Source organism: Hemicordylus capensis, chromosome 3 (genome assembly GCF_027244095.1).
Source record: "Hemicordylus capensis ecotype Gifberg chromosome 3, rHemCap1.1.pri, whole genome shotgun sequence".
Taxonomy (NCBI): domain Eukaryota; kingdom Metazoa; phylum Chordata; class Lepidosauria; order Squamata; family Cordylidae; genus Hemicordylus; species Hemicordylus capensis.
In genome coordinates, this window is record NC_069659.1 from 336457590 (window position 1) to 336527347 (window position 69758).

The window sequence follows — 69758 nt, forward strand, 5'->3', positions numbered from 1 at the left end:
GTGGGGGAGGCCTGCTCGGCTTACCCCACACACCTCCTACCCCCCCCCGGGTGCACACATGGCGGCTTGAATTCTTGAAGTGTTTGGCGCTGTGGGGCAGCAGCAGGGTGGGGTGGAGGCAGAGGCCCCCTGGACCTTTTGACACCGCAGTTAAAAAAATGCAGGTTTAACTTTTTAAAAAAGCTTTAACCTTTTAATTTGAACCCACCGAGGGGGTGGGGGGCTCTGAAGCCCTTCAGGTCCGGGCACCAAAATTACCTAGGTGCGCCCCTGAAGGTGAGGGGCATTTTACCTCCCTAACGCCCTGTCTGCTTCTCAGACCAGAAGTAGCACATGTGCATTTCGGGCACGTGTGCAATGCACACACACACACACACACACACACACACACACAGGGGCTATTTCTAGTCACTTCCAGTTCAAGGAGCAGATGGGGCGGCAGCGGGGTACGCTGCTGTCCCACTGGACCGGTTTTTAAGCGAACACCGATGGGAGAAATGCAGTGGCAGGGTGTGTGTGTGTCAGTGTACCCTCCCCTGCCCTTAAATTTATCCCCCCCGCCTTCGAAACTTTCGAACCGCCCAGTGTTCGAACCTGTTCAGAGGCCCGTAAAAGGGCCTTCAAAAATGTCCGTGCACATCCCTAAAACACATCTGGTATTTAAATTTATCTCTGGTGAATCAATTCTAAATAACCTTTAGAGCAGAGGTTCACAAACTTGGATCTCCAGATGTTGCTGAACTACAACTCCCATAATCTTCAGACACAATGGATTATGGGCATTGTAGTCCAGCAACATAGACTGGGGACCCAAGTTAGAGAACCCCTGAAACTGGATTGGTTTCCATATGAATGGGTGTGGAAGGAGGGTGGCTTGCCAAACGGAGGAGTAGAAGGTGATAAACCATGCAAGCCTATAAAAAAGGGCCAGGTCTACATTTTAAGCAACAAAAAGAAGTTCCACGACTGAATCACTTGGGGGGTTGCAATTTAAGTATAAACGAGAGTCTGAATCCCATCACGTCCAAGACCTAAGACGGATAGATGCTCATTAAAGCAAACCTGGTTTAATGAGCAGCAATGGACGGCAGCAATGGACCATTTGAAGTGCTAAAGCAAAATTGATTTCTTTATCAGGCTCAATAGAGAAATAGCAGGAAGTGAACAAAAGGCCTCCTAACTCACAATAGGGAATTTAGGCTAGCAAAACAAACCATCCACAACTGTGAAGGCCTGTGAATAGGTTTGCCCACAGACGCTATTTAGATGGATTTCCCCCCACAACAATACTCACCATTACCCTATTGTTTAGAACCCTTTCTGTACACTGCTCTTGATTCCTGTTGTCCAGCAGTGATTAAGCTGGTGGGGTCTTTATCACAGGATATATTAAATGCACTGTTGTACTACTGCAAGTGCTACAGCAGCTGGTAGGAGAATTTTAATAATGAGCAGATCCAAGGTCCCCGCCCCCAGAGGCGTAACTATAGGGGGGGCAGGGGGGCACGTGCCCCGGGCGCCATCTTTTCTGGTCACGTGGGGGGCGCCGCCATGACCAATTTTTAATTTTTTTTTAAAAAAAATTGTTAATACAAATGTTTCCTGCTCAGTGCAGCAGCGCTGCAGCAGTCAAGGGAGCATGTCGGTGCCCCCTTCCCCACGAGCGGTCCCTTCCGCGCTGCCTGCGCCCCCCCCATTGCTTTGCTGGCGCCTGGCGGCCAGTCAGTGGCCTGGCTTGGCGGCGGCGGGCGCTTGTGATGAAAAACCTAAGTATAATGTAGTATGTTAGGGGGGCGGCGGGGGGCGCCATTTCAGTGCTTGCCCTGGGCACTGTTTTCCTTAGTTACGCCTCTGCCCGCCCCAGTACATTGTTGGGGTCCATTTGGCTACTGTGTGTGACCATCAATGGCACTGATTTCTGTAGAATGGGTTACAGTCACCCATGCCAGCTATTATTGCAGATTGTTATGCTGGTCCATTAGAACAAATCCAAAACGCCCAGAGACGCACGTTTTGGGTGGTATAAAAATATGTTAATAAAAAATAAAAGCAGCAGTACTGTAATACTTTCTCTTCTGACTAATTAACACATCACAAAGGAGTGAGCAAGCTTTCAAGTTCCCTAGAATTCTTAATCAGGCTAGTTGTGTTGGAGTTTGTAATTATTTTTCAAAGTGCCAACAAAGGAAGCTACCCACTCCAGTTACAGAGTAGACTGCAGAGATCTGTTGCTGCAGTCATCTAAAGAACACACATGGAGATTGTAGTACAATCTAAATTAAATAGGTTTATTGGTGAAGTACATTCTGGATAGCAAAGGCCTAGCCCTGTCTAAGAGCTACATAATGGATAGATGGTGAGAGAGAGAGAGAGAGAGAAGTTTCCATCTACTCTCCAAGAGGAAAGGAAGCAGACTGACTCCCCACAGGAAATACCCAAGGAGTCAAGGCAGGAATCATAGAGTAGAGGCAAAACAGAGACAGGTAAGGAGACCCTCACTAACTACTTCTGCTCCCGGTGCCCCTAGTGGTCATTAGTATAGTTGGTACAAAAGGTTGTTACACTGGAACTCCATCTCCAACAAATTGTTCAGGAAAGAAGAGAAGAGAAGAGATTTCAGGACAAGGTATATTAAAAAAACAACACACCAAACCTGGTCTGCAGTTTGTAACGGTATGGAAAAGCTTTAGCTTTCCAGACTAACATTGCAAGCCTTAAACATACTTACCAGGTTGGTCTCTGGGTAATGTGTGTATGTATGTATTTTTACATTTATATCCTGTTCTTCCTCCGAGGAGCTCAGAGTGGTGTACATGGTTATTTTTAACCTCACAACAACCCTGTGAGGTAGGTTAGGTTGAGAGATACATGACTGGCCCGGAGTCACCCAGTGAGTTTCATGAATGAATGGGGATTCAAACTTGGTACTTGGGTCTTCCTGGTCCTAGTCCAACACTCTAACTACTACGCTATGCTGGCTCTTAGGAGTAATATGGTCGAAGAAACCATATTACTCCTTTTTTTTTTAAAGCTACACTGGCTACCAATAAGTTTCTGGGCAAAATACAAAGTGCTGGTTATAACCTATAAAGCCCTAAGCAGCTTAGGCCCTGGGTATTGAAGAGAACGCCTTCTTTGCCACGAGCCCCATCACCCATTGAGATAATCCAGAGGGGTTCATCTGCAATTGCCACCAGCTCGTCTGATGGCTACATAGGGACGGACCGTCTCTGTTGCTTCCTTGAGACTCTGGAATGCACTCCTGCTGAAATAAGAGCCTCCCCAACTCTGACAACTTTTAAAAAGTCTCTGAATACACATGTATTCACCCAAGCTTTTTCACCAGATTTGTGGTTTTATATTGTTTTAAGGTTTTCATTTCTGTTGTAAATTTCTGTGTTATGGCGCTGTAAACTGCCCAGAGATGGAAGTTTTGGGTGGTATACAAATATAATAAACAAACAAACAATCCATTCCTTCCTGAACACAGTAGAACTTACTTCTGAGTAAACATGCATAGGATTAGCACGGTTAAGTACAAGCCTATGGTTGGTCACTAATTTCACGAGACAACATGTTGAGCAGTTTACCGCAGCCATGAGGAGAAGAGTTGCACTAGCACTAAGCGGTTGTATTAGCTAGCTGTTCAGTGTCTGGAGAATGTGGTCCAGGCTAGAGTTGTACAACTGTATATGCCTCGTCCGAATTATTAGGGACATTTGCACAAGAGTGCAATAGTCCTTTTGTGCAAATGCAAATTTTAGCGCAACTATGATTTGCAGTAGCTCAACAGTGCTTGTTCCACCTGTGGTACACTGTGCAACATGTGAGTCACTGTATACAGTGGGGCTTAGACCCAGGTACCTGTCCACAAGATTGTAGCCTTATTTAGATTCAGTGGTGCTCTTTGGACTGGACTTCCGGGCAGAGGTCCAGTCCCGTGCAAGCTTGGGGGGCCTCCAAATGCTGAGCGGCCAGCTAATTTAAGTAGAAGGATTGCCCATGCAAAATGTGGTATCTCTCTGCAAGTCAGTGGGAAGTATCTTCAGAATCTCTTCTAAAACATCTAAAATAAAAATAAAAAGTTTCCAGCTTTCCCTGAACATGTTCTGGTGTAAAATGTTCTGAACATGTTCTGGTGCTTTGCAGACTATCTGGCGGTGGCAGGGGTGGGGGAGGAGGCCTTTAGGTCCAGGCTTCAAAATGTCCAAGGTGCACCTCTGATTAGATGAGGCAGTGCTGGGTGCAAAACAGATTTCAGGTTGCAAGAAGAGCTACTTGGACAGAGAAGCAAAAGCTTTCCCCCCTTTAAAAACAAAAGCAAACAGTAATTCAGATCAGTTTCTCCCACTAATCAGAATGCATGGGTCCCTTGAAAGCCAGAGATAGTCTTAGAAGCATGGGCCTCAGAACATTTTCCAAAGGGTGGACAAAAGCTGCACTCCTACACCCACTTACCTGGGAATAAGCACCACTGAATTAAATGGGAATTTCTCAATCTGTTCCAGGCGCCCATATGTGTAGTAGAACAAACATGATTGTCCTTGTGTGTAATGATTCATTTAAAAATTAGGATTTTTCTAAAGCAGGAGTTCCCAACCTTTGGTACAGATGTTGCTCAGCTACAACTCCCATCACCCCTAGCTACAATTTATTGAGGCTAGGGATGAGTGGGAGTTGTAGTTCAGCAACATATGAAATACCACAGGTTAGAAACCCCTGTTCTAAAGAATCAGTGGCCAACATCCTAGAACTAGGGATGTGCACAGAACCGGTTCAAAAAACTGGTGGTTCTGTTGGTTCAAAGGTGGTGGTGGTCTTTCTTTTAGAGTGGGGGAGGGTGCACTTACCCCTCCCGCCGCTTTCCCCCTGCTGGCATCCATGTTTCTCAATGCCCATCGGGGGGGGGGGAGCGTACCGGACAGGAAAACCATGATAGCAAGGGAGAAATAAGACTGCACCGGCTATCATTATAAAAAGGACAAAACACAGTACGTGGACAGATTTAACCTCTGCAAACCCGGTTTAAGGGAAGGGGTACTTAGGCGGGTTAACCACCGGGAGCCGGGTGGCTCCCATGATCAACCAAAATTTCGGCTGATCGTGGGTATAGCCTCACTCTCTAACACAGAGAGAGGGAGAACCTCTCAGTTTGAATTCAAGGCAACAAGGAGCAGACAAACAAACTGTGACTCCAACCACAAGCCAGGACATAGAGATATTCACATAGAGAAGCATGCCCCATAGGAAGAACTGAGACAATGTATATGGCAAAATCAAAAAGTCCCATCCAGACTGTTCTTCTGAACTGTCCATGTCATTTGCTATTTGGGGGGGGGGGGTTAGGACTCAGGTTCATGGCAGTGGCAAGGAAAAGTTGGACAACCAAGCAGTGGTCTTGTTTTATGTTTGGAATCACAGTCATTCTGTTTTAGAGAGAATTGTCTGTTTTATGGCAGTATCATTCTTGAAAATGAAAAACAAGTAAAATCTCCAGTAGCTTATGTTTGAACCCTGCAGTTTCAGGACATGATACTGAAGGTTTGTGGGAGAGAAGAAACTATTTATGGTCAGCAAATGTGCAAACATGGTTACTCTGTTTGATTGATTTATCAGCTACAGATGCTCAATATCATCAGGCATGCAGCATTAATTTTAGGAAAGGAGATCCTGTTCCATTAAAGTACAGTGTTTAGGAGATGCCCACCACTGCTAGATCTTCTGGAAATCCTCTAGACAGTGGAATTTGAAGCATTTTTGAAAATCTGTGCATGGCTAATGTTCAGTTTCTGTCAAGGAAGACACTAGATTTTTTTTTTACCTGGAGGCTTTGACCCTATAATGTTCGTCATTCGCAGCAGAAACTGCGTGGACATTTTGGATATAACATAATCATTTCCTCTTTGGAGAGAGAGCCAAATATGGTAACTCTTGGGAGTACAGTTGCAAACATAATTTGGGACTGCCACAAGCAACAGAGATTTGAAGATTCTGAAGCAGAAAAATTCCATCCGATTGAAGCAGCTGTAAAAGTAATCAAAACCAAAATCCAGTTGTTGCTGAAATATATAGATGTGTATCTTCCTGCAACAGATATTTCATCCTTGGAGGAAAACCAGGAATATCTTCCACTAGTTTTGCAAAAGTTCTTGGATATTGTCATTTTGAGGGAAAGTATCGAGGCTGACCTTGATAAAGTTGCCATAGAACAAATTATGTTGCAAGCATCAAGATCCAGGTCTTTCATATGCCATATGCCAGTTCCATCTACTCTTGGAATTGGTGTGCAAGCTCACCGAAATGTTGGCTCCAGACCAGTGTTCCCTCTAACAGGGATTCCCAGATGTTGTTGACTACAACTCCCATAATCCCCAAGCAAAAGCCATTGCAGCTGGGGATTCTAGGAGTTGTAGTCAACAACATCTGGGAATCCCTGTTAGAGGGAATATTGCTCCAGACTACTAGTGGAGGAACTGCACAGACTAGGATTCAGTGTTGATGAGTATGGCAAGGCTCAGTGTTATGTACAGTAATGGATCAGAATGTGGACTTGATTATTCCACCTGGACTGTTTCCTCAGTAGGTAGTGGACAATGTGGACCATAACACTGTCACCATAGATGGCTACAACACTTTCACTCCTTTCTTATCATCAGCCTGATAATACTGATAAGGCTGCATTTATTATTTATATATTATTGTTGTTTTTTATACCGCCTTTCATTAAAATAATCTCAAGGTGCTTTCCAAGACATTTGAAACAATATAAAACAATTTTTAAAAAACCCTCAGAGCAGTAGTGGCCGGTGAGAGTGGTGCTGGGGGGTGGCGGCGAGAGGCACCTTTAAAAATAAATTAGCAGGTGCTTACCAGCATTACTGCAGCACCTGCGAACTGCCTCAAGCAGCAGTGCTCTGCCCAGCATCCCACGTGGGATGGTGTCACGGCCTTGGCCTGTGCGCGTGCGTGGAGGCCATTTGTGCAATCAGCAGCAACATGCAAATGACCATGTAAATGACCTTTGTGTACGCGCACAGCACAGGTCAGGGCCACCTCGCTGCCCCATGCGAGATGCCAGGCAGAGTGCTGCTGCTTAAAGCAGTTTGCAGGAACGCTGGTAAGCACTTGCAAAATTTATTTTTAAAGGTCCCTCTTGCCATGCCCTCCTCGGCGTTGCCCTCACCGGCTGCTGCTGCCTCAGAGATATATTTTTGGATGTCATAGTCAGCTACAGAGAAAAAGGGAGATCATTTAAAACTGCCCCTAAATGTGCTTAGTCGGGATGTCAGCCAATGAATATTATAGGTTTTTTAGTCTGTGAGTTATATATGCACATATTTGGAAATAGGTTGCTCACTCAGTACTCAGAATATTTTGATATACATGTCCATCTTCTGTCTGAGTTCCCACCTGGCCTTGGAAGCCTTGCCTGAGGTTGAGCCCCTGGCTGCCAGAGATGCACTGCTGAGGGGAAGTGATGTGACAGAATCTCCAGGGAGTTATTCACACATGGCTTCATGCTGCGGGGTAAATGTTGAACGAAGCCACTTCGAATTACACTCACAACATCTGAGGGAAGCAGCCCGTCCCTTCTGCTCTCGGGTTTTCTTTTGGTGCAAGTTCTCATTGCATGCCTCTGTGTGCCAATGGGGAGAGCGAGAGCAAGAGAGAGAGAGCACTCCTTGGACAGGAACATAAGGTTGTCTTTCTCTTATCATGTTAATGATTCTACGTCAGTGCCTCTCCCTATTTGCTCCACTGTTTTCAGAAAACTCCCTTAAAACCAGCATTTTAAAAACCCAGAAATGCATCGAGATAAGCTAGAACAAGCTAGCTAGAATCCAGATAAGACTAAGGTACTTATTGTGCGGGGTCGGAACTAGGGAGACGATTTTGATCTGCTGGTTCTGGATGGGGTCACACTCCCTCAGAAGCAACAGGTACTCAGTCTGGGGGTGCTTCTGGATCCGAACCTCTCCTTGGTGTCCCAGGTTGAGGTGGTGGCCAGAAGTGCTTTCTAGCTGCGTCGACTGATACGCCAGCTGCGTCCATTTCTTGAGATCAATGACCTCAGAACGGCGGTACATATGCTGGTAACTTCCAGGCAGGACTACTGCAATGCACTCTATGTGGGGCTGTCTTTGTACCTAGTCCAGAAACTGAAGTTGGTATAAAATGTGGTGGCCAAGTTGGTCTTTGGGTCATCTAGGAGAGACCATATTACTCCTGTGTTGAAAGAGCTGCCGATGGGTTTCTGAGCAAAATACAAGGTGCTGGTTTATCACCAAAACAGCTTAGGGCCTGGGTATTTAAGAGAAAGTCTTCTTCACCATGAGCCCCATCACCTGTTAAGATTGTCTGGAAAGGTTCATCTGCAGTTGCCACCAGCTTGTCTAGTGGCTGTTCAGAGACGGGCCTTCTCCGTTGCTGCCCCTGGATTTTGAAATGCGCTCCCTGTTGAAATAAGAGCCTCCCCATCTCTGGCAACTTTTTAAAAGGCACTGAAAACATATTTATTCACCCAGGCTTTTAATTATATTTATAGTTTTAATACTTTTAATAATGTTGGGTTTTAAATGATTTTAATGCTAATGATTTTAATGTTTAAATGGTTTTAATTGTTTAATTGATTTAACGCCCAGAGACACAAGTTTCGGGCAGTATAGAAATATGATAGATAGATAGATAGATAGATAGATAGATAGATAGATAGATAGATAGATAGATCAACTGCCTGGTTTGCTCCCTATGTGAGTGGATCAATCCTCCTTTAGGAAGTAGAAACTACCATTGTGCAATCTGCTACTTTTTAAAGTGAGAAAGACTGGGTTTTTTTTTGTTTTTTGCACAGGTTCAGTGGTCTATTCTTTATACACATTGCAAAATCCGTTGAGCTGATCATTACTTATGTAGATAATTCCTTTGCCAAAAATAAATAAATAAAATCAACATGTTTTCCAAAAATTCAGTTTGTGTTACTACAGAAATAAATTGTCCTTACTCTGAGCAGGAGTAATTGAACTCTTCAAACAGAACTGCAAATTCAGTAACGGATCTCATCCTAATTCAATTTGGTGTCTATTGTGTTTGTGAAAGAATTACATCTTTTCTATAATTTGTTGCTCAATCACAACATTCACTAATATTGAAGTGTCATATATAGAGATTTGGTTTGATATGAACTGTGCAGAACTGGGGCAGATCTGATCTGATTCACAAATAAATGTATATAATAGGGCTTATTTTTGTGGCTATCCTGCATTTAAAATCCAGTGGCCTGCAAACTGAAAAATGCGTTTTTATAATGACCTATCGGTCCCTCTTACTATTAAATGTAGCCAATTGCATGGTCATGCAAATGGCCTCTACACATGTGCAAAAGTCACTAAAATGGCCTCCACACTTGCGCGGAGAACCAAACCGGGCAGTCACCAGCCCTGCCTACTCTGGGGGAGGCCAGCAGAACTGTGTGGGGGGGGAGCTGTTGCCCCCCCCCCCACCGTGGCCACTGCCCAGTGGCACTTTTAAGTTACTTTCCCCCCCCCCCCCGCCCGCTCTACCCTTACACAAGTCCCCCTGCCCCTTTACTGGTAAAGGGGGATCCTCACTGGATTCTCTTTTACCAGTAGCGCTCTGAGCCGGTCAAACCAGCTCGGTTCAAACTCCAGCCAGGTCCAGTTCGACCGTGCACATAACCAAACTGGCAAAACTGGGTTTGTGCAGATGCCTAATCTAGGTGCCCACATTTTATTTATTATTATTATTATTATTATTTCGATTTCTATACCGCCCTTCCAAAAATAGCTCAGGGCGGTTTACAAAGAGAAACAACAAATAAATAAGATGGCTCCCTGTCCCCAAAGGGCTCACATTCTAAAACGAAACATAAGATAGACACCAGCAACAGTCACTGGAAGTACTGTGCTGGGGGTAGATAGGGCCAGTTACTCTCCCCAGTTACTCTTTGTTGTGGGTTTATACTTGTAGTATCTTATAAGGGAAACGAGGGTGCTCAAAAAGCAGGCTCCCTTTCAAAGAATGAGGCCCCAAATAATCACTGTAGTATTTGGCTCATTTGTTTCTCTCTCTCCCAGCTCTGTCACAAGAGAGTGTTCAGTTTGAAGGAGATAATGAAAAACAGCATGAAGTGGGGCAGAAAAACCCATAATAGATGAGCACAGAAAATGGTAATGGGGCCACATGTCCCAAATTTGTTGCATTAGGAAGCTGAGCTCATTTTCAAGAGTAGGAAGCACACTTTGTCAACCATTTGTCAGATGCGAGACAAAACTCCTAAAAGCCCCAATCTCGGCACCTCAGGAAAACACTATCAGAGCCATGCTGACAAGAGGCTTTTAAAAAAGTTTATTAATTATAATGCATTACTAGCTAACCACGATCCAGGAACACTGAATATTAGACTAATGTGTTGCAACCATTTAGCTAATACATATGGCGTGATCTTTGGAATTATCTTAATGATTAGCAAGCTAGTCAAGCTCGAACAGTGAGGCAAAACACACAAGCCAAAAACTGACAGTTGGTTCATCTATATCCCCGTTTCAGCTGGAACTCCACTGAGTGTGGATGGCGATAAAGTGCAGATGTTTTAATTGCCGCATTGCTGAGAGCTGTAACTCACAGCGGCTTGTCCTAAGGAGCTGAGGGGCACTGAAAGAGGCTCAGCTGCCGGTAAGCAGAGGCAACTGCACCTCTTTTGGTGCACACACACACACATCCATATCCCGGGCTCCTTAGGATGAGCTGTTGTTAGCTGTAACCATGTTGCCTTTTGGGTTCTGTGCTAGCTTGAGCTTTCACTCTGTTAAGCACCAAACATAGTAAAAGGTTTGGCTTAATGTACTCCACTAACTCTTGGAAAACCTTTCAAAGCACCCACAGGCAGCACGAGGTGAGGAGGAAACATTGCATAGAGGTTTGATCCTGCAGCCTCAAGTTCAGGGCAACCTTTGCAAGAGGCAGCTGCCTTTATAATGGCTCTTGCAAGTCCATTTATTTGGGGTGCTTCAGTTATTAGTCAATTCATTGATTAGGTAAGTAGGCGAAAAGCCTTTAGCTCAGCTGAAAACTTATCCCAAATTAATCAGTCAACACACACACACTTGTTGTTCGTACACACACAAACACACACTTTTCAACACACATACTTACAAAAATTGCAGCTGGCCAGCTCCCAGGACATGCACCAGGAAGACCTACGTGCTTGCCTAGGACCCCAATTCTTGAGGAGGGTGCCACAGCTCCCAGGGTGGAAGTCGAATGGACAGGGCCCGACTCCTAGTTGGAACCTGGCTTGATTTCCTCCCTGCTCAGTATCCTCTGTCCCTGACCCCTCCCTGTCTCCCTCATTTCTTTTCCTGCTGCGGCTGCTCAGTGGAGACAAGCCTCCTCCACCTCCTGGCTTCTCAAATGCCCACTGCCAGATGCAAAACAGGAAGAAAATGGTGCACACAATGGTTGGCTTGGCTGCAGTTGGGCCTGGCTGGCCACAGAGGAAGGCGTGCCAAAAGCTCTAAGGCCAGCCCTGCAGGCACCATCCAAAGAAGAGGCATCCTCCCTTCTCTCACCCACAAAAATGAGTGCCTCTTCTAAAAGGAATCCTGCTGTGACATACATGTATAATCGATTTCTATCTAATGAAGTGGGGTGGCCACTTGAGACGCTCCAGCTGTTGTTGGACTACAACACCCATCATCCTCAGCTGCAATAAATTGTGGCAGAGAGTGATGGGAGTTGTAGTCCAACAGCAACTGGAGAGCCTCAGGTTGGCCACCTTGATAATAAAGGCTTAAGGATCTCATTAAAACCATCTCCCGCCATAATGGGAGAGTTGGATTGCATGGTGGTGTCAAAAATCTTATGGTAAAAAGCAAGGACAGTCTATATTAGGGGCATTGTATATTATTATGTGTTAGGTTGTCAAGTGACTGATATTTTGACAATTTGATATCTCCTCTTTGTAACTACGATATACTACTAATACTACGAATATTATACTGCTCTTCAACCAAAATTCACAAAGTGGTTTACAAAGAAAAATAAATAATACATAAATAAAATGGTCCCCTATCCCCAAAGGGCTCACAATATAAAAGAAACCTAAGGCAGATACCAGGAACAGCCATTGGAGGGATGCTGTGCTGGGCCTGGATAGGGCCAGTTGCTCTCCCCCTGCTAAACACAAGAGAATCACCACTTCTAAAGGTGTCTCTTGGCTCAGTAAGCAGGGATCTATGCCATTTGTTAGAAGTTCAATTGTTTATGCACTAGCAGAGCCACACCAGCTCTTGAAGATGATCCATTTACAAATGCCTCCCCGCCCCCCATCTGTTCTCCAGCAAAAATGCAAGGTCAGTTTTCCATTTATTCAACTTCTTGTTAATTGCTGAGTATGGTTAGGTCCACTGATACCCAGGACATTTGAAGATATACAGGTAAGTTTAACCATATTTCACCAATAGGAAGATGCATTTAGTGCTGTTGGACAGTATCATTATCTGTTTATGTTGTTCATGCAAATAAAATGCATTAGCTTCAATGTACATCCAGTATTATATGCATAATCTAAAAACCAAGTATGCTTCCCCCAAAAAACCATTGTTTTATTAGTGCAAATCTAAGGAGTTTTAACTGATCAATCAATCAATCAAGGAATTAACTGATTGATTAAAACTCCTACAGCCTTGAGATCCACTAACAGATCCTGCTAGCTAATAACTGCTTTATCACTGAGGAATTAAAACAGTTTTTCTGTAGACTTGGAAATTTACAGTGACATAATTTGAGAATACAGGATTTAGAACGAAGGGCAAACTCAAGTAAATAATGCATGTAGACATAACAGAACTGCATGAATCTACATATAATAACTTGCCAGATCATATTCAAACATCAAACACCCAAAATGTGGTGGTCAAATAAAGAGCCATAATTTTAAAAAACACACACTAAACACCTGAATAGTCATTTATTTAGACAATGACTTTATTTAAGTCGCACCTCAGATCTTGCCAACTCTTCAATAAAACTTGATTTCAAATTCCAGAATAACTTTTATTTCATCAATATGCTTTCAAAATTAATGCACACTTAGAATAACAGTCCCTCCGCCAGACTTCTCATTTCCTTATAATTACATTAAAACATGTATGGAAAAGCCCTTCTCCCTCCCTTCTCCCCACAAAGCATTCGTTGCGCCGGTGTGCAGAACTTACTTCTGATCCTAGATATTGTTGAAGAGGGGAGGGAGAGCTGGTTCCTGGGTGCCACAGTCAAAGATGCAGGGGGCCTTGGCGACTCTTCCATGATCTCGAGGATTGCTGAGCATCTGACAAGGCAGTGAAGGCAGCTAGTCGGCTGGGGGCTGAAAGAGGCCGCTGTCTCCTGCCATTTTGGATCATCAAATCATGGAGAGTCAGTGTGGTGTAGTGGTTAGAGTGCTGGACTAGGACCAGGGAGATGTGAATTCAAATCCCCATTCAGCCATGAAACTAGCTGGGTGACTCTGGGCCAGTCACTTCTCTCTCAGCCTAACCTACTTCACAGGGTTGTTGTGAAAGAGAAACTCAAGTATGTAGTACACTGCTCTGGGCTCCTTGGGGGAAGAGCGGGATATAAATGTTAAAATAATAATAATAATCATGCCCTTTGATACAATTCTTATGGATATATGGAAGGTATTTTGCTTCCACTTTCCACATAAGCACATTATTGTTATATGTGTGTTGAGTACTCCAGACTTAATAGTGTAATACTCAGATTGCAAAGGAAAGGGCATTTAGAAGTCGGTTATTAGATATGTAACTTTTTTGTTTTCCATTTCTCAGCAATAGAGTCTAAACATCCCAGGAGGTAACATTAGCAAGTTGTTGTGAGTTCTGCTTTTAGTCCCGGCATCATTTAAATAGTTTGAAAGCCACTTAGTTAAAGAATCTGAAACTATTGGTGATCATGGAACAGCACTCCCTGGAAATATTGAGAGCCACATGGCTAATCAGTATCTATCTTGAAATGAGTAGATCTGTCAGCAGATACAGAAAACAGCAAAACTCTTTTTGCATTTTGTAAATCATTTTGAATTTGAGGACTTTCCAATCTCCATTTTCAAGTTGAACACTTCTGACATTTTGAAAATGCAAAGTTTCATATTTGGAATTTTAAAATGGTTGTGGCCCAAAGCATGCCAAAGGGCTGAAATTCAACACAAAACCTAGTGGAAAGTAAGTTCCACTAACTTCAGTGCAGGCTAGAGCAGGCTGTTCTGAACCACTCGCGCCACTGTGGGTGTCTAAAACTATGCCCACAGTGTTGTGTGGCAGGGCTGTTCCGCTACTACTAAAAATTGTGCAATTGTAGTTGCACAACATTATGTCAATTGGGCATAATGGACATAGTATCACACAACTGCGATTGTGCAATTTTAAGTAGTAGCAGAATAGCCCTGCTCCACAACACCATGGGCATTGTAAATGCTTGCAGTAGCGTGAGCAGTTCAGAACTAGGGATGTGTACGAACCGGTTCGGCGCCTTCTTAGGGAAGCACTGAGCTGGCTTGGGTGCTCACAGTCAAACCAGTTCGGCAGGGTGGGGAATGATTCCCTTAAGGAGTAGCAAAGCAGGTCCTTAGCTGCTCTGCTGCCACCCGTTCGGGCACACCCCTATTCAGAATGGCCCACCTTAGTCAGTGCACTGAATGTCAGCCATTGCATTAGGTAGGACTTATTCCCAAGTAAACGAACATAGGATCAGTCTGAAAATCTGAAATCCACATTGCATTCTTACATTCAGAATATTTCAGGTTGTTAATATTCACATTTCAAATTCAGTATCTGCATTTTGATTCTGAGCTCCATATTTAGTTTTACTCTAGGGAAAAACAATTGTATTTTCATCTATAATCCTGGTTTGCTGCATTTAGGATGTCTGAACTCTTTCCCAAGTAGAAGTGAAGTTCCATGTGCATTGTGAATCTTAAAAAAATATTGCAGGGAAAACAACAGTGAGATGTCTGATTTGGCCAATCCTAACTTGCCATCAGTGTAGCCAGGGACATAAACTAGAGGCACACAGGCACTAATGAAGTGCCCGCACCCCTAGGGGCTGTGAGGGTGCAATGGGCAGCCCTGTGTAACATCCCCTATCACGGTAGCAGCATACTGTGAAATGGCAGCCCAATGGAGGAGGTTGGACTGCTATGGGATGTCCCTCAGGGTGCTATTTTCCATGTCAAAAGTAGGAAGGATTGTGTTCTGAGCTGGAATACACTAGCTGACATCCTGATTAATGAAGCACTGACGCTTCTAGGGGCTATGGGGGTGCAATTGGAGCCCTTGTGCAAGAGCCTTTAGGATCCGGAGCATTTCCTGCACCCCGGAAGAGCTCAACAAGATTGGAAATACATCACTGACTGTCAGGTGTGTGCAGTGTGAGAGATCCAAATGTGACTGAACAGTAATTAGATATTAAATAAGGTCAGTCAGAATTCTAGGTAAGATTCTACTGAGTACCAACATCCTCCTGCTCTATGGTAGCTTGGAAATAAAGCACTTATACCTCTAAGGGCTGGCATACTTCTCAACAGTATGTCAACTCAGTAGTGCTGCATGCACACAAGTTGTGAAAACAAACAACAAATATGCAAATGACATTACAAAAAGAGTAAGCTCTTTGGAAATAATGGGCTTATTCATGTGTAACACCATTTGTGCAATGTTTGCATTTTGCAACTTGTGTACAGACAATGTTTATGCTGGGCTGTGTGGTATGTCAGCCAAGGTGTTTACTTTCAGCCCTTCTGTTACTGATTTTTTCATTTGGTGTTCCAGGAGGAACTCATCAGACCTTCAAAGAATGAAGGGACAGATAGTGGTATAAAAAAACCCTACCGTACTGAGCCACCTAATGGCGCAGCAAGGAAATGACTTGACTAGAAAGCCAGAAGTTGCCGTTTCGAATCCCCACTGGTATGTTTCCCAGACAGTGGGAAACACCTATATCAGGCAGTGGCGATATAGGAAGATGCTGAAAGGCATCATCTCATACTGCGTGGGAGATGGAAATGGTAAACCCCTTCTGTATTCTGCCAAAGACAACCACAGGCCTCTGTGGTCTCCAGGAGTCAACACCGACTTGATGGGACACTTTACCTTTACTTCCATACTAGCCCCTTTCCCTGGAATTACCATCCTTTGTTCACTGTTAACTTTTTATGGCGCCTCCAGATGATATCATTGCCAGATTGTTTCTGTCCAATGATTTTTCAGATGTAATGCGTGGTCAGTTTTTGGTAATAAAATACAGCTCCAGTGTGGACAAAGCCTATTAAGGCTTTTACATAGGAACATAGGAAGCTGCCATATACTATCAGACCATCTGTCTATCTAGCTCAGTATTGTCTACACAGATTGGCAGCGGCTTCTCCAAGGTTGCAGGCAGGAATCTCTCTCAGCCCTAACTTGGAGATGCCAGAGAGGGAACTTGAAACCTTCTGCTCTTCCCAGACCGTCTTCATCCCTTGAGGGGGATATCTTGCGGTGCTCACATGTGGTCTCCCATTCAAATGCAACCAGGGCAGACCCTGCTTAGCTAATGGGACAAGTCATGCTTGCTACCACAAGACCAGCAGATTTATCTTCACATCCCAATTTATTGCTTTCACTTGATCTTGGCTGGGAGATTAGTAATTGCTTCTTTAATACCGCTCTGAATCGCCTCATGTCAGTTTCTGTGCCCATGGAGAGGAAGAGTCTTTAATTGCTGTTTTCCTGTCATTACTTCTTTTCTTTTTAAAATAGTGAAATACTTATTTCATTATTGAAAAGGTAAATAACAAGAGGAAATCAGTAATTAATTAAATCCTCCTGTAGTAAGGGAGACTGATCCTGGGGCAATTTAGAAAGGCGATTCAGTGGATTATTACTCACTAATCTTCCAGCCAGGATTAACACGAAGCAATACAATGGGCGGAACCTGCAAGTAATAAATTTTTATTTGAAGTTTTAAGGAATTTTCATGAATAGGATTTGCATTATGAAAGAATCGTCGCCATGAGAAATGGCGTTACTAGATAATATAGCACTATATTAAAAGCCTTATGACACCTCTACTTTAATTCTGTTTGCACCTAATACCGAGAAAGCAATGCCTTAGCAGTGGCAGAGAAAATGAACAAGAGATCAAGAAACCCACAAAGCCACAGCGGGACAGTGAATCAAGTAAAAGACTTTAGAATTTGCTGCAGATACATGAGCTGAAAATGTGTGATCAGAAAGGTTGTGTGCATCCTGCACACCAACTGTGTTTAACACAATCTGTGTCTGGTACTCAAGTGAAGAGGATGGGCAGTTTACACTGCATCTAATCCTTTGTTGCTGGCATTTCTCTCCAGTGGCTGACATCTAGAGAGGCCCTCATTGCAGTCACGGCCACCGCCACTCAACTGCCACTTGCTGCTTGCCCACTGATCATGCGTCACCCGGCTGCCCATCCCAACCATCCCATTGCATTGCATTCTAAAGATGGCACCCCACTGGTGCAAGCTGGCACTATGACATTATTAGTCTGCATCATGGTTGACCAGGGGAGGCAGGCCAGCATTGGCAGTGGGCAAGCCAATGACCAGTCCACTGGCAGTGGCCACGAAGGCAGGCAGGCACCATGCCTGGTGGCAGTGGTAGGAGGCAGCAGTGGCACTGTGCAGTGACATTGGTCGCCTGGTGTCTGGGTGCCCCAGGAGACAAAACATGGGATGGTGAGGGCCACGGAGGGCAGGGTGGCCCCTGGAGATTGACGGCACCGGGACATCCCCTCACCTTGTTCAATTATACCTATGCACCTGGTCCTCTCCCACAATACCATCCACCATTTTTTTAAAAAAGCAGAAGGTTTTGCTATGACCAGTGTACAGCTGCCTCATATTGGCCCTTTCCCAGGCCATTGTCCTGTCCCTTTATGATCAGAACCTCATTTTTTCCAAGATGGACATATGCGATCTTAGCAATGCACCATTCCCCTTGGCATCCTGTTAGCTACTTCTGCTAACATCAGCAGCTTCCCCACACTAACTATTGCATGATCCTCAAACACAGCTACTTTGTCTCTTTCACAATCCTATTGCCTCAGTGTTCCCATTCCCTTTTTTGGACACATTTCATCAAATGTATTAGGTGAATATGGGCTCAGGAGTGCCACTGTGCAAATTCAGTGTTTGATTAAAAATAAAGGATCCATGTGTTTAGGTAAGGGGAAATTAACAAGAATGACGTCCAGGACAGCAATGAACAGGTATGAAATGAAGGGAAATGTGATGAACCTGGTCGTACTAGCACAGCCCTTGACACAGACAAAGGGTAGGTGAAACTTCTGCTGGAGATGACTTCACCTTTCCTTATCTATGATCTTAAATACTGAAAGAACTCACCTTGTATAGCTTTCTGTTTAAATACCCTCCCTTAATATCCATAATAAACAGGGCAATCAAAATTAACTTTGCAAGCTAAGTCAATTGCAGAATTTCCTGATTAGTATAATGCATTCTAATCACAGGAAGTGGGATTTTTTTTTTTAAAGTGAAATGGCAGACTTCTGAGAATCAATGGCCACACCAATGGCAACACCATTGCACTCCCATCTCTCTTGTTCTCCAGCCAAATCCACAAGACAAATGAACTGGGGCTCCGAATCCTGTCCATGATGGATCCCATTCCTCCTTTGCCTCCTTTGATTAAAGCCTTGACACACTGAGAATTCACCGCGACCTTAGATGAGTAGTTCCCAGGTGAGCAGGGAAACATACGCATTCACCTGAAGCCACAAAGCAAACTCAACCTACCAGTATCATTTTGCACATTTTTACATTTTAAACATGCATTCGCCATAACTTGACCCAGGAGCACGAACAATACATTCTTTTCGTCCTTTCTCGTGCACAGAGAGGCATAGCCAGTTGGCCTTTATGCCTCCTGGTTTCCTCCCAAATACTCCATTTCTGTTTTGGCTCCTTCGGCACCTGCTTTGCCTTTGCGACGGAACTCATTCGAAATTTCTTCAAATGTTTTTCCTTTGGTTTCTGGCACTTTGTAGTAGACGAAGATAACAAAGAGGACAAGCAGAACAGCAAATATCAGGAACACATATGGTCCACATAGTGTCTGCGGGGGGCAAAACAGAAAGATAAATCCAGTTAACAAAACTATCCGCACTGTGAGTAATGTTGATTGGTCAGAGGATCTGCCGAGAGAAGGCTACTTTTTGCCATTTCAGAAAGTATGTATATTTTGTTCTTGCAGAATCTGAAAATGATTCGTGTTCCCATAAAAAACACGCTCGAGGCCAGAGATGGCCCAAGACGTTTTGGTGGCTGAGACAGACAATCCAAATGCCAAGCAAAATTCAAACACTCTCCCTTCAAGTAAAAATAGTTAAACTGAATCTGGTATGAAGTATACTAAACCTGGGATAAATGAATCATCCTGAAAATCCCAATTTTCATTATTAAAAATGAAAGCCAGTGTCTAACCCTTTTGGATGTGAAAAAAAGGTCAGGAATTGAATTTGGGACCTTCTGCATGCAAAACGTGGCTTGGGCCCGGAATACCTGTCGGACCACGTTCATCCATATGAACCTGCCAGGGCCTTCAGTTCAGCATCTCAGGCTCAACTTATGGCCCTACCACTAATGGAGATCCAGTTGGTGGGAGCTACGTATAGCGCCTTTTTGGTTGTGGCCCCTTGGCTTTGGAACACCCTCCGAAGAGCTCCACCATGCTCCCTCTAACAGGGTTTTAACAAAACAATGGAAGACCCATTATTTTAGAGAGGCGTTTAAATGTTTTATCTGCTGTTAATATCTGGTGGTATTTAGCTTCTAATGTTTTAAATTTGTAACTTTAAATGTGATTTTAACTAGGTCTTTTATTTTCTGTTAATATTATTGATTTTATGTTCTTATATTTTAGTCATTTTGCTAATGTTGTGAACCACTCCAAGCAGTAGTGCACTGGAGGAACATAGGAAGCTGCCATATACTGAGGTAGACCATTGGTCTATCTAGCTCAGTATTATTATTATTTTACATTTATATCCTGCTCTTCCTCCAAGGAGCCCAGAGCGGTGTACTACATACTTGAGTTTCTCTTTCACAACAACCCTGTGAAGTAGGTTAGGATGAGAGAGAAGTGACTGGCCCAGAGTCACCCAGCTAGTATCATGGCTGAATGGGGATCTGAACTCGGGTCTCCCCGGTCCTAGTCCAGCACTCTAACCACTACACCACGCTGGCTCAGTAGAAGACATTAACTTGTCTTCACAGACTGGCAGCGGCTTCTCCAAGGTTGCAGCCAGGAATCTCTCTCAGCCCTATCTTGAAGAAGCCAAGGAGGGAACTTGGAACCTTCTGCTCTTCCCAGAGCGGCTCCATCCCCAAAGGCGATATTTTACAGTAGGCAACCAGGGTGGACCCTGCTTAGCTAAGGGGACAAGTCATGATTGCTACCACAAGACCAGCTCTTGTGGGGTAGAAATGTTTTAAACAAACAAATACATCAGTGTTAAGTTCACAGCTCCTGGTTGTGATTTTACAGTCTAGAAGTATAACTTCCACTTATCAGTTGAGATTTCTAGCCTGTTCTCTTCCCCATGTTACACTTTAAAAGTATGAGCCCCTTAAAATACCGTTCAATGATCTTTATCATAGTACACTAAAGTCACAGTTTGCTTACAGCCACATATGGGAAGCACATCCCGATGATGAAATTGGTTGCCCAGTTACAAAAACCAGCCACTGCAACAGCTGCCGGACGGGGACCTTGGCTGAATAGTTCGGCAACAATAAACCAGGGAATTGGTCCAGGCCCAACTTCAAAGAGACTGACAAAGGCGAAGACGGAAATCAGACTTATGTAGCTCATCCACATAAACTTGGGCTGAAAACAAAAGCAAAACAAAACCATATTAAAAATATTAAAGGTTACATTACCAATGCATCTGCCTTCAGTCACTCTGAGTTGCTCTCTTCCAGGGATTCCCAACTTGAATCCCAGATGTTGTTGGACTACAATTCCCTTTGGACATCTGGGGATCCAATTTGGGAAACCCTGGTCCATTCAATTAAAAAAGCAACAGATAATGTTTTAAACAAGCGAGAGAGGGTATGTGGGGGTGGGGGGTGGAGAGGGGCCTTATTCATGTTATGGTCAACACTTGTACAATCTGTGTACAATGTACCAGGATACAGATCTGTACACAGGTATAATTATTCACATGTTATGTGGAACACAGGTTAGACTTCAGATAACTGGATTCGTTTAATATCAAGATATTCAAACCAGATTATAATCTCCAAAAACACACAGGGCTATATTTTGTTTGTTTGTTTGTTTGATTGATTGATTACACTTTTATACCACCCCACACTCGTGTCTCTGGGCAGTTCACAATGATAAAGCAGTTAAAAACACATATAAAAACACATCTAAAAAATTAAAAACTAACAATTAAAAAAAAAAAACAATCAGAGAATTAAAAAATTATACATTATTAAGATGCTGAAAAAGCCTGAGTAAAAAGATGGGTTTTTAAATCTTTTTTAAAAATTGTCAGAGTTGGGGATGATCGTATCTCAATAGGGAGTGCATTCCATAGACCCGGGGCATTCCATAATCTCTGAACACAGACAGGGTTGGCCTACCAATGTCACATGGTGAGGTGGCTGCTTCAGATGGTGGATTAGTGAAGGTGGTGGTGGTGGTGGTGGGACCACTGCACCTGACTCCATTGGTGTACTCCTTGGGCACTCCACTCCTACCTGTTCTAGAGGCATAGCCACCATTACTGCGGCCACTCAGACTCCTCCTACTAATCCCGTCCTGCTTTTTTTAAAAGGGAGGGGACAGAAAACAGCCTCAGGGAATGTGAGGAGCCTGAGCAGTGAAGCCAGCTGCTACAGGTGTGGAGAAATGGCAGGTACAGGGAAATTGGTGTGTGGAGCTTGAAGAGGGGAGACCAGGTGAAGGGAAAATCAGAGTTTGGGGGAGATTGGGGTTGTGGGGGAAGGATATTGGGGATTTGGGGAAAGAAACTGGTGCATAAGGCTTGTAAGGAGGAGATTGGAGGGCTGAGAGGAGAAATGGGTGCAGAGTCTGCCCCATGCGCCATGGGGATGGAGATGGGTCACTCACTGGGTCAGTCAGGCACCGGGGGTTGGGGTGGGCTTGAGTACTAATAAAAAAGACTCTTACCTGAAGTGCAAGGCCGATGGTCATGGTTACTGTACAAATCATCATGCCAATCAACCCAGCAAGAAAGAGGGAACGCCTCCCTAGGCGTTCCACTAGGAATAGCTGCCAATTGTAGAAAGATAGGAGTTAGGACGGACTTGATAGTCATAATGCCACACGAAATTGGCAACTTGACTCAACAGTATAATCTAGTACATGGTATGTGTCAAAGCTTCTAGCAGTTTGAGCCGACACGGTCAGTCCCTATCTCTTGTTGTTAAGAGAATAAAATGGGATGGGGGAGATCTATGAATGCCACCCCAAGCTCTTTGGAGGAAGGTGGGATAAACATGAACATAATATTAATAACTAGTATTTTTAAGCCCGTTAAAATAACAGGCGCTAGTTGGGGACGGCGGCAATGGCCAGGCGCCCAGAGCAGCAGCAGCAACCACGGCTCGCCCTGCTGCCTGCGGCTCCCTCCCTGGGCTGGGCGTGAGGAGGAGCTGCAGCTGCTGCTGCTGCCAGGGGCAGGTGGGCGGAGGTCTGCTCCTCCAGGAGCCGCTGGTCCCCGCTTCTGCCTGCCGGCGCTTGGCAAGCTGCCGGCGGCTCTTCCCGGGGGGACGCCGCCGCCATCCTGGGAACCACCCGAGGGCCCGCTGCTACCCAGGAGGAGGAGGAGGCGGCGGCTCAGCGCAAGGAGCCGCCCCCCCCGCCAACATGGCTTTGCAGCCTCCAGCCAGCCGGACCGCCCAAGGGACAGTCGCCGCCCCTGTTCTTTTCGGCCGGCGGGCCAGACCCGCTGCCGCCGCCTCTCCTATCCCTGCGGCCGGGCTGGACCCGCCGCCGCCGCCTCTGCCCTCCCAGTGGCCGCCTCTGGCCTTTCCGCGGCCGGGCGAACAACCGGCCAACATGGACACAGAATTATTATTTTTTCACTTTCGGGCTGGTTCTTCCTCGCCTGGTCTGGACCCGCCCTCGTTGTTTCTCCTATCCTTCGTCTGGGCTGGTCCCTTCTCCTGGGATGCCCGGTCCTGTCCCTGCCGCCTCTCTGCCTTACGGGTCAGGTCGGGTCTGGTCCCGTCACCGCTCCCTTTCCCTTCTCTGCGGCTGGGCCGGACCCGCTGTTGCCGCCATTTTGAATCCGTCACTGCCGCCTTTCCTGCGGTCGGGCCAGACCCGCCGCTGTCTTTTCTCCCCTTTCTTTTCTCCCCGCTGCTGCTGTCTTTTCTCCCCGCCGCCGCTGCCTCATATGTTCCAGCAGCAGGGCCGGTCCCGCCGCTGCCACCTCTGCCCTCCCCATAGTTCGTTCTCGGCCCGCTGCTCTCCTCATCATGGCCGCCTGGTGCCTGCGGCCATATCTTCCTCGGACGTTCTGGGCATGCACTCCGCGCATGCCCAGAACGGCCGAGGAAGACACGGGCGCAGAGACACGGGCGCACACCCAAGCCTTTTATTATAGAGGATAATCATACTCGTATGAAGAGCTGGAGCAGAACAATGGTTGCACGTGTGAACTGTACTCAGAAGTGACTGGTTTAACCCTCACCTAGGCCACAAACTCACTAAATGGCTGTAGAGATCTGAGATGTATCCAGATTGTAACGAGAAACAGCAGTTGACAATTTGGGAAGAGCAAAAGGCAGAGAAAGAGGATTTCTTTCTAGCTGAAATTAACTGAAAAATGGAGTTGTAGCGTCGTTACTCCCTGTGGGATTTTCTGCCTTGTTGGATGCTTGTTTGGCTAAACATGCCCCACACTTTAGCCCTATTCACACGTTATGTTCAACACTCATACGACAAGTGTACAGTGTACACAGGTACAGATCTGTACACAGGTACTGTTATTCACACGTTATGTTGAACACAGGTACAGCAGTACACTCCCTATCTGTATTCTGCATTTTAGAGCCCGGTAACCAGGTTTACTTTTAAAATGAACACAGGTACAGTCATTGACACAAAAACATGGAGTTCATTCACACAATCAAAAAACTGTGTTTGACCTGGGTTTGGGAGCTGAGTGAGATAGGAGGAAAACCTGGGTAGAAGTGGTTGTGCGGAAGCAAGGTAGGAGTCCTGGATAGCTTTCCCTCCTACCTTGCTTCCCCACCGTCACTTCCACTCAGGTTTCCCTCTTACCTTGCTTTCACACCACTGAAAATTGGGAGTGCACACAGCTCCCAAACCTGGGTAAAACACAATTTTTGATTGTGTGAATGATCTCATGTACAAGTGTATAGACATCTGAATGCAGGTCCGACATTCTGAGGCTATTCTCATGCTCAGGCAAAATGGGGCTAAGGACCAGCCTTAGCCTTTAAACAAATGCAGGGTTTGCTTGCATGTGAGAACCGTCAGGAGTCATGTGGATCCCAGCAGCGGCGTGGCAGCAAATCCTGTAGGGAGCTCCAGCTGTTAGCCAGGGTTAAGGGCGCACGCACGTTCTCCTCCCTGGCTAACTGATTATGTGTTGGTGCTGCGTGGCTCAGCGTAGCACTTACACATGAGTAGCCTCCTGGCCTGTCTTGGGAGGGTCTCCATAATGCCTGAGCACGAGAAAGTTTGAATAGGGCTTTTGCCAAGAAGGCAAATATTTAGAAGACACCTGGAGTCCTCAGCGCTCTCTCATGCAAAGAGAACAAAAGCTGCGAGTGCTGTGCCTAGAATGTCCTACCCCTTGAGGAAGTGTGAACAGTATTTTTCTGTAACAGCAGATCTGTATGCAGATGCCCTGCCTCTTGACTTGCTGTTTCTCCATCTGGTCAACTGGCCCAAGAGCAGTGCACATTGTTCTGATGGCTCTTTCTGCTGCTTTGGTGGCCGAGGTTCAGGCAAATGGTTACGTCTAGAGTGCCTGTTGAGCTGGACAGCCAAGTGTTGACTTTTTGACAAAGAGCAGGTAATACTTAAAGGCTCATGGGTGAAGAAGAGAAGAGCAAACACCGGCAGGGAACTGCTGCAGCCTATCTACCACAGATGTCAAATGAAAGACAACATTTGTAAACTGCCTCCATGGTGATCCTGGATGAACAGAACACTGGCTAATTAACTGGGACAAATGGTTGTTTATGCTCTACTTTGCAAAGTCTGAGGGACTTCCCAGGGAGAAAGAAAAAATTAAAACCTAGATTTCCCCCTGCTTAGTGCTGTATCCAGCCTCAGTTAAGCAACTTAAGCAACTCATCCTCATGCCATAAGATAACACTTCCTTCCAAGCATTCCTTCCTGTGTTCTTAGATCTGGGCATGGAGCTCTCTGCTTTCTGTACCAGCCTTAAGATGATAGAGTTAATCTATGCATAAAATAGTGAATAATTGCTGGTGGCAACGATAATGTGGAATATTACCCAGAGAAGTTCACAGTAGAGATGTGCACGAACCGGTTTGGCCAGTTTGAAGGTGCACTCTCACCGGGCACTTCCGGCCACTTCCGGCCCAAGGAAGCACTGGGGCAGCAAGGAGGTACACTACCGCCCCGCTGGACCATTTTAAAAGATAGTGCCAGTGGGGGAAACACGCTAGTGGAAGGGGTAAGAGCACCTTCCCCCGTCCTTAAAGATATCCTACCCACCCCGGATGTACCGGTTCTGTGCACACCACTAGTTCACAAGTCCTCCCTGATGTTTCTGTTTCACAGAAAGGTGAAGACTTTCCTGTTTTCAAAGTCTTTCCCGCCTACTATATGCTTTGGATTTTTGATATGCTTTTTACATTAGTTCTGGATTTAATACTGTTGATTTCATATTTTATATGAGTATTAAATTGATTTGCATGTGTTTTGAACTGAAATTTTAGTTTTGTTGTGTGTTGCCCCAAGCAGTTTCTTTCTGGAAGCAAAAATACAGACAGAGAAATGCAAAGTGAGTAACCTACCAAAAAACCCCACAATTTGAGCATGAGCCTGCTGTGGAAGTGCACTCACCAAGTTTTGTTTAGATGTGCAATCCTCTTTTCCAGATCAAGCTCAGAAGAAATGGGTTCTGTGTGTTTCAGAGGCGTAACTATAGGGGGGGCAGGGGGGGCACGTGCCCCGGGCACCATCTTTTCTGGTCACGTGGGGGGCGCCGCCATGACAAATTTTTTTTAAAAAAATTATTATTTTATTTTTTTGTTAATACAAATGTTTCCTGCTCAGTGCAGCAGCGCTGCAGCAGTCAAGGGAGCGTGTTGGCGCCCCCTCCCCCATGAGCGGTCCCTTCCGCGCCACCCGCGCCCCCCCCCCATTGCTTTGCTGGCGCCTGGCGGCCAGTCAGTGGCCTGGCTTGGCGGCGGCGGGCGCTTGTGAGGAAAAACCTAAGTATAATGTAGTATGTGGGGGGGGGGCGTGGGGGCATGGGGGGGCGCCATTTCAATGCTTGCCCCGGGCGCCGTTTTCCCTAGTTACGCCTCTGGTGTGTTTACAACAGATGCTAGCAGTGCACCACAGTAGGCCCATTTACACATTATGTTCAACACTTGTACAATGTAGGACTGGAAAAGGTGCAGAAGAAGGCAACCAAGATTATCAGGGGCCTGGAGCACCTTCCTTATGAGGCAAGGCTACAGCATTTGGGGCTCTTTAGTTTGGAAAAGAGGCGACTACAGGGAGACAGGATTGAGGTATATAGAATTATGCGTGGAGTAGAGAATGCGGACAGAAATAAATTTTTCTCCCTTTCTCACAACTCTAGAACCAGGGGCCATCCTAGGAAACTGAAGGTTGAGAAATTTAGGACCGACAAAAGGAAGTACTTTTTCACACAGCACACAATTAATCTATGGAATTCTCTGCCACAGAATGTGGTGATGGCCACTAGCTTGGACAAATTCATGGAGGACAGGTCTATCAATGGCTACTAGTCTGGTGGCTATAGACCTCTTCCAGCCTCAGAGGCAAGATGCCTCTCAATACCAGTTTCAGGGGAGCAACAGCAGGAGAGAGGGCATGCCCTCACCTCTTGTTTGTGGGCTTCCCAGAGGCATCTGGTGGGCCACTGTGTGAAATAGGATGCTGGACTAGATAGGCCTTGGGCCTGATCCAGCAGGGCTGTTCTTATGAGTGTACAGTGTACACAGGCACAGATCTGTACACAAGTACAGTCATTCACATGTTGTGTTGAATGCAGGTACAGAAGTACTATCTGTAACTGCATTCTATCTGTACCATGCATTTGAAGGGCCCGTATCTAGATTTGCTTTTAATATGAACACAAGTGCAGTCATTCACATAAACACATGCACGGTCTTACAGAAATCTAAAAATTGTACAACCCAGTGAGCCCTTTCTCACGATCCGTGAAAAGGGCTTGAAGGGGCGAGTGGAGGAAGCCTCGAAAAGCTTACCTCTCCCGCAGATGATCCTCTCGTTGTTGATGGGTGGGCGGATGGCCCGTCTAACCCCTGCTAACTGGGCAAAGAGGCATCTTTTTAATGTGGTGGTTCTCTTTATTGAGCAGGGGGAGAATAACTGGCCCTATCCACCCCCAGCACAGTACCTCCAGTGACTGTTGCTAGTGTCTGTCTTATGTTTCTTTTTAGATTGTGAGCCCTTTGGGGACAGGGAGCCATCTTATTTATTTATTTGTTATTTCTCTATGTAAATCGCTTTGGAAACATTTGTTGAAAAGAGGTATATAAATAGTTGTTGTAGTTGTTGTAGACAATTGCTGGTTTCTGCCAGCAGCAGGGAGGTTTGGGGGCCAAGAGGCCCACAGAACTCCCATATGCACCTCACGAGTGCACAGTACATTATGGGGATTATTTTTACACCAGCTGGGAGGCTGCTGGTGTGTGGGTGCTGCGCAGAACCGTGTGGCACAGACTCACGATCAGTTAACCCGGGCTAACAGCTGGGGCTCCATTGTGGGTTTGCCACTACACCGCCACCAGGAGCTGCATAGGCAAAAATGGACTGAGCTTCCATAGCCCAGTTTTGCCTGTGCGTGAGAACAGCTTAAATGTCTGAATCAGGCTATTGATTGGCTAAAGACTGTTAACATTACTAACTCATATTAGTGATGTGCACGGAACCGCGGAGGTGCAGTTCGATGCCAGTGGGGGTGCCTCTTTAAGGACAGGGGAGGGTGCACTTACCCCTCCCGCCGCTCCCCCCCCCCGCTGGCACTCTGCTTTTAGCAAAATCCATGGGGCACAGTGTACCTCCCTGCTGCCCCTTCCCCCGTTCTTGGCTGGAAGTGGCTGGAAGTATCACCTGCGTGTGCGCCTGCCCGACGCACACGTTGCGTGCATGTCGCACACATGACGGACACACGCGCAGGCAATACTTCTGGCCACTTCTGGCCAAGAACAGGAGAAGGGGCGCCAGGGAGGTACGCTGCCGCCCCATGCATTTCGCTAAAAACGGAGCGCCGGTGGGGGGAAAGCAGCAGGAGGGGTAAGTGCACCCTCCCCCATCCTTAAAGAGGCACTCCCGCTGGCGTTGAACCTTCGAGCCGGCACCACTTTCGAACCGGTTCAGAGGCCTTTAGAATGGCCTCCGGACTGGTTCGTGCACACCCGTAACTCATATTTCCCCTCTTCTCTGAAGTAGTATTTTTCAGTATTTTAAAAATGTAGCCTGCCTTTTAAAAAGAAAAGAAAGAGGCAAGTGTATATCCTGTGCTTATAGGTAAAAACATGCAGACATTGTGACTGAAGTATGGGGAGAGAAAGGCAAGACAGACTTGAGATGAAATCAGCTCGCCGGAATAGAGGAGCCCTGTGGATGAATAGCCCTATGATAAAGGAACATACCAGGAGGAATTAAAAGAGAATTAAGAGCCCAGGCAGCAAACACTTGCCAGTGGGAACTCCTCGCTAGTGGGAACTCCTAGGAAAGTTCCCACTTTACTTTTGAAAATTTATTAATTCATTTGTTCCTACCAAAGAGCTGCCTTGCTATAGGGAGAAGAGCAAAGAATCCAAATGGCACTCCCTATTGTCCTAAAAATATAAATGACTTTATAGAAGAGCTTTAAAATGACCATTTTCTGTGGTCTGAGACAAGCTGCCTCAACTAGACTTGTGCATGACTTGTGCATGATTTTCCAAAAAGGAAACGAGAAGTTAAAACATTTTAAAGCAAAACCATATCAGAAGATGGTAAGCCATCACTGCACGAAGATAAACAAGATATATTAGAAGCACTAAGGTGTATTCACTTACAGCAAAAACAGTGAATATGGTGTTGACAGTACCCATGCCTATGGTTGCATGAATAGGGTTCGCGACACGAGCTTTGTCAAAAATGTCTGTAGAGTAGTACATAATCTAAGAAAGCAGAGAACAATAAACAGTTAAAAGCATCAATGACTGCTGAAGGGGACATATTCATTGGCTTGGATGCAGGGGCGTAGCTAGGGGTGAGGGGGACCACGTTCGCCCCTCTCCCCGGTGGCCCCTTGAAGTGAGAGAAGTAATGAAGAAAATAGGGAGAGGTGGAGCTGGTGAGCCCCCAGGAGCGGGGGGGGGAGGTTCTTTGAACCCATCCACTCAATTATAGCTACACCCCTGCTTGGATGGAATTTGAAACAATTCATACGACATTTTTTCAAGGGATCATGGAGACCAAGGCATCACTAGGGCGTGGCCCATGGGGTACAGCACTCAAATGAATTGCTCAGAGTTCCGAATCACATCAACCCCCTCTCTCCTCCATGATCTCTTCCAAAATGGAAAGTGCCTTGGCACAGAGCCTGGGAGAGAGCTCCTAGGCCAGGGCTGCACAAATTTGTCCCTTCTGCCTTCTGTCCCTTCTACAATGCTAAATCATTGTAAACCGCTTAGAGAGCTTCCAGCTATAGAGCGGTATATAAATGTAAGTGCTATTACTATTGCTATTGCCGATGTTGGCCTATAAATCCCATAATCCTGGTTGTTAACTGTAGTAGCTAGGGATTATGGGAGCTGTAGTCCAAAAACAGCTGGAAGGCCAAAGTTGTGTAGCCCTGTCCTAGCCAAACCTCACTCTCTGCTGCTTTCACTTTCATAGCAGCCGTATTATAATATCAGAGACTTTAAAAAGCATATATTATTATTATTGGGGTGGGGTTACAATTGAGTTACAATTCTCAAAAGGGGCCTGGATCTTTTAAATGCCTAGTAACAGCCTTGATGGGGACTGAGTCGTACCACTGAGTTTTCTAGATCCACCTATCTCCTCTCTTGCTCCCTCCCCCCTCTATGCTTCCTTCTGGTCCCATGTTCAATTTTTTGCTTTCACTTGACTACGGGCCTACAGATTTGATTTATAGTTTGTTTTATAGCAATTTAGTGTAGCTATAGGGGTGGCCATCCCCCACCCCCACCCCCAAGTAATGCTCTGGGTAAAGAACAGAGTGTCATGACATCCTTCCCTAGGGCACTGTGGGAAGATTGCTGGGAGGGAAAGGGTAGCATCTTAAAGCACTGCAGCTGCCTGAAAGCTTGGCAGTTTCCAGTTATTAAACAGAAGGAAACCTGAACTTGAAAACAAGTTAAGTCTCCCACTCAAGTGCATCAAAAAAGATCTGATATATCAACACAATACAAGTTAACTCGAACCAATACCGATAAATTACTCAGTACACAGCCCTAGCAAATTGCAACTTAGGTGTATGGACAATCTTAAATAGAGAGGAGGAGGTTACTATTTAAAATATTACTTGGGAGCAGTGTTCCCTATAGCAGGGATTCCCAGATGTTGTTCACTACAGCTCCCAGCATTCCTAGCTGCAATGGCCTTTGGCTGGGGATTATGGGAGTTGTTGTCAACAACATCTGGGAACTCCTGTTAGAGGGAACACTGCTTGTAGGGTTGCCGGATTCAAGCTTCCCAAATCCAGGTGGCCTAATTATGTGGCAATTAATATGCATTTTTTTTAATTTGACAGATTTGTATACATTCCCCTCCTTCTCTGCCCTTCCATGTGATTGGATCCAGAGTAAAATCCAGGCAATCCGGGCAGCGCATTTGAAAGCTGTGTAAATCAGGTGGAATTTAGCAGCTGGTTGGAGGAGCCAAAATCTGGAGGCTACCCTAAATTCTGGGGAACACGGCATCCCTAACTGCTTGGGAGATTTATTATATAATACCTTTTAAATTATTTTGCAATTTTCTGTATTTTACTGCTTCGTCGCGCACGCGCGCACGTGTGTGTGTAAAGGCCTACAGACCAAATAAACACATTGACTGACTGATCAGGTTTAGAGAACTATATATCTGCTTAAGCTCTTTTAATTGCTAGAATTCATTGCTAGGAAACTCACAGCATTGATCCCTGAAAACTGCTGAGCAATATGAACCATGATGGCCACTAGGAAAGCTGGCCTGAGGCTAGCGGAGGTGACGAGTTGCCAGATGGAAACAGGCTTTTCTTTGGCGGCTTCCTCTTTCTCTCTCTGCATGTCTTCAATCTCTGCAGTAGGATCATAGTCTTTGCCTCTTAGCTTACTCAAACCTGGGGAAGAAAAGATCATGGTTTCTTCCGTGACAGAAATACTTCCAGAAAGAAACACATTCATCTTTAAGGAGCTACAAGACTCTTGTTGTTTTGGCAATAGATTAATGTGGCTACCCTCCTATAATTTCTCTGATAAATTCTGTTGTGATTATGGTGTTTGAGTGTCATGAGCCTCTTTTCGGATTGTGTCCAGGTGGCATCACTACCAGGCATTTCATTCGGGCCCTCCAATCCTAGCAATGCCAACAGAGATGCATCTAGGTAGTTTTGGAGCCTGGCCTTAGACCTAAAGCCCTTTTAATGGTTTTGTTTTAATTGTAAACCGCCCTGAGCCATTTTGGAAGGGCGGTATAAAAATTGAATGAATGAATGAATGAATGAGTTCTCCAAAAAGCATGGAAATTGCAAATCAAGAGGGTTACCTTAACTTCTGCACCTTTTAAGCCATAAAGACTATGTACAATCTTGTGTACCATGTTGGCTTCAGGAACTAAATTACAAATCCAAATATCTGTTGAAATACTGTATGGATTCATTCCTCCCCAGTCCAATGCAGAACCAAAAGACCAAGACAAAGTATGGGTTCATGGAGCCTAATTTGTAAAGATACCATAATACATGAGACCATACAAAGTTTTTACTGCTTATTACATGGCACCGAAGCGAGGGTGACCACTTTAACTTGCAATTTCCATGCTTTTTGGAGCATGAGTTAAAATTATAAGCCCCATAGCTCTCATCTTACATAAAAGGATTTCTGGTATTTAAATGGTTTTGTTTTTTGTTTTTAGTCCACATATAGGAGAGAAGAGCTGGTCTTATGGTAGCAAGCATAATGTCCCATTAGCTAAGCAGGGTCTCCCTGCGTTGCATTTGAACGGGAGACCACTTGCTAAGTATTTATTTATTTAATGAATTTCTATCTTGCATTCCATTAAAACCCCAAGCGGCTTTCAGATAAAACATAAAAACATACACAGGAATGTGTTGTACTCTGTAACATAACATTTCTTAGATACTGTAAATATTGAATAACTGAAGTAAGTGGATCAGTGAACAATGAACTAATACTTTACATAAATTAATGGGATATCCTTACAGAAATTCATTAGACTATTCCAACTGTCTTGGAACAATTTGTGCATAAATAAAAACTCCATATTCAGAGGTAGCATATTTCTCAATGTCATATTCTGGGCACAAACGATTCAGAAAGTGTTTCAATAATTCTGGAAGGTACTGCACTCTATTATCACAACTTTACAGCTAGGGGCTATGGCTTACTTTAAAGTAAAAAAAGCATGCACATTGATGAATAGAAGCATTACACTTTCATCAACATTATTATGGTAGTTATTACAAATTTAGAAGTGAAAAGCTAACTCAATGGGCTTGATTCTTCAAACTGTGGTTTGACTGAATGGCATAATTTCCTTTTCCCCCAGATTATTTGAGATGTTTTCAAACTGCATAAACTCTGACATTTCTTAAGTGATCTGCATCGGATTTGGACATGCATTTGTCACTAGTTACTCTGTGAGAAATTTCAGGCAGATTGGACAAGTTTCAATGTTATGACCACTAGAATTTTCAGATCTTAACATCGGATAACAGTAGGTGGTATACAAACAAATGCTTCATCAGTGGAAGTGTCTTCCATGAACAGGAGTTTGCAAAAGGACTCTGTGTGGGAGCACAACACTCTTTCTGTTTATGGAACAAACATCTGCTGACAGAACACTCATCAGGAAGTTGAAGTCATCAGAACACTCATCAGGAACGCATCAGAGGAGTAACAGCAGGAGAGAGGGCAGGGCATGCCTTCAACTCCTGCCTGTAGGCTTCCAGCAGCTTATGGTGGGCCACTGTGTGAGACAGTATCCTGGACTAGATGGGCCTTGGGCCTGATCCAGCAGGGCTGTTCTTATGTTCTTAAGTTTTCCACACCCGGCTTTTAGCCTGCATCTCCTCTGGAATGGAGGGGGTGCATTCACATTTTGGCCAGATTTACCTCGAAGTCCCTGCAAGCTATCAGGGAGCACTTCACATATAATTCGGGTTTTTCACTGCACGCTAGAATGTGGCCCGGTTCATACTCGGGGTAAAAAGATCCACTTTTTGCATTGGTTTTTTGGGGCAGCTTTGAAATCACTTAAAAGCCTCGCAGTAAACCCACGGTAAAGCCTGGTATCTGGGAAAGCTCCTGGATGCTGTCTGTTGTTTTAACTCCTTAACTATACAAAGAAATAAATGCTAATACAATATAATTGTCAATGCACAAAAACTGGATTTAAAAGGCACATTTTCAGCTTCTTTAGGATCCATTTTCAAATTTCTCTCTCTGGAATTTCTCAAGGGATATACAGCAAATTTAGAACAGTGGTGTCACTTGTAACTTAGTTACTCCTTGACAACGTTTAGGCAGGTGGACAATACAACTTATTTTAGTTTTGTGAACTCTCTAATGTTCAAGGTTTAGCATAAGAGTTGTCATATCCAATGCAATATAAGCACAAATAAAATATATTCACTGCACAAAAACATTGAATTTAAGAAGGTTTCCCCCCACCCAGCTTCTTCAGCTTCTTTCTACATTTCTGGTATTTCTCAATGGATACACACCAAATCTGGAAAGGTGGTGGCGCTCATTACCTTGTCACTAGACACCACATTTCAGGCAGATGAGACAAATGGTATGGATTTTATGACCAAGAGAATATTCAGTTCTGGCTGCTTGCTCCCCATTCGGTGGGCGAGGCAGCCACTATTGTTTTTGTGGGCAAACATTCTGTCATAGAATTGTCAAATCCTGCTTCTGCCATGCATGTTACACCTGTGGCAGGAATTAGTACCCTGTTATAGCTGGGGAGTTCAAAGGTGAATATCTGAAGAAATACTGAGTGGTTTTCCCCCCAAACAAACCCCCCAAAAGAATGCATTCCACCATGACCTGAACTTCTGAACACATTCAGAAGGGCAAGTGGGGATCGTGCTGAAGTTTAGGGAAATCTGCCCTCTCAAGGAGAGGTGGGGAAGTGCATGGTCACATACATGTCCTTATCAGTGTGACTGGCCAGCAGATGAAGCATCATTCAAACTGGCCCATTGTACCTTGGGGCAATGCCTTCACCCTTCTCCACAAACTGATTTCAGATTTGTGCCAGTGGGACAGCTCTGGGGTTGGGAGGCTGACGTACAAGGCAACCCTCTCCCCAAAAAATATTTCTAGACTTTATCTTACTTTTTTTTGCTTCTTCCACGTTTCCTACTTTAATGTACAGGTACCGTGGGCTTTCTGGGCAAAGAAAGAGCAGGATAATCTGGAGAACAGCAGCCGTACCAGACAGACCAAGGAGAAGGGGCCACATATCCCGACTGCCCAGCAGAGACTCTAGGCCAAGGATCTGAGGAAAATAAAGATCATTGTAAATTTTCTGATCATATTGGTTTGTCAAGCAAGTGACTCATGGCATTAGCAGTGCAGAGTTCATAGACTTGTAACCTAAATGTTTATAACCCGAGAGCATCTCTACTCAGACCGTAAGACCTTCTTTGGAGTCCCTGCTCTAAGTGCCCTCACCAAATGAAGTGAGGCAGGTAGCTATTAGGAAGAAGGCCTTTTCGGTGGCGGCATCCCATTGATGGAAGAGGCTCTCCATTGAGGCTCGCCTGGCACCATCTCTATGTTCCTTTGGATTTCAGATTAAGACCTTCTTGTTCACCCAGGCTTTCTAAAAATCTTTTTAAAATCTTTTTTTTTAAAAAAGTTTGGCATTTGATTGTAGCTTTTTTGTTTTTACTGTATTTACCTGAATCCAAGATTAGTTCCGCCCCCTGCCCCAAGTTTTTTAATATTAGAAATTGGGAGGTTGTCTTCAATTCGGAATCCTATCCCTTTAAATGCAGGTAAAATCTGTATTTAACCTCTACTTTCTAAGGGGGTCATCTTGAATCCAGAGTTGTCTTCAATCTGGGAAAATATGACAATGTGCTTTTAAAAATATATTTTATTCTGTTGTTGTATCATTTGCCTCCATGAGCTGCCCAGAGACAGTGGTGGATTAACACAGAGGCAAGGCAGGCATTTGCCTATGGCGGCAGAATTTAAGGAGCGAAAAAATTTGAGTGCCTAAAAAAAAAAAGTAAAATGCAAAAGGGGGTTCTTTCTCCTCACACACCCCCATCCCCGCTGCAGCTGCTGCTGCCATGCCCCAGGCAAAGGGGGAAAGCTTCCCTTCATCCCACTTCCCACAGCGGCATTTTTTTTTAAGGTAAAAGGGCAGCAAAAGCCTTTTTGCCTATGGGCGGCAAAAAGGTGAATCCACCCCTGCCCAGAGAACAATTGTTATGGAGTGACCAATAAATAAAGAAGTTGTTCTTGTCCCTTTTTTCAAGGCACACATCTTCACAGAATTTGGGCTTCCTCACTCATCCTAAGCTAAAAAGGACAATGACTCACTTTGATTTTAGAAACAAGCTAACAACGAGGAAGAGGAAGAGAGAGATATTGGATACCATAGGCCTTTTTCCTTTGTTTTCCATTTGAACTATACAAACAACTATGGTAATTATCAATTTACCCTAAAATAAGAGGACCCTGAATTTAAGATGAGCCCCTTAAAAGATAGAGGTTAAATACAGGTTATACCTTTATTGAGGCCACAGTCCATACAGAACATAGTGAAACAGACTGGTTCCAGATCAGCAAAGAAGTAAAACAAGGCTGTATACAGCGGCGTAGTCAGCAGGAGGGCGGTCCGTGTCCCTCCCACTGGTGGCCCCCGCACGTGATGTCCATGCGTGTAACCTCATGTGCAAAGGGGGCCTGGCCCGATCTCCAGAGGACCTCCCCAGCTCTCCCGATTGCATTTCCAGCCAGCACCTGCTAGTGGGGTGCGTTGATTTCCCTTTCTCTCCTCCATTTGAACCCTAGTGCTCAATGGTGGCTCCGCCCCTGGCCGTATACTTTCCCCTTATTTATTCAATTTATATGCTGAAGATATACGGAAGAGAGCAGGACTGGAAGAAGATGAGTGCAGTTTTAAAGCTGGAGGAAAGAACATCAAAAACCTGCGCTATGCTGATGACACTACTCTGATAGCTGAGAATCCAGATGATCTGCTTCTAGTAATGAAAGTCAAGGAGCACAGTGAAAAATGGGACTATGACTAAATGTAAGGAAGACTAAACTGATGACAACGTACAGTAACCAGCCTCAGAATTGATAATGAAGACGTTGAAGTGGTGGTTAGCTTCTGCCTTTTAGGATCAACCATCAACAGTAAAGGACCCAGCAGTCAAGAAATACACCGCAGACTGGCACTTGGTAAGGCTGCAATGAAGGCCTTGGAAAGGATATTTAGATGCCATGATGTGTCTGTACCTACAAAGATTAGAATTGTTTGGACAATGGTTTTTCCTGTGACACTCTATGGATGCAAAAGCTGGACTTTGAAGAAGCAAGACAGAAAAACTATTGACGCTTTTGAACTTTGGTGCTGGAGAAGACTTTTGAGGATACCATGGACAGCCAGGAAAACAAACATATGGATCATAGAACAAATCAATCCAGAATTTTCACTCTGGGCACAAATGACCGGGCTCAAACTATCATACTTTGGACACATTATGCGGAAACCCATAGAAGAAGCAGCTCCCTCGAGAAGTCCATAATGCCAGGAAAGTTTGAAGGAAAGAGAACAAGAGGATGACCAGCAGCAAGTTGGATGGACTCGATTACGACAGCAATGAATGCACCACTGAGAAACCTTAAAGGCCGGGTTGAAGAGATCATCCTGGAGAGAATCTATCTATGTGGTTGCTCAGAGTTGACACCGACTTGACAAAACTTAATCAGTCAGTCAACCAATACCCTTATTTAGCTGATCTTGTAGTCTCAAGAATGACTTGTGTCCTTTGCTAAGCAGGGTCCACCCTGGTTTGCATTTTGAATGGGAGACTACATGTATGGTTTGAGGGGATGGGGCCGCTCTGGGGAAAGCACCTGATTGCTTGCATGCAGAAGCAGGGTTGTAGTAACTATTGAGGAGGGACAATTGTTCCCAGGTCCCTAGGGTCTGCCCCCCCCAAGGTTCCCCCTTGCCCTCAGCAAGGGTGCCCCTTGCCCCCTCCTGCAACCAGCCAATGAGCAAAGCGCTCACTCTCCTTTCCTCTCTAGTCAGCACTTTAATGACACTGTGGCTAGGGAGGGATGGACACTCCCCTGGGCACTGGACCCTCTCCTGCTTCTGATATCAGATGCAAGGGGGTGGGGGCAATGCTGAGAACAGGGCTGTCATAGCCACAGCAGAGTTTATTCCATCAATTGCTTGACAGGGGAAATGAAACCCGAAACTCTGCCAAGGCTCTGTCCCCAACCCCTGCCAAGCTCCCTACGCCCTTGTGCAGAGGGTTCCAAGTTCCCTCCCTGGCATCTCTCCAAGATAGGGCTGAGAGAGACTCCTGCTTGTAACCTTGGAGAAGCGTGTGTAGACCAGGCCTGCTCAATTTAGGCCCCTCAGCTGTTTTTGAACTACAGATCCCATAATCCCCAGCTACAGTAGCCAATGGCCAGAGATTATGAGAGTTGTAGGCCAACATCTGCAGTATGACCAAAGCTGAGCAGCCCTGGGGTAGACAATACGGAGCTAGATGGACCAAAGGTCTGATTCAGCATAAGGCAGTTTTCTGTGTTCCTACCAAAAGGAAGAGAGCTCCGAATTTAAGACAACCCCCTGATGTCTAACATGAAAGAACTTGGGGGGAAACCTAGTTTTGGGTTCAGGAAAATACAGTATTGCAGGAGCAGATTAGCAGTTAAGGGAGACATGGGTCACTGCAATGATATCAGGACACTGTGCATTTCTGTGCCAACAGAGGCCATATGGTGTGATGACAGCCATTGTCGCATAGTGGATAGCTTGATGGACTTAGACCAGAGAGTCATGTTCTAGTTCCCATTCAGCCATAAAGCTCACTGGTTGACCTTCGGCCAGTCACCACTTCTCAGTCTAACCTACCTCATGGCAGTTGTGATCATAAAATTGGGGAGAACCTTTGAGCTCCTTGATGGAAAGGTAAGATAACAGCAAGCTCATTCACATGTTATTTAAAACACTCATAAGAACATAAGAACAGCCCTGCTGGATCAGGCCCAAGACCCATCTAGTCCAGTATCCTGTTTCGCACAGTGGCCCACCAGATGCCGCTGGAAGCCTACAGCAGGAGCTGAGGGCATGCCCTCTCTCTTGCTGTTACTCCTCTGCAATTGGTACTCAGAGGCATCCTGCCTTTGAGGCTGGAAGTGGGCTTTAGCCCTCCAGCTAGTAGCTGATGTTAGACCTCTCCTCCATGAAGCTATATAAACCATACAATGAGTGTACCGTGTACACAGGTACAGATCCACACACAGGTAAAGTCATTCACGTGTTATGCTGAATGCAGGTACACATGTACACTTCCTATCTGTACCTTGCATTTGCAGGGCCTATATCCAGGTTCACATTTAAAATAAACACAGGTATAGTAATTCTCCGAAGCACATTTATATGGGTATACAGTCCTCTATACACTCTCATACAGCATAATGTCTGAATAGAGCTTGTTGGAGACACCCCCTCTGACCCCAACCTTAGACTCAGAGGTACCAACCCAGAAGTATGTGGAATTCAGGCCTGTGTCTAGTTCCATTTTATTAAGACAGGAATTAATGCCTGGACTCAGGGTGAATTGACACCCAGATCTGCCTGGGTAATGCTTGGTAAATGATTTGTAAAGGCAGGGGAATCTAGCATTGTTTATCAGTGTTTGTGGAACTCACAAGAGACTTAATGGGTCAGGCTTAATTACCAGTCTCACACTGCTGAAATTATCCCTTTTCCTCACTGACAGGATGCTTCTGCCTCAGTCAAATGTATTGATTAACGTCTCACACATGTACCCCTTTTTATGTTACTTTAAATATTCTCTTGTTATACACTAGATAGAGGTACACAAGAAATAATGTAATTGCTGTCTCACACAAATAGAACTAATTCTCTCACTAACTCCTGACTTTTAACACCTTTTGGGACCAGGCTAGCAAATCTGGGACAAGAGAAGGGGCCCATTTGCAACTCAGAGATGCAGATTTGCTTTGGGCAATGTCCCCTCCTCAAGATAGCAGCTAACAGAAGATGAGATTGAGATCTCTCTGGACTGGCTGAATAATTAAAAGATGATATCCAGGAGATAACAGCAAGTTGTCAGCTTTTTGGGGACCCAGGAAAAGATGAGGAGATCTGAATAGACTCTTTGAGAGATCAAAGGAAAATACAACTATAAAGAACAGGCTTACTGGACAGAGAACTAGCAGTCTTGTGCCTACAAGCAATCTTGTGCCTACAAGCAAGATCTGCTCAGGAGCAATCCCAGAGTTTGCTGCTAAGCCGCGGAGCAACAAGCAGAAACTCTGTCCATGGACAGGAACTGTCTGTGATTTCCACTGCGCAGTGAGAAGTCAAGACTTCCCCAGCCATGGTGCTCTGACTCTCAGCCGTGCTCTGAGCAAACTGCATGCTTGATCCAAAAGCTCCTGTCTCCAGCCAGAAGCCTCGCTCCTTCAGCTAAAAGATCCACCGCTCTCAAGCCTCTGATCCTGGTAATATGCTGCCTCTACAAGCCTTGGATCCCTTCATCCTTTCCCCTTCTTCTCCCTTCCCCTCGTCCCTCTACTAATTCCTGATCTCCCCAAACCAAGCCAGCCCTCAGCCTTCCTATCCCCCCCCCTTTTCCATCTATATCTGAATTGTATTAGGCTCTAGGAAGATTTAATACACACACATATGTTAGATAGGAACACTGGATGAATATTGGTGCTGGCTAGGGTTGAAATACTGTTAGTAATATTGATAGAGTGTACTGCTTTCTGTTCAGCTAGATTGATGTTGTTATTCTTTTATACTCAATAAAGCCCATTGAATCATTTAGGATTGGTTTGATCTCCTTTCTTCCTTGCACCCAGATCCTACATGGTCACTATATAAAAGAACTTGGTCACTTGGTGACACTGCGAGACAGGCCTAATTTTGTATGCTAGCTAACGAGCATATTTAGTATATAAATCAGGCCTGGACCACAACAAGCTAGTATAATTAAAGTATGTGGAACAGGACAGGAAACACACATCACAATCTCACAACACAGGGCAGATGGTATTCAGAGGGAATGGAGAACAAACTTGCATATGCTAGTTTTGGCAGCAGCTCCATGTCATGAAATGTCTAGTTCTGCCCTCAGATACATGCAGCTGACAATGGCATAATTATGTGAGGGACTTTCCCAAGATATTTTGCTGTGTCCACAATAAATACACGATCGTTGCTTATCCCATCTTCATCTGGCCACAAGTTCTGCCATTGCTGTTAATGTTGGCTCCAATGGAAGGTATCTCTCCATAGTAGATACCATGATTGGGTGTGAGGAGCATTCTGGATGGGGACCACACCAGAAGGGTAATAGAAACTCCTTGCCATGGTCCCAGTCTGGATTAGGGGCTCTGCACCTGCTATTTACACACACGCACAAGTAAGCACTCCAGGGCCAATGGAACAATGATGGAGGAGGTGGGGGGGAGTCACATCTAGTTTGTCCAGCACTGATTTCTGGCAACAGCAGTACTTCACTGGAGTTGACAGAAATGAACAGTTATTATTATAACAGTTGTGACATTATGTGACATCACTACCAGACATGTCACTAGTCCATCCCAGGACCCACACCTACTTTTGAGTCCGTTTGAGTACTCATAGAGGAAACATGTATTCTTTTTTAAAAGGGGGCTTTGCACACTTTTGATTCGTATATTTTTTAAGGCATTCTTTCTGATTCCAGGGTATGCTGCTGGAGAATATTGTATATCTTATATTTCAAAGCCGTCCATAACATCCTGTGGAATAAACGTTTACAGCCACAAATGAGTCTTTATTTTCAGAACTTTGGTCTGACAGCCCTACAGCGCCCTCTTACAGACAAAATTAGAATACTACCACCTTGGTAGCAGTGGCAACACATTAGCGTGTATAAAACTTTCAGAGCTCCAGATATGAGAGTACATGCTCTGAGACTCAACTGACACGAATGCAGGACAGGGGCCTCCTTTTTTATTGCCCCCAGACTGCAGAATGTCCTCCCAGGGGATGTTTACTCTTTCTCCTTGCTCTCCACCTTCTGGAGCTTGCTGAAGGCTATCCTGTCTATTCAGAACTTCGGACAATGGACTGGTCATTATCGAATATCACTTGCATGAGGTATCTGTGAGTGTGTTTTTAGTGAATACTGGATATAGCTGTATTTCCTTTCTGTTTTCTATTTTATGTTATTATTATTTTATTGATCATATATTGTATATTGTTTTTGTTTTGATGTTTTAAAATTGTGCACACCATATAGATAGAGAGATAGAGAAATAGAGATAGAGATAGATACAGATACAGATATAGATATATCCCCATTTGTTTGATTGTTTGATTATCTATTGATTAATTTCTATATCGTCTTTCATAAAACTTCTCCTAAGGCAATTTACAAAAATTAACATGCAATAAAACTCCATTAAAATCACATTAAAACACTAAAATCAGTTAAAACAATAAAAACCACAAAACACCAAAAACTACAATAATAGAACAGACAGAATCAGGCACGGAGCCAGACCGCCAGCAGCTCGTGTCTGGCCGTGGCAGCGGCCCCGCTCACACCGCCCCCGTGTCTGATGTCAGTAGCTACACCCCCACATGTGACAACAGACATGGGCGGGAGTGGTCTGGCTCTCGAATGGAGCTGCATGGCTCCGTTGGGGAGTTAGATTCCGGCCTTCGCAGTGCGGCCAGGAGCAGCTCTTCCCTGCCTTTAAGGCAGGGGAGAGTTGCTCCTGGCTGTGCTGCGAATGCAGTGCTGGCCAGACTCTAACTCCTGAATGGAGCAGCCATTTAACTCCCGAACGGGGGCTACACAGCGACTACTCCCGAACAGGGGCTATGCCAAACCAGCACCCCCATGTCTGACATCAGACACTGGGGGCGTGTCGGGGCTGCGAAGTGCAGCCCCTGATTGGTAGCGACCTGGGTTCTTTGAACCCATTTGCCCAATGGTGGCTAAGTCCTTGGACAGAATAGCAGGAGAGCTGAGAGACCGGGCCAGCCCCGGGGGGGGGGGGGGGGAAGCTGAACAAATTAAAAGGAGTTTATTTGTTGCTGTTTTTTTTTAAAGCAGCTGCAGATGTTAAAAAAGAGTGGATTGGGAGAGCATTCCAGAGCCTGGGAGCAACAACAGAGAAGGCCCTGTCTCATGCACACGGCAATCTCGCTTCTCTCAATGTTGGCACACGGAGCAATGACCCCCCCTCTGATGACCTTGTTTAAGTAATGGTAGGTAGTTCACAATACAGAAAAACAATCAATCAATAAAAATAACAATCAAGCACCCACTCATTTAAAACCAGTGAAAACAATTTAAAAACTCTGGAAAGCCAGACTAAAAAGAGGGGTCTCAAGGGTTCTCTTCAACATCAAGAATGCTGATACACCTCAGTTTTCCTACCCTACTACACAGAGTTGAATGAACATCACCATCTGAGCTTCTTGGAGGAAGTGCGGGATAGAAATGTAAAAATATAAATAAATAAATCTCAGAAGGGAACGCATTCCACCACATCAGAGCCGCTGCAGAGCCAGCCCAATCCCAAGTTGCCACCAGAAGAACTAGTGGAACTTAGAGGAAATAACCCAAGGATGAGTCTGTTTGCCTGGGATTATCTTGGGTATAAGGACAAGATAAGAGCAGGTGCAGCACAATGGGAAGAGTTGGCAGCCTTAGGACATCACCAGCCCCACCTTGGACATCTCAGGGTTTTTAATATATCCAGCCTAAAAGCCATAGAAAGCTACCCTGGTAGTGGAAAATCTCAAAACAGAAATAACAATGTAAAATATAATTCTACAATACCAATGGTTTGTTTGTTTTTGTCAACGATGCCTCCATGTACCTGGCTGATGAGAATGCCTATAACTACAGCAAGTTGGTTCAGGGTTCCCATTGCCCCTCGGAGAGCGGTAGGTGCTATCTCCCCAACGTACAGTGGACAAAGTCCTGATGAGAATCCTGCACAAAACATGTGTAAAAATCACTTATCCAGTCATACCAGATTGCTAACAGGTATATTCATTCATTCATTCAGATATTTTTTTTAACCCCTAATGATGCCGCCACAAGGTTTTACAAATAGAGCTGGTGCTTCCTGTGCTGGTGCTGTGAAGGCAAATGTCAGTGAAACAAGTAGGAAGGAAACTATCTTCCAAAAACAGCACTGCTCTTGTTGCTTTCAGCAGCACTGAGGAAGACCCCTTACATGCAACTTCTACCAACACTGTAGTGTATTGCAGTGAAGAAGGAAAGTTGCACCAGTTGAATACTGCCCGACCCTCATGACACTTTACTGATTGGTTCAACTTATTCAGTGTTATTGAATTGGTTGGTTTAACCAATTATTGGTTGGTTGGTTGGTTGGTTGGTTAAATTTATTCAATTGGTTCAACTTATTCAATTCAACTTATTGATTGGTCCAACTTGTTCAATGTTGTCTACATTAACTGGCAATGTGCTCTCCAGTGTTTCCGATGGGTATAAATTTCTAACCCTACCTTGAGATACAAGTAGTATCAGTTTGGCAACTGCAAATTGAAGGACATTCAGAAGAACCACTGAAAGTCCTGTTTGGGGGGCAGGCTGTCGGTTCAAAATCATATCCACCTTTGTGGGTCCCTTTTTGAAAATATTTCTGAAATACATATTTTGTCTGGATATTTGAAGCCTGTCATGATGGGATTACCCCACCCACCACGCAAATATTTAAAGGTCTTGCCAATCTCAGCAATACAAACTACTTGCCCAAAAGTTAAAAAAACAAACACCAAAACCCTCGTGTTAGAGATCTCCTCTCCTCTCCTCTCCCAAATGTAACTCCCATAATTCCTTTCCAACCAGCAGGATAATGAACTATGCCTCTGTATATATGTGCTCCAGGTCTCAGCAGCAGTGAATTTTCAAGCTGGATGCATGGCTGCACCCTCAGGGACAGAAGCCCTTTTATTTTTGGAAGATAGCTGTATACCCTAAACTCTTAAGACCCCTGTGTCTCAAATTCTGCCTGATAAAATCCACACGAATCCTGCTTTCCCCAGCAGCAAATCTGCCCCAAGCGGAGTACTCCCAAAATGGTACTGTTAGGTAAAATATAGCATCAGGAGCACCTTGGGGATGCTATTACAAATGGCTTTCTTTTGTTTGACTATATCTATTGCCCCAGGGGCGTAACTACTATTAGGCAAGGGGAGGCAGCTGCCTGGGGGCCCCCACGCCTCGAGGGGCCCCCCAGAGGCAAGTCACATGTGAAGTGTGTGTGTATATCAGCGAGGGGCCCATTTTAAAATTTTGTCTCTGGGCCCACTTCAGCCTTGTTACGCCCCTGTATTGCCCTGCCTCTGCGACACATCATTTGCTGCCACTGGCATGAGCAAGAAAATGTGTCAGGTCAGAACAGCTTCAGTCAAGGGTATTTGGTAGCTCTCCGCCATGTTATGTGGAGAGCTATAATATATTTTTGACCAAAGAACGGTACACTCCTTCTTTCTGGGATGGCCATCCTCTTCCACTGAGCGCACAGCTTCGGGAGGGACCCACATGCAGCGGTGAGGGAAGAAGGGGATACCCCCCTAGCCAGCCAGATCATCTGAATCAGCCCTGGCAGTCAATGGGGTGACAGATGTCACATCCTCATGGGGAAAGAGTTACTGCACATTATGGAGGAGGAAAGGAAGAGCTCATCATGGGAATAGGGGAGAGCCTAGAACAACCAGCCTGAGGGAGCAAAGGCACAGCAAAGAACATTATTAGGAGAGTGAGGATTTTGCTGAACACTGAGGCTGTTCTCACGAGCAGACAAGACCAGGCTAGTGCAGCTAAGCCCAGGGTTAGCTGCCTCTGGGAACCGGTGGGAGCTGAGCAGCTCCCAGAGGCACCTCAGCGGCAAACCCACCTAGGAAGCCCTCCTCTTAAATGAGGCGCTCACTCCCTTAACCGCATTTACCTCGTTGTGTGCCAGCGCGGGCTGCTTTCAGCTGGCACCGAAGCACTGACGGGCATCCGCTCGTCACTGGGGGGGGATCCAGTGCACTGGCATGGTGCACTGAGGGATTTCTGGGGGCCAGGATGACAGCAGCATCAGGGGCAGCAGTGGAGCATCTGGGCACGCAAACTGCGTGGCCAGCAACATCTTGGCGATCATCTGTGGGGAAGGTAAGCCTGCCTGCCCTCCCGCCCTCCTGAATGGTCTTGTGAATGGGCCCAATGAATACCTATAGAGGTGAGGTAATTAATGTAATTCAGGTAATTAATTGGTCTCCTACCTACCTGGCTGCATTGGCTTCTGTTGCTTGTTCTGGGGTAGAGGAGTGAGTGAAGGGAGCATCTTTAAACAACTGAGGCCTTTTAAAATAATTAATTCAAGCTATAGAGCCATCATATACCATGACTGAGACACTTTGCTGTAAAGTTCTAGGCTGCTGAACGGAGGAGTGAAAGGGGGAGCTGGATGTTTGTTTGTTTATTTGTTTGTTTGTTAGTTTTAGAAGTTACCCTTTCTGACTGATCAAAGAGGCACCTTTTAAAAGTGGTGATTCTCTTTACTGAGCAGAGGAAGTGCAACTGGCCCTATCCACCCCGAGCACAGCATCCCTCCAGTGGCTGTTGATGATATCTCCCATATGTTTTGTTTTTCGATTGTGAGCCCTTTGGGGACAGGGAGTCATTTTATTTATTTATATCTATGCAAACCGCTTTGGGGACTTTTGTTGAAAAGCGGAATCTAAATATCCATCATATTCGTATTCATACCCCCTTACTAATATTTTGTGTCATCCCTGAATGTCATTTCCAGTAACAATCCAGTGGGGTCCTGTGTTGCAGCCTTCCATTACCCAAATGTTGCAGTAATCAATTCACTCTCTCCTCTAGTTTTGCTCACACTTCTTGTGCCTTGTGGTGCTTTGGCATTACCATCGGGGCAAAGGCTGAGCTGCCACAGAGCCCAAAAGCTCCAATTGCTAATCGTGGCTGCCTTACACAGCTGCACTAAAGTCTCCTCCAACCCCTCTTCTGCCACATAAGCAATAGCAGGGGAAGTGAGGGAGGATAAACCTCCCCCAAACAAGAAGCTCATGGCCCTGCAATTGTTGGATTCCTGGTGGTAACCTGAAACAGTCTTCTGCCATATGACGTAGGAATCTAATTCAGATCATTGGTCCATCTGGCTCAGTACTGTCTACACTGAGTGACAGCAGCTCTCACAGGTTTTAGGCAGGAGTTTTTCCCTGGTCTAACCAAAGAATTGGACCTGGGACTTTCTGCATACAAGCAGATGCTCTACCTCTGAGCTACAGCTCCATCCCCTAAGGAGATAGCACATCCACCCAAGTGCAAACCAAGGTAGACCCTGCTTAGCAAAGGGAACAATTCATGCTTGCTACCGCAAGACCGCCTCCTCCCTTTCTCATTAAAATCCTGATCTTCTCATCTCTTGTCTCATTCTGTTAACACCTTCTTGAGGCTGATTTCTATTCCAGGCAGTCAACTAAACTTCTTGGTCCTGTTGGCAAGCTTACTTACCACAGTGTAGTCCTGTTAATGCTCTTCCTATAATGATGAGGATGTGTGCAGGGCCAAATTTTGCAAGCCCCAAAAAGAGATTCCCACTGATGGCAAGAACATTCACTATTAGCATGGCTTTAATTCTGGAATAAAGAAGGGAAGTAATTAAATTCAACATTTTTGTGAATTCCCTTGAGCCTCATCTATTGACTCATGATAGCAAGGTATCAACATTGTTAGGGTACTTCCACAACTGAAAGTTAGAAACTGGTACACCACATATAGAGTAAACCCTGAAGATCAGAAAAGACTGAAAATTGAGTGTTTTAAGGGCATGAGAAGAATCTGGTTGGATCAGGCCAATTTCAGATTGGTCAATTTGAATTTGAATTTGAACGTCCTATTTTCCAAAGTGGCCACTCCAAGGCCTCTGGGAAGCCTAGTAGCTGTTGATGGACCTGTCATCCATGGATTTGTCTAATTCCTTTTTAAAGTAAAATAAACTAGTGACTATCACCACATCTTGTGGCACTGCATTCCATAGATGAATGACGTGCTATGTGGGGAAGTACTTCATTCTGTCCATTCTCTCTCACTCAACACATGGAACATGAAGTCTGCTTTATAACAACAACAATCAATGCAGCACAGAGCAAGTAACCATGATCCCCTTTTAACAAAGAACCACAATTAGGGTTTGAAGGTGGCTAGCAAACCCCTAGATAAAAAGGAACTGCTAACCATGGCGAAAGCTGGTGCAGCGGGAGAAGATCATGCTTGAGAAAGGAGAGGATGGGATGGGAAGGAAGCATGCAGTCCCTCTTCCTGCCCCAGTCCCTTCATCATGTCGCACTTGTGGGCTTGCCACAGGCAACTGGTTGGTTACTTTGGGGAACAGGACGCTAGGCTAGATAGGCCTTGGCCTGATCCGGCAAGTCTCTTCTTAGGTTCTTATGCAAGTCAGTGACACAGTGGGTCATGGTCCATCAGAGGCTGGGACTCCTCACACAAATGCGACAGCATCCAGCATTCTTTCTCACCTTGAAGTGCCCCTAACTATGGGAGAGAAGCTCATTTGTGGCAAGGCCATAACCCCCTGATATTGAGCATGAAGAGCCACTGCCGGAATTTTACCAGTGGGAGGGCAAAGTATATCCAGATAGGTAGGTACAGTAGGTAGGTAGGTAGGGATAGGGACAGGGACAGATATAGATGTCCAGCAGGCAATCCCGCTGGCAGGGCTGCCGCAGTATCATCGGTAGAGGCTAGCAGCGTTCTGGAGGCTGGCGATGGATGGGGGGGCAGAGCCGCGGCGAGGCTTCCTGGCACAAGCAGGGTGCTGGAGGCAGAGGGCAGTGAGAGCCGGTAGGAGTCTCCTGCCGAGAGCGGGCTCGACTCAATGGTGCTGAGCAGGGGTGTATCTAGAGTAGGGCAGGCAGGGCATGTGCCCCGGGAGCCACTTGAAGGGGGGGAGCAATTTTTAAAAATTAATTAAAAAAAAAAAAATCCACCGAAAACAAAATGGCCACCATGCATGCTCAAATGGCCTCTGTGAGATCCTAGGCCATGCCAGGCCTTGCAGAGGCCATTTGAGCATGCATGGTGGCCATTTTGTTTTCAGTGGCCTTTTAAAAAAAGTTATTTTTTAAATTGGCCACCGCACATGCTCAAATGGTACCTGTGAGGCCCTAGAGGCCAGCAGGGGGAGGGGGAACCTTTGCAGACCCCCCATGGCCTTTAGGAAGCCCCCCGAAAGGTCTACAGGTAAAAAAGATTTTTTAAAAAATATAATATAATATGTCACTGTACACATATTCAGATTGCTACTATGTACAGAGAATCAGGGCTTGTGACTACTGAGCTGAAGCTTATGAGCTAGGATTGTATTCATTTGCTCTTACTTTGCTTCTTGTGATAAGTGAGTTAAATGTGATGTCTTGATAATATGGCTATTAATGGTGAATTTGTCTTTGAATCAGTGTGAAATCCTTAGTATTAAGGCCCACTGGGAGTTTCTTGCTCTCTTTGTCTCATTGTAACTGTCTTTCTGAAATACTAGAATATATTCTAAGCAGTGACACAGTTTATTCTGTATATCCTTTAATTATTTTCAGAGTATCTGGGAAAAGTCAAATTCTCCATTTATTTTTAAAACTTATGTAATAGCAATGCTACAATGCATAGTAGAGAATTAGACAGGCACCTCTGTTTAGTTTTCCAAGTACACCTCCACATAGTATTTGGGTATTTCATGAGCCCCAGCATACTGAAATTTGTAGTTTTCCAGCACTTTTTGGTCTGGCTGCGTCCACTGCTAAATAGTTTTTGAAATATTAATAGATTGATGAGCTTGACTTGTATTTTTCAGCTGATAGTATGGTAAAGTTATCTGAAAGATGGGTGTCAGATGTTTGGACAGGGGGCGCAATTTCAGTGTTTGCCCTAGGCACTATTTTCCCTAGATGGTGCTGAGTGAGGGGATGGGGCACAAGGCGCTCTGCAGTGATGTCAGGTGTGCCTTGGAGAGGGGGAGGGGGCAGAGTGAGAGAGGGGAAGGAGCAAGGGGAGGAGTAGACACAGGTGGCTCTTGTAAAGGGGAGACAGGGCCGAAGGAAGGCCGGGCCCCAATTAAGGGGGGTCGGAGGTGTAAGGCCTGTGAGGAGGCCTTCAAAATGGAGACAGTCAGTGATGAGGGGGCAGGAGAGGGAGGGCCATAGTCCTCTGGTGAGGGGCTGGCCAAAGACTGACAAGCCCGAAGGAGGAGGAAATATAATCTGACCATGAATCGGGGGAGGGGAGGGAACCTTGGGGGAGGGGAGGGAACTGGCCATCTTGAGGACACCCATGGCCATATGTCATTTTGGGAGATGGCCAGAGTTAGAACAAGTTTCAAGTCTTTGAAACTGCAGATTTAACTCCATTGTGTTAGATTGTCTACCAGTGTAGAATAACTCGGAGAAAGCTAAATTTCCCTCATTAGAAGGCACTGTGGTTACAGGTTCGTCAAAGGCAGTACACTTTGCTAAAGATGCCATTGCAGACAGCAGGGGCCCCAAATCTTGGGTCCTTCTATTTTGTTGGACTACAGCTCCCATCATCCCCAGCCAATGATGGGAGTTGTAGTTCAACAACATGAACTACAAGTTGGACCCAACTACATGAATTACATGAAGGACCCAAGTGTGGGAAGCAGTCAAATATAGCATTCCTATGTCGAGTTCTCTCTCTTTCCTTCTGTGACATGCAGTAAGATTACCTCAGGTGGCTGTGACATTATTACAGATGATACAAGTTTCCCTATCTCTTGTTCCACATCTTTGGTTGGTTGCAGGGAAATGCACTATGTGATGACATCACAAATGGGATATATGCTATGTCACCTTATGGGGCAGGAGAGGAACAACCAGACACAGGGACAGCATTTTTGGCAGCAGTCTTGTGTCACTCATAGAGATCATTCACACAATCAACAACTGTGTTCTACCGGGGTTTGGGAGCTGTGTGTGCCCCAATTTTTGGTTGTGTGGAAGCAAGGTAACAGGAAAACCTGGGTAGAGGTGATTGTGTAGAAGCAAGGCAGGAGGAAAAGCTACCCAGGTTTTCCTCCTACCTTGTTTCCATGCAACTGAAAATTGGGAGCACACACAGCTCCCAAACCCGGGTAGAACACAGGTGTTGATTGTGTGAATGACCTCATAGTGTGTCGTTTCACTCTAAAGCACCAGCCTGAGAAGCAGTTCTGTTGTGTCAATTCAAAGCTCATACACTGCATTCTCAACAGTGGTTGGTACTTTAATAAAGGCATAATTGTTATGATCCTGTGAATTTTATAACAGGTCAACATTGCTATATAGTTTTGATTTAAATGCCAATGTTTCCATTGGTTCCTCATAATATTGTTTCATTTCTCTTCCTACATATATAGTCTGCCTTTCATCCATCATGGAAGTGGCAAACATAAGAAGGGTATTGACCAGACCCCAACTTCCTTTGGTTCAGCCGGGTTGTGCATCATATGCCTTCAGTCCATAGCCATAGAAATTAATTATTTCTGTACAGTGTCTAGCAGCAGCAGGTGCTAAAAGAACAATAATAAAAATCCCCAGTTGGCCAATGAGTATTATTATAACTCATTAATAGTGTCGGCATGCGGAATCATATAAAGACTGATCATTTCTCACCTGCCCATATTTTCTCCAACCCAGCCAACAGTGAAGGAGGTGATCATTCCACCAACTGCAAACATGGCCACGGAGAGGGACCATAATGTGACGATGGTAGGGTTCTCGTATAGTTGTTCCATTATGTATGAACCGTTGCTGTCTAAGGGAGGTGAAATATCCAGCACCTCGGCGTAGTGCTCTTGAATGATCTGTGGTGGCAAAAATGTGTCAGCCAAATAATCGGTTCTCAGATGCCCACAAAGTCTATTTATTGTTTGAAATAGGAGGGCTATTCACACATTAGGCTGGTTGGCAAGATTATGAATAGGGTAGGATACGGCTCCTACCTGAGTTCAGGAGCTGCACATGCTCCCATTTTCTGCTCATGTGTGAATTAAAAACAAGGCCGGAGGCAATGGCAGTGATCATCTGCTAAGTAACAGCTGGGTCGGAGGACTCCCTCCTACCCAGCAACTGGACTCAAGTCTTTAAGGAGGTAGAAGGAAAAGCCCTCTGCCGGTGCTTCTGACCTTGTTCTTAACTCTTACAAGAGCCAGAAGCAGGAGTGCACATAGCTCCCGAACTGGGGCAGGAGCCTTCTCCTAACCACTGACTGGTTGTGAGAACAGCCTTGCTGCATGTCAGCACACCTGAGTTTGACAAGAAGTGTACCCTCAATAAGGAGTTGCAGTCAACTCTGGCTCTCTGATATCTCTACCTGTATGATACAAGTTATTTCAAGTCCGTGTTTCACACATTCATTCACACTCATTTATATGCTACACGTATCTTAAGAAGGATATCGTAGAACTGGAAAAGGTGCAGAGGAGGGCAACCAAAATGATCAGGGGCCTGGAGCACCTTCCTTATGAGGCAAGGCTACAGCATCTGGGGAAAAGAGGCGACTAAGGGGAGACATGGTCGAAGTGTATAAAATTATGCATGGAATGGAGAGGGTAGACAGAGAGAAATTTTTCTCCCTCTCTCACAACACAAGAACCAGGAGTCACCCCATGAAACTGAAGGTTGGGAGATTTAGGACCGACAAGCGGAAGTACTTTTTCACACAGCACATAATTAATCTATGGAATTCTTTGCCATGGGATGTGGTGATGGCCACCAGCTTGGATGACTTTAAAAGGGGCTTAGACAGATTCATGGTGGACAGGTCTATCAATGGCTACTAGTCTGATGGCTGTGGGCCACCTCCAGCCTCAGAGGCATGATGCCTCTCAATACCAGTTACAGGGAGCAACATCAGAAGAGAGGCCATGCACATACCTCTTGCCTGTGGGCTCCCCAGAGGCATCTGATGGGTCACTGTGTGAAACAGATGCTGGACTAGATGGGCCTTTTGGGGCCTGATCCAGCAGGGCTGTTCTTATGTCCTTAAGTGCTTTACAGATGTTCTGCATGGGCTAAATGAATGTGCAATATGAATGTGCGATAAAGAGATATTTTAAAATGTAAATTTAATCAATCATACACCCACACCTGGACCAGTTCACACAACACAGTCCCTGGCACATATGATTATAAAAAGGATGCAATGAGAGTGTGCCCATTGGGATGTCCTCCATGGACATCCCAACATTTACTTGGTATGTCAATGTATTGTGCAGAGGAAAGGCTGTTCATCTGATACTTGTTTAAACAAGTACTTCATGCGTTTGTATAAAGGACACATCGGGATGGTGTTGGGATCCCGACAAAGGATGTCCCAGTGGGTGCTCTCTCAACATGCCCCCTTCATAATCACATGCATCAGGGGCTGTTTCATACAAACCAGCCTTGTAAGGTTGCCCTGATAATGTGGCCTGGTTCACACAATTATTTGAATCTAGGTTTCGTGTGGGTTACCAACAGTGGTATGATGGTGTGAATTCACACCAAGGCAGTTTATGGCCTAAGAGAAATCTGAGATCCAGGCCTTCATGGATCACACAATCACACTGATGTCTATAACCCATGTTAAATCTAGATTCCAATGATTATGTGAACCAGGCCAGTGTTGCTTAACCTTTGGCTGCAGCAGTGGTCTATTCTGAGAAAAGCTAGGCAGACACCCCTTGGCCTTAGAAGGTCCAGAGAAGTAATCTTCCCCAGGTCAAAGAACAAAGGGCCAATAGCAAAACAATGAATGTAAGCTCATTTACTTACCTTTTGTGGAGCGTTGATGACTCCAATGCAGTACCCATATTGGAAGAAGCCCAGCACAGCAGAGAAGACTGAGAGAATCAACATTCCAGTGAGATACTAGGAAAGGGATAATCAATGAGATTATATTTGGGCCACTTCGTGGTGCTTAGTCACCAGGTTGAGAAACAGGAAGGAGGGATGAGTGCTCACAAAATATTGTCCCCAGAGCCCGGCCCCAAGAAGTCACGGACAACAGATGGTGGGTAAAGGGCCACAGCTTCATTGAAATATAACATGATAACTATAAGTGGACTGGATAGGGGTAAGCCCCACTCCCTTAGACAGTGCAGGGCCTAGCAATGACCGGGTTCAGACTTCATGTCTTCCTCTGTGCCTTGCTTGGGCAACACACCCTGGCTCAGGAAGGCAGCACGCGTGAGTCTGCTACCACCCTTTCATAGCCGACCCCAAAGTGTGGGGCCTGGATGCTTCTAGGTCTTTGCAAGTCCCAGAGCGCGCAGCCCAAGGGCCTGTGAACTCCTGAAGCAGGTTCATGGCAAATCGTCATCCCTGGGCCGCACAAACCACAAGGGATCAATTGACCAATCACCCGTTTAACTATCCAAGGGTGCTCACCGGTGTTCCAACCCTACTAGTTCACCCCCAAAACCCACAGTGTACATGCCCAGCCATGACTTAACTATCTAAGAACACCACCAGGAAGCAGAACGGAGTAGGCGGGGGGGAAACCCAACAAGGCCAATGCATTGGAAGCCAAAAATTCCTATTTGGCCCCCAAAAGGACGACCAGCCACTAGTCCCGCTTTGCCTCCGGGATGGGAGGGTGGGGAAATCCCACTCCAAACTGAAAAGTTTGGGGTGGGGAGATGCCAAGGCAGCCATCTAAGCCCCGCCTCTGACTACGAGACCCAATAGGCTTCTTCTTGGAACCTCGTGCAGGGGGATGGGACAAATAGCCCTCCCCTATGTACGAGGCGAAGGGGAGGGGGCCTTCTATCCCTCTTCTTTGCTGTATGACACTTGAGACTGAAATTTTCCAAAATGAAATTCAAAGAGAAATTTCGGGGTCCCTCCCACAGAAATACATTGGAGAATGTTCTCAGATGGTTTCTTGAAATAAAAGTTCATCTGAACCAAAAAATGTGAAAACTAATGGGGTGCAAAGCTTCCAAAAACAGGAGGATGCAACTGTTTTGGACAGTTTTACCCACTGTAATGGACAGAGGCGTAACTATAGGGGGGGCAGGGGGGGCACGTGCCCCGGGCGCCAGCTTTTCTGGTCACGTGGGGGGCGCCGCCATGACAATTTTTTTTAAATTTTTAAAATTTTTTTGTTAATACAAATGTTTCCTGCTCAGTGCAGCAGTGCTGCAGCAGTCAAGGGAGCGCATCGGCGCCCCTCCCCCACGAGCGGTCCCTTCCGCGCCGCCCGCACCCCCCCCCCATTGCTTTGCTGGTGCCTGGCGGCCAGTCAGTGGCCTGGCTTGGCGGCAGCGGGCGCTTCTGAGGAAAAACCTAAGTATAATGTAGTATGTGGGGGGGCGCCATTTCAGTGCTTGCCCCGGGCGCCGTTTTCCCTAGTTACGCCTCTGGTAATGGATACAAAATATATGGGCCCACATGATGATGCAAAGCATTATGGTTCCATAACACTGGGCCCCAGGGCCGCTGCAGAATCAGAATGCAGCTTGGACAGTGGTGAGAACAGGCGTAGCACTAGTAGCACTTCTGCAGTCACCCCTGTCATCACGAACGGGGGGAACTGTGGAAGTGCTTCTCATGCTACCACCCATTTTTACCAGCATCAGGGCTCCACAGCCACATCCAACGCCACAGCAGCCTGGAGTGCCGAATTACAGAGCTGTAATCGGAACACAGGAAGCTGCCTTCAGTCGGAACTCTCTTCCATCTTACTCAGGATCATCTGCACTGACCGGCAGCTGCTCTCCAGGCTTTCAGGCAAGAGTCTTCCCCAGTCCTACCTGGAAATGCCAGGGATCTCTGGGACCCTCTGCGTGCAAAGCAGATGCTCTGCCACTGAGCAATGGTGTCTACTAAATCAGAGCCGCCATAATTTTAATTGCTGTTTAAATTCTTTTAATTGTGGTCATCTTTGAATGTTTTAAAATTTAATTGTTAGTTTTATTCTGTTTGTATTGTGTTTTGTATACCACCTAGAGTCTTTGGAGTCAGGTGGTATATATAAATAAAATAAAATAAAATAAAATCTGAGCATTAGAGTAGCCCCATCTTTTAATAACCAAAGTGCTTTTCATACGAACATCTTCCATCACTGCTTCCACCACCATTTGCTGGTTGTACTGGCAAACCACACCCCTAGCATGCTCATTTACCCCAGTGGCTACGCTTGGCTTTTCCTTCCTTCCTTCCTTCCTTCCTTCCTTCCTTCCTTCCTTCCTTCCTCCTTCCTTCCTTCCTTTTGCAAGGGGCACAGCCAAGGACATCATCAGGGGGTGGCCTATGGGGGACAGGCCCCCAATGAATGGCTAAGAGCCCCAAATCTCCATGACCTCTGCCACCTTCATAGGTGCCATTTTATAATATTAAGAGCTTTAAATTAGGGGTATGCATGAATTTAATTCAAAGCGGTGGGCTGCAGGCCTGGGCCTGGATCTTTTAAGAACTTAGCAAGGTCCCTGGGCAGAGCTGAATGTGTGGAGGGTTCCTCCTCAAAATATGGCAACCTGCCTGGTCAGGTTTTGTATGCTCCTTGGAGACAGACCCTGAATGGGTAGCTACTAAAAGAGATGGGCTGTGGATGCATCAGAGATGTGGCTAGTTGGCACAATCCCATTCCGCTCTCACATGGGAGAAGGATGTTTATGTGTATAGGGCTTAGTAGATGCATTATGGTTCTGCACCTTGACTCAAGGTGTCAGAATACAGTTAGGACACCGAATAGTGACAGAAGAGTGGTGGGAATAAGCTCTCATGTTCCAGGAAAAGGATTTATTCTTGTCTCCCTAAACACTGTCTAGCCCAGAGATAACCTCCAGGGGAGAGCACCAGTCCCAGGTTCACAGGAGGCATTGGCCATGGGCTGCTCAGAGAACAGTTGTTAGGAAGTGACTATATCAGGTGAAAGATCAGGTACATAGCTTGGGAGTGCTCCTGGACCCAAAGCTCTCCCTGGTTTCTCAGGTGGAGGTGGTGGCCAGAAGCGCTTTTTATCAGCTTCAATTGATACATCAGCTACGTCCATTTCTAGAGGTGAATGAACTTAAAACAGTGATACATATGCTGGTAACTTCCAGGCTTGACTACTGTAATGCGTTCTATGTGGGGCCGCCTTTGTACATAGTCCGGAAACTACAATTGGTACAGAATGCGGCCGCCAGATTGGTCTCTGGGACAACACGAAGGGACCACATAACTCTGGTTCTAAAAGAACTGCACTGACTGCCAATATGTTTCTGGGTGAAATACAAAGTGCTGGTTACTACCTATAAAGCCTATAATGGCTTGAGTCCAGGCTATTTGAGAGAGCGCCTCTTTTCTTATAATCCCTGCCACCTGTTATGCTCTTCTGGAGAGGTCCGGTTACAGTTGCCACCGGCTCGTTTGGGGGTGACCTAGGACCGGGCTTTCTCTGTGGCTGCCCCAGGGCTTTGGAATAAGCTTCCTGCTGAAATAAGAGCATCTCCTTCTCTGTTTGTTTTCAGGAAGAACTTCAAGATCCTCCTGTTCTCTCAGGCTTTTAATTAGAATTAATTTTAATAATTTTAAAAACTTGTTTTAATAATTTTATTCTATTGATTTTATTGTCATGTGTTTTAATTTGTGACTTTTAAATATTTTAAATTTTGTACACCGCCTAGAGATATACATATCAGGCGGTATATAAATATGGTAAATAGATAGATAGATAGATAGATAGATAGATAGATAGATAACTTTACTATCTATCTATCTATCTATCTATCTATCTATCTATCTGGCACATGTGTATGCTGACAAAAATGTGCGTCTCCTGTCTGTTCATGCAAACGTTATACAGGCCTGAACAACTTAGCCCCCCCAGCTGTTTTTGGACTACAGTTCCCACAATCCTCAGCCACACTGGCCAATAGCCAGGGATTATGGGAGTTTAGGCCAACATCTCCAGGAGGGCCGAAGTTGAGCAGCCCTCCGTTAAAACAAGAAAACCACAATGTAAACTAGACAATCAAAACACTTAAAAATAGTTAAAAGTAACAATAATAGCAAAATATAAACAGAAAAGGTTTATTTATTAATTATTCTTATTATTATTATGGCCCCCACCTTAGCAGTGTGGGGAGGTGTAGCCTCACTGGCAGCCGCCATTTTTATTTACAGATGATGCAATGCCCCACTGTTGTGTTGCTGGATGCGACAGCAGAGGCAGGGGGATTCTGTTATCCTTAAAGAAGGGTGCTGGCCACCAAAGACCACTCCAGCCTTCTTTTAGTGCCAGTGCTAAAGAAAACCTCCCTCCCTTGGAAAACCTCCCTTGTGGAATGTGCTCCCTACTAAGATACGATCCCATCTCTGGCAATTTTAAAAAAACTTCTGAAAACACATCTCTTCAACCAAGCTTTCTCAACTTTTTAAAACTTGTTTTTAAATTGTTCTGGCTGTTTAATTGTTGTTCTATGATGTTTTAATCATTAATTATTATGTTATGCTGTTTTATAATTTCTGTTTTAATTGTTAATTGCTTTTAATCGTGTTGTTTTAATGTAAACCACCTGAGCCTTTTGGAAGGGCGGTATAAAAATTTAATCATACATACATACATAAAATAATCCCTGACTACTGGACACTGTGGCTGGGAATGATGGGAATTGTAGTCCAAAACAGGGGTATTGCTAGATACTTTAAAGATCCAGGCCCTGGACCCAGAGTTCCCTTTTTGATAATTAAATTTAATCATACCCAGGGGTGTGGGGACAATGGATCCCGGGATGATGATGTCCTTCAGCCTCCAGGGTCTGCGGGAGCCACCAAGACACCCCCTTATCCAAGGCACCCCCTCTACACCCAACCCTCCCACACACAACCAGAGGTGGGAGTCTGAGCGGTGCCCCTTTATTGAAACACTGGCTGACTTGGGGCTTTCCCCCCCACCTCGCTCTTAGCGAGGGGGGCATGGTCTTAGCGAGGGGGCAGAGGGGCATGGTCAGTGCCCAGATTGAGTCATTCAGCCCCGTTGCCAGGTTTCCCGTCTTTAGTCAGCTGTTTATTGAGTTCGCAAAAATCAGTAAAGAAGGGAGCCACCAGCAGAACCTTGTCCCCAGCCATGGGCGAGCACCCTACATGACTGATCATATTTCTCCAGCTTTTTAAATATTACAACACAGCACCTAGGCTGGTCGAAGCAGCAGAGGGCTAGGTGAAGCTAAGAACTCCCTCCCATGCTCTGTGCAGGTGCCTCCACTGCTGCACTTCCTTTCTGGAAGAGGTCATGGAGCTGGCGGATGGGATTTGGGGCTCTGAGCCATTCGCTGGGCTCCATCCCCTGAAGCCATTTAACCTAGCATCTGCAGGCCCCATCAGATTTTAACCCAGCAGCGGTAAGTCATGTTTGTCTACAATTTTACTCGAAAGAAACAAAAATCACTTCCAAATCAGCATTTGGGAAAGAATCATCTTCTTAAGATGGAGATGGAAAGAATAATCTTCTTAAGATAATATACAGGAATATTAATATTATCTTAATAGTTCAAATTTATTCCACATTTGCATGCTACATCTCTCATTGGATTTTGTCTGTAATGTGTTGCATGTTGCATGTCTGGGAGCATGTTCTCCATGTGTGTTATGGCCTCAATGGTGTTGCTACATGGTGCCGACTTTCTCATTGTACACAGCATCCTGGCTCTTGTTTCTAACAATGGCTAGGAATCCTGGGTTGGAAAATAGAATTAGGAGAATATTCCATGTTTCCTAAGTGGTTATTTCTGTCCCCATTGTTACCTTTCCAGTTCCACCGCCCTCTTCGCCAGCCGGCGCTATTCTATTTTGGCTAGGCATGGTCCTCCTGTTGCTGCCAGGACCATTCTGTGGATTGTCTACTGACAATGGAATGTTTCATTGTTTGGGTTTCCTTGCCTTGGAGACCTTAAAGCAACAGACATCTGCTGGAAGTTGACCAATGGCAACTCTTGGAAGAAGACATGTGAAAGGAGGAGGGTGCCAGTTGTCTGGGGTTTGGTTGGATGTTTCTTGGTGGGCCTTTTGGAGTAGTTGTAAGATACACCTCGTTGTTTAGCTTTTGATGTACTGTATCTGGTTAGGCCACCTTATTTCTGGTGCCATTTCTCTGTTTTGCGCTGATTTTTCAATTTTTGTTTTAAACCTTGAGTTAATTTTTTTAAAAAAATTGACATGTGTAAGCAGCCTTGAAAAAGTGGGTACTTATTCTCTGGAATGAATGAATGAATGAATGCCTATGGCCATAGAGATTTTGATGTGCGGGGAGGAGCTTTGCGACAAGCAACGCCTCCCCACCCACCCCATGAGATGGTACAAAAGTCTGTCCTCTGTTAGAAGCAGCACGTGGGCATCTGCTCCCAAAGAAAAAGGCGACAAAGGTGATTATAGTAGGCCCGCTTTGTTCCCTGGTGGAGAGCAGTGACTCAATATTGGGGAATAGAGGTGCCAGTTATCTAGCTTCCCTACACTTTTTAAAGTTTAGGATAGCATTTACTAGGGCCCGTATGAATGTGCTGTCCTCAGCCATTTTGGAAAAAAGATTTGATAAGGGATTGCCCGACTCTGGCTTATGTCCTTGTGGTGCAGGCCTCCCTGAAACTGTTTCAAATGTGTTGTTATATTGCTCTCTTTACTGTGATACCAGGAAAGAATTTATATCCCCTTTGCTAGAGCAATTTCCAGGAAGAGCCGACCCCTTTTACTTGAACTTCTGCCTTGAGGACCAAAATAATGAGGTCACTAAAGTGGTGGCGAAATTCTTCTATGTTGCTGTTAGATTAAGATCTTGTTTAAGGTCAAATTTATAGGAGCCTACTGTTTTATTCTGTTTTATTCTGTTTGCTATGTATAATGTTTTGTTTTAATGCCTTTTATGTCTTTTGTATGGCCTATGGCTGTAATAAAATTGATTGATTGACTCAATTGCCACCTCCTCCTCTTCTCCATTCTGCAAGATATCAGGAGCTCCCTTGAATCAATATGGTTTACTCCAGTGCCAGCTACTGGTGCTGACAATGCTTTTGTGATGGATAATTAAAATCTGATTAACAATCTGCCTGGCCTGTTGCTGCGTCTTCGTAATGTTTATGGATTGCTCATATTTTCGCAGCTCATAATAAGCAGAAGATTGCCGATATTTTTGTTGTCGTAAGTTAAGAAATGAAATCTCAATGGACCAGAGAACATTTCATGGGGATGAGGATTAACTCCATCTTCATTGCCATTGGCCTCACATCATTTCAATGCAATGTTGACAGGTAGGGAAACCTCTGCATTTATTTGCTACACGATAGGCCACTCCTATTCTAGAGGATGGATAGGATCAAATTGTAGCAATTAAATGCAGAGGTTTCCCCGACTGGCAATAGTAGGAGAACTATAGTCCAACAACATCTGGGAACCCACAGTTGATAATATTTGCTCTTAAGGAGGTGTATGTGCCCCCTTTTATCCTCACAGCACCTGGCCCAAAGTCATCTGTAGACCCCTGGTAACTGAGCACCTTTTAAAAGTGGTGATTCTCATATCTTTAGCAGGAGGAAACTAATTCTATCTCAGACCTCTATCCAGCCTCAGCACAGGATCCTGCTAGCAGCTGTGTGAGCACTGTAAGATATTACCCCTTAAAGGGTGGAGCTGCTCTGAAAAGAGCATCTGCATGCTTCCAAGTTCCCTCCCTGGCATCTCCAAGACAGGGCTGAGAGACTCCTGCCTGCAACCTTGGAGAAGTCGCTGCCAGTCTGTGTAGACAATACTGAGCTAGATGGACCAATGGTATATGGCAGCTTCCTATGTTCCTGTGTTGAGTCTACATCCTGAACTGCCTTCCATAGTATCCCAAAGATCTATGGAACTGATTAAGCCTAGTGCAGTAAAAACAAAGTCCAGAAAGTGCTAACTAAATACTAGATCAGAGACTGAAAGCCAGGGCCCAGGCCAGTAACCAGCCTGAATGTTGTGGGGTGGGTGGAGAGTAGGGGTACCTTATCTGGTTCCCATAAGTCCTAAATGCAAGCAACATCCAGTTATTAATTTAAAAGTATTTGTTAGCAAAAAAAGAAAAATGGAGGGGGAATAAAAATTTAGGGGGGGAGGCCCCCCTACCCTCAAACTATGGGTCTGAAAGGGCCCTCCCTAATCCCCTGTTCACACTACAAATCTGTATCAGTTTTATAGTGTTCCAACTGTCATGGTTTCTCAGCGAATCCTGGGATATGTAATCTGATGGAGTGCTGAGATTTCCCTAAAATAGTCTTAATCCCACCCTCACAGAACTTCAAAGCCCAGGATTCCTTGAGAAGAGGGAGTGCCTGCACATGCTCCACCTCCCTATTTACCACGGTCTCATTTTCTGGTACTAGTCCCTTATGCTCATTGAGGTCATTCACACAATCAAAAACTGCATTCTACTTGGGTTTGGGAGTTGAGTGGGGTGTCTGGTGTAATAATCATAGATCTTCCAAGATTTAACAGAAGAAAGGGGGATCACTCTTGGAAATATGTAATACCTGTGTTCCTACACTGAGGCCTGATACTTGAACCTCACCCTGCATTCCTGCATTCAGTTTCCTGCATTCAGACGTGCAAGTTTGGCAATCTCTGGTCCTTTAAATTCCAATTTTGTGTTACATGCGAATGTGGCCAGATTGTCTACGGTGCAACTTTGCTCATTGTGAAAGTTGTGATTTTCAGTTGCATGCAAGTTGAAGTGTTTGCTCTTTCATAAGAGGAATTCTTTTATAATCAATCAAGGATATAATAAAAACAAAGAGTCCTGCAGCATCTTGAAGACTAACACATTTATTTTCGCAGAAACATGCGTGAACTACAGCTCACGTCATCAGATGCATGAAGTGTTATCCTCAGGTGGCAGTTTATACAGACATGGGTATAGAGAAAAATAAAGACAAAATGGGAACAGTAGTACCAAGCGGCCATGAATCACATGAAGTTTGAGTCCTACTCAGGTGCTGTATATGCATACAAGCGTCTAAACACACATACATATTGTTGTGTAAATGAATGTACTTGTGTCCTTTAAAAAAGTGAACCCAGTTACAGACCCCCTTAAATGCAGGGTACAGATGGGAAATGTATAGCTGTACATGCGCCAAACATAATGTGTCAATAACTGCAAGTGCAGAGAGATCTGTATGTGTATACACTGTAGGCAGATTGTATGCACATTGAAGATAATGTGTGAATAGGGCTTCAGTCTGAGACCGTTCTAGGTAAAGCCTAACTGTATACAGCAGGGTTTCTCGACCTGTGGCACTCCAGATGTTGCTAAACAGCAACTCCTGTCATCCCCAATTGTGGCTGGGGGTGATGGGAATTGTCGTTCAGCAACATCTGGAGTACCACAGGTTGGAACCCTTGCTCTATGCAGTTTAGCTTTACATAGAATGGTCACAGACACAGTGGCCATTCACAATTCATAACTGTGAATGAATTCACACAGTTCATAACTAGTGCTCATTACAAGCTCCAGCTGTTGCAACTTGTCACTGGCTAACATCCAGACCAGCACTGTATACATGAAAGAATGTTTTGTGTGCATGATGAGGAGGGATGGTTTTTCCCCGGATCCCCTTTTCCTCTGCAGCCACCGATACCTCTTGAAAATATGTATCTGAGAGTCCCACAACTCTCAAGTACATAATTTTAGGAGGCATAGCTGGGTACAGAGGAAGGGCAAAAGTTGGCAAGAATTCCTCTTGCGCATGGAAATGTGTTTCTGTGCATGTGACATTAGTCTGAATGTTAGCCACTGTGTGCTTATCTTACACTGCCAATTCATTTATTACTACTAATTGCCACTGTAAATCGTAGCTTTTGTCTTGAGGACAATTACACAAAGCCTTGTGGTTGGTTTCACTGCAGCAAGCTAGCACGGCTGTCCTGCTTCAAGGATGTCATGTGACTCAAAAGAGAAGAGTTTCTCGAGAGAAAGGCTGGACATTTTCAGTCCTTTGCCCCACTGTGGCCACTGAGGGCATATTACAGGAGCTATTTTGAGCTTCATTATATTATTTTTGCACTTCCCCTGTACTGTGTAGGGAAATTCTGAGCAACCTTTCCAAGGGAAAGGTTTATTGAGAGAGCGTTGGGGATGTAGCGTATCTTTGCAAGAATCTGTCTATTTGCAAAGATTCAAGTTGATCTTTGGGAAGAAGAGCTGGGTCTTGAGGTAGCCAGCATGAATTGTCCCCATTGCTAAGCAGGGTCCACCATGGTTTGCATTTGGCTGGGATACTACGTGTGAGCACTCTAAGATATTCCCCTTAGGGGATGGGGCTATAGGCTGGTAAGGAGCATGCAGAAGGTCCCAAATTCACTCCCTTGCCTCTCCAGGGAGGGCTGGGAGAGACTCCTGCCTGAAACCTCAGAGAGCCACTGCCACTCAATGTTGACCATACTGAGCTAGATGGACCAAATGGTCTGACTCAATACAAGACAGCTTCCTATGTTCCTATGACTGGATATTACAGCGGTGAAGATGCAAGCACAGAGGCAGATTCGGATTCATAGAGGCACCTCCTGGAATATCCCTTTAAAATCAGAAACCCTTGAGCCAATGCCAAACTCAAACTCCAGACCTTTTTCTAGCACGTATACTATGGCAATTTAATTTGTCCCCCATCATTCAACAGGACTTGTGTTCAACAGTTGAGCTAGGCTTCCTTGTCCAAGATTCAGCCACAATCTGACTATCGAAAGTGTTTTAAAGCCAGACATAATTACAGAAAGGGTGCCAACATTCTCAAGGGGAGAACATGTGTGAAGCCCCACAAAAGGAGGGACCATAGAGAGGTATAGCTCATCTTCGTGCCCAAGTTCCTTTTTCTCCTCTTTAATTTCCTGTTTACAAGTTAGACTAGAGCTGCACAACTCCGGTCCTCCAACTGCTGCTGGACTACAACTCCCATCATCCCTGACAATTGGCCAGAGTGGCTGGGGGTGATGGACTCTGTAGTTCAAAAACAGCTGGAGGGCAAAGTTGTACTCTCCATTCACACACTGTCTTCAGCATGCATACAACTTATTTATGGCTGTAGAGGGTGGGTTGGGATGATACCTTAGATGCCCACATGATTAGGAAGGGGATGTATCACGAGTGCACCTCTCATGATGTCTTCTGAGTACGTCTGGATTACTGTTATATGCATGCGGAATGTAGGATGTGAATAACTGGAGTGGGGGTTCCAATGATAACTTACTGCCCTGTAAGGAATCTTCCGATCTGCCCACAGTGATTCACATGTTACATTCCACACACATAGAGCAGTACATATGAACTGCACTCTACATTTTCAAGGGGTCCAGTCCCTCTAGACCAGAGCTGCACAACTTTGCCCCTCCAGCTGGTTTTGGACTACAACTTTCATCAACCCCAGCCACAGTGGCCAATAGTCAGGATGATGGGAGTTGTATTCCAACATCTGCAGGAGGGCTGAAGTTGTGTAGCCCTGTGCTAGATTTGTAAAATGAAGAGTCACTATCTCTTAGCCTAGTCTACCTAACAGGATTGATGTGATGATCAAATAAGGGGAGGGAACAATGTATGTTGACCTGAGCTTTGGAGGGAAGGCAGCACAAATTTGTATTTAACAAATAAGTGCTTCTCAACTTTAGTTGAAGGAGTACGCCAATGCAGAGAGAGAGCGGAAGCCAATTAGATGAAGTTTGTGCTCAGATCTAAAAAGTACACCCTTAAATTTTGGGAAATTGATAAAAAACAGTTAGTGGTTAACCAATACTAACTTCAAAGCTATCCCATTTTTCAGACTTAGGCTGATGAGACACCAATCTTCTTTTATTTTTGTTTTTAACTCCAGTTAATACAAGAGCTCTCCAGATATGGGATGCCACAAGCCTCTGGAATTGAGATTATGGCTATAATCAACAAGATTGCACTTTCAATCTGATACACCCAGTAGCAATTCTTGTTATCACACTATTACAGTGGCAATTTCCCCAGCTGTTACAATCTCAGAAACCATTACTAGCTATATCTGTGATTGTGAGAGCCAGCGTGGTGTAGTGGCTAGAGTGCTGGACGAGAATCGGGGAGACATGAGTTCAAATCCCCATTCAGCCATGAGACTTGCTGGGTGACTCTGGGCCAGTCACTTCTCTCTCAGCCTAGCCTACTTCACAGGGTTGTTGCGAGGAGAAACCTAAGTATGTAGTACACTGCTCTGGGCAGTGCCCTCTGTTCCTTCACATTTTGTACCTGAGACTGGTTGAAACAGGAAAAGCATATGGTGCTATCTCTAAAGGGATAAACTGCACATTATCCTTGTGACGGTTGTGACTGGATTTGTTTACATTTTTAGGAACATAGGAAGCTGCCTTATACTGAGTCAGACCATTGGCCCATCTAGCTCAGTACTGTCTACCCAGACTGGCAGCAACCCTCCAAGGTTTCAGGTAGGAGTCTTTGCCAGCCATACCTAGAGATGCCAGAGAGCAAACCTGGGACCTTCTGCACGCAAACATGCATGCAGATGTTCTTGCACTGAGCTACATCCCTATTCCTTAAGGGGAATATTTTATAGTGGACTATGCTCATATAGATCCATCCAAATGCAAATTAAGGCAAACCCTGCTTAGCACAGGGGACAATTCATGCTTGCTACCACAAAATGGGCTCGCCACCTCTTTTCACTTTAAAGCATTTTTACTTCAAAGAAGCCACAGTGGCGGCAGCGGTGCTGGGTTGAATTTGATTGGAAAAGTGGTGCTGAAGGGAGACAGTGTTTAACCCTTCATCCCACACTGTCTCCCTAATCAAAACATTGCTCTCCAGAGCTACTGTTAGCCCCATGAGGGACACAATATAGTACAGTTATCCCTCACCAACCATGTGGGTTCCATTCTGGGGAAACCTCACAGCTGGCGAATTTGCAGTTGGTGAGCCATGGAAAAGCATTAGAAACAAGGGGTTAGGGGAATCACGGTTGCGAAAAGACCAAAAAATAAAGAAGAAATGCAAAAAAACTCACCAAAAACCACCCAGAATCACTTGAAATCACCAAGAGTCAGCAAGAGGAGTGAGGGGGAACCCCCCAAATCACCCCGGAAATACCAAAATTCACCCTGGAACCTCACAAAATCGAGAAACTCCCCCCAAATAACAAAAAATCTCACCAAACCCTGGATACTCAGGTTATGGTTGGCGAGACCTGTTGCAGTTTCCCAGTCGTGGATACTCAAAACCACGATTGGGGGAACTGCGGTTGTCTAGGGAGGGCTGTATTTCCCTCCACAGGGCTAATTGCAGTTTTGGGTTGGTGGTGGTGATGAGGTCTCAGAAAACAGCACCAAGGATGGGTTACTCCAGCACCACTGCTCCTAATTCTGAGCCCCCACTCCACCCCACCCCCAAGGCTACTTTACAGTCAAAATAAAAACTTTGTGAAATTCAGTCATGGCTTTGCCACATAATGCACGGTTTGGCCCAACATTTGAGTGAAATCTGTGAGACTCCCTTTCAGTTCATGAGTTTCGGATCTGGATCTTAGTGTATTAATCCAATAGGAATATATTACGGATTCAGACCAACAATGTAATGTGGAATGAGCTATTATTTTGTTTGCTCAGTGAATTTGCATGCCCCCTTTGGTTTTTAAACCCAAGAAGAGCATGCAAAATGTTGCTAACTAAAAAGACAAAATCACATTTTTGGACTGAAATGAATTGTGCTGAACTGAGCTTTATGAAAATACACACAACAACACAAAGCAAAATGTGACCAGCAGTTAGTATAGGACACTCAATAACAAAATTCTTACAGTCTTTACAGGTGGCCTTCTTCATGTCATCTCTACTAACATGAAGTGTCACCCATGACAGATTCAAAATAGATTAAGGTGATGCCCTTCATAGATACAATAAAAAACATGATCATTCCTGTTCTGAAGCTCTTATTCTTGGAGACAGAAATGGAAATGCCTGACTAGACCAAATATTGTCCCCTGTAATCATGACTTTACCTCCCCCCCTCTCTTTTTCATCAATTTGACTAATAGTAAGATATCTTGGAGTATTACCAATTTTTGTTTGACTGCAACCTTCTTCTTCATCTTCTTGGCTTTTTCTGCTTGGTGAAGAGAATCCATGCGTGCCAAAGCTTGCAGTCTCTTGCCGAAAGGAATCTGTGTGATCAAAGGCTCCTTTCACTTGTACTGAGGTTGTCGCTTACAGCAGTGTACAGGCATAGTCCTTCTAAAGAAGTTTATAACCCTTCAGGAGCAGGAGGAGGGGCAGTTGGTGACAATAAGAGGGGAGATTACTTGAGGCCATGGAGGAGAGAATTAATCAACTTGAACGTTAATGAAAAACCAAGCATTCTGCAGCCGTTTCCCTCCTCTTTGTCGCTTGTTTAAATAGGGAAAGAGCAAAGGCTGAAGGGGCACGTAAATTGATAAGCCCACATACTCAATGGACTGAAATCCTTACTGGGAGTGTTCTTCACAGTCGTTAGTATAGCAAAGTGTTGGAACCATTACCCAAGAGAACGCGAGAGACCACTTATACTCTGCTTTTCTGTTCACAAGGAGCATCCAAAGTGTTCCCACTCTGTCCCCTGAGGATACGTAGGAGAATAGCTGCATGAAAATAGGGTGAGACGTGCTCTTCTTGGGTATGCCTCCAGGTGAAGGTGGAATGGTGGACTTAAAAGGCCCATTCACACGTTACGTTCAACACTTGTATAATGAGTGTACAGTGTACACAGGTACAGTAATTCACATGCTATGTTGAACGCAGGTACAGCAGTACACATCTTATGAGTGTCATGCATTTGAAGTCCTTGTAGTCAGGTTCACTTTTAAAATAAACACAGGTACAGTCATTCAGACAAACACATGTACATGTTTATAGACATCTGTACACTTGCACAGCATAATGTGTGAATCGGGCTAAAATGTCTGCCAGGTGAAGGCAGAAAAGATGGGTGTAAAATGGCCCTAGGTGAAGGTCAGAAACGATGGGCATAGAATTGTTAGCCACCCTCCTAATACTGTAGCGAAACAGCACACAGAACAGCGCGGGGCCCGTACACACGTAGCCCCTTTTCAATGTCCTGAATCATACCCTAAGCTAAACCTATTAAAAGAACCCCAAGGAAATGACCCAGAGATGTTATGGCTGTAGAAACTGAGTAACTGTAGCAGGTTTGCTGGCTTGTGCAAAAGCGAATAAGTGCTAATACGGCATTCAAATGTTTAAAGAAGAAAAATAAAGGGGAAACAAGGCACGTGTGCCTGGGGGAAGGCTCAGAGCTAAAGCAACACCCAATCTGCCCTCACCACCTAGCGATTTCTGTATTAGGCAGTATAGAAATGCAACCAACCAACCAATCAATCAATAAGCAAGTAAGCAAGCAAAGTCAGAGATGTTATGGCTCATGGGTCTGCAGGGTTGTGGAAACAAATAAATGCATATGTAGCGTAACTTCTTTAACAAATATTTATATACCGCTTTTCAACAAACGTTTCCAAAGCAGTTTACATAGAGAAATAATAAACAAACAAACAGATAACAAAACAAACAAGCAAGCAAACAAACAAATAAATGAAATGAAATAAAATAAAACTAATAAAATAAATAAGCAAGCCCCGCTGTCCCCAAAGGGCTCACAATCTAAAAAGAAAAATAAGATAGACACCAGCAACAGTCACTGGAGGGGTGCTGTGCTGGGGGTGGATAGGGCCAGTTGCTCTCCCCCTGCTAAATAAAGAGAACCACCATGTTAAAAAGGAGCCTCTTTGCCCAGTTAGCAGGGGTGCTTTCAATTTAAGAACTGAAAATAAATAATAGTTTTATTCGTATGTTCTCATGCACTGTGCTGTGAAGTACTGCAACGCGCATGCACCAGCCAGGTGTGAGTGACAG

At 45.0% G+C, this 69758-nt stretch overlaps 1 protein-coding gene across 1 annotated transcript; it reads right to left on the reverse strand.

Moving 5' to 3' along the window:
- Positions 1-18855: 18855 nt before the first annotated feature.
- On the reverse strand, positions 18856-59728 carry SLC2A2 (solute carrier family 2 member 2). The gene is made up of 11 exons (XM_053304515.1): positions 59619-59728; positions 53661-53756; positions 51519-51709; positions 47356-47480; positions 43679-43794; positions 34898-35060; positions 31463-31653; positions 29381-29485; positions 22257-22358; positions 20739-20942; positions 18856-19169 (listed from the first exon to the last, which is right to left on the reverse strand). The coding sequence occupies exons 1-11, from the start codon at positions 59673-59675 to the stop codon at positions 18972-18974; spliced, it is 1548 nt and encodes a 515-aa protein (XP_053160490.1). The 5' UTR covers positions 59676-59728; the 3' UTR covers positions 18856-18971.
- Between the last annotated feature and the right edge of the window lie 10030 nt (positions 59729-69758).

Bases quoted from the DNA above. Each gene is read 5' to 3' on its own strand.
- SLC2A2 (XM_053304515.1), bottom strand. From the start codon at position 59,675: ATGCCTAGCCAAAATAGAATAGCGCCGGCTGGCGAAGAGGGCGGTGGA. The intron at 51,710-53,660 runs GTAAGTAAATGA...TTGCCACCACAG, and splicing joins TCATCAACGCTCCACAAAAG to ATCATTCAAGAGCACTACGC. The intron at 22,359-29,380 runs GTAAGTGAATAC...TACAATTGGCAG, and splicing joins CCATATTCACTGTTTTTGCT to CTATTCCTAGTGGAACGCCT.